The 72089-nt window shown below is 36.2% G+C and overlaps 5 protein-coding genes across 5 annotated transcripts in view; 3 read left to right on the top strand and 2 right to left on the bottom strand.

Moving 5' to 3' along the window:
• The window catches only part of LOC129754089 (cuticle protein 7-like), a 1102-nt gene extending 892 nt beyond the window's left edge, over positions 1-210 (bottom strand). Inside the window, exons 1-2 of the mRNA XM_055749956.1 lie at positions 109-210; positions 1-38 (exon numbers count right to left, since the gene is read on the bottom strand). The exon at positions 1-38 is cut by the window's left edge and continues 892 nt beyond it. Coding sequence (XP_055605931.1) covers positions 1-38; positions 109-117 — 47 coding nt within the window. The 5' untranslated portion in view covers positions 118-210. The remainder of the gene's footprint in view (positions 39-108) is intronic.
• A 14618-nt stretch (positions 211-14828) lies between these two features.
• LOC129754101 (uncharacterized) lies at positions 14829-21291 on the top strand. Its single transcript, XM_055749968.1, has 3 exons — positions 14829-14913; positions 15024-15216; positions 20907-21291. The coding sequence occupies exons 1-3, from the start codon at positions 14852-14854 to the stop codon at positions 20982-20984; spliced, it is 333 nt and encodes a 110-aa protein (XP_055605943.1). The 5' UTR covers positions 14829-14851; the 3' UTR covers positions 20985-21291.
• A 28318-nt stretch (positions 21292-49609) lies between these two features.
• Positions 49610-50511, top strand: LOC129754090 (histidine-rich glycoprotein-like). Its single transcript, XM_055749957.1, has 2 exons — positions 49610-49701; positions 49790-50511. Exons 1-2 carry the CDS (start codon positions 49693-49695, stop codon positions 50321-50323), a joined length of 543 nt encoding a protein of 180 aa, XP_055605932.1. The 5' UTR covers positions 49610-49692; the 3' UTR covers positions 50324-50511.
• Positions 50512-60962: 10451 nt separating this feature from the next.
• LOC129754091 (adult-specific cuticular protein ACP-20-like) lies at positions 60963-61523 on the bottom strand. The gene is made up of 2 exons (XM_055749958.1): positions 61496-61523; positions 60963-61433 (listed from the first exon to the last, which is right to left on the bottom strand). Exons 1-2 carry the CDS (start codon positions 61502-61504, stop codon positions 60963-60965), a joined length of 480 nt encoding a protein of 159 aa, XP_055605933.1. The 5' UTR covers positions 61505-61523.
• A 10516-nt stretch (positions 61524-72039) lies between these two features.
• The window catches only part of LOC129754093 (adult-specific cuticular protein ACP-20-like), a 1583-nt gene continuing 1533 nt past the window's right edge, over positions 72040-72089 (top strand). The window contains exon 1 of the mRNA XM_055749961.1: positions 72040-72089. This exon is cut by the window's right edge and continues 32 nt beyond it. The gene's annotated coding sequence lies outside the window, so the exon portion shown is untranslated.

Raw genomic sequence — 72089 nt, 5'->3', positions numbered from 1 at the left:
GCTGCCATCGAGCCCATGGTCACAACAACTGCGACAACCTGATAACAACAAAAATTCGTTTCACTCATAAGTTTCACTGAATTCCCTAAATTCCCCAAAACACGTTACCTTAAACATTTTGCCAACAATCCAAACCTAACACCCCCGAATATCACAATCAACTTTATCAACTGAATATCACCGTGGCACTGATACCGTTCTGGGGGTTTGTTAACGGTTTTATAGTGTTCTTTGTCATGTCGTCGTCGTGGGATCAGATCTTTCGGTTCAGTTTAATTTGGTTTGGTTTGGTAAGGTCTCGTCTAACGTCGCGTCGTGTCGTTTGTCTAACTTTGACCCTTACGGCGGTGCTGAGACAATAATAATTCTAACCATGTCCACCATTCCATAATGTTCGTTCACGATGTAGATCATCGTTGTCGAGTTCGCTATCGTGTTGAGTGTTTTGTGGGGGTGGCCTCATGGAAGTTCCCAAGTAGTAAGTAGATTGAAAAAAGCAAATAACACTAACTAACTAATGCTAATCTCACGAGAACGAGAACGTCATCATTACAACTGGGGTGGGTTTGCGTTCGGTTCCTGAAAAATTCGGGTTTTAAATTACAATTGCTATCTATATGACAAGAATCAGCTTATTTTAAATTTTCAATTTTTGTTTTTCGCTTTTCAAATAACTTTGCTTTTTATAAGTTCTGAAAACTTGTGTTTACATTTAAAAGCTAACAAATTATGTATCAAATAGTTTTGAGTATTCACTTTTATTAGCAACATTTCGAATAACTTTAAAAGGTTAACGAATAAAAGGTATTGGGTGTTTGGGGGTCCGCCAACAAATCAATACACAAAAAAAGAAACGCTGTGACGGATGGAAGGTGAAGGAAGATTAGCTTTTAATCCTTACATATCTACACATAATTTTGTAATAAATATAAATTTTTATTCGTAGTTACACTTCATGAAGCAAAGATCATCTTAAATCTGTACGCATTAAAACGGGTCTATATCAGAAATAAAAATGTTTTATACTCAAAATGTAGATTTTTTAGTGCACATTAAAGGAAAAATAAAAAAAATATTCCAATGTGGATTTGATGAAATTTCGAACTTTTCGTCGAATACCACTCATCATACTTTGGATACCCTGTTCGCTGACCTCAGCGGCCATTTGGTTCCACCATCTCTTCATCTCTGTTGCATCCCGAGTCGTCCTACCATTCTTCTTTATCTTCTGCTTGACAATTGCCTGAATTTTTTCGATAGGGCAGAATTGAGGGCAGTTGGGTGGCTTGGGACCCCGTTGTCCCAAGACCACTGTAGTACCTCTTTGCTGTAGTGGCGGCTTGCCAAATCTGGCCAAAACTTTACTGGTCCTTTGTGAGATCTAATGTACGGAAGAATACGTTTTCTCAGGCAATCCTTCTTGTACATTTTGGATTTAATGGTCTTATTTGTCACAAAAACCGGGGTTTTTCATCCGCGGCTGAAAATACCTTGCCAGATCAAACACTTTCTTGCAAACTTATCGGAAAAAAATAATTTGGACTTGCCTGGGACATCACCCCGACCAGTGGCTTTATAACATGTTTGGCCAGGAAGCTGGCCATATTCCACCTTCACGCACGTTTCGTCATCCATGAGGATGCATCCATCGTTCTTCGTTGAAACCTTGTTGTATGACTTTCGGGCACAGTCCTTTGGCAACTACATTCGGTTCAATGTCCGGTTTGGTTGCTTACTGGCCCGATAAGATCGTATTCTTTCGCGAATCCTTCTGACGGTCGGCATTGAATTTCTTGGCGTTGTCATAGTCCGACTGCCCTGGGTTTGTCTTGATCGTTCTCAACAACTTCCAATGCAGTTTCCGATCCTTAGTTCCACTATACGCTTGGTATAAACCTGCCGATCGATAGTATGCATCTCACGGAAACGTTTGAGAACGCTGCACCGGTGGTTTGACCATTTTGAACGTTTTCAACGGGTTTTTGACGTGGGTGTCCAAAATTAATTTCCGTCTCGCGGCTTCCATCACGTGTAACTTTTTTGAAACAAAACGAATCGTGATGCAATTTTCAGCACTGATAGAAGAAACATTCCAAAACAAAGTACTGTCAAAACATTCCAGATCCGACCACTAGGAGCGCTATGGTATGAAAAACAGTGCGTGGCGTTTAAGCTGATCCTCGCTTTATTCAGGTAGTTCCATTGAAAGTTACATATATATAGATACTAGCTACTAGCTAATCCGGTGTGCTTTGCTACACCTTCAAAAAATGAATTAAATAAACAAAAAATGAAATTTAGTTTTATTTCCTAGGCAGCGTTTAAAACCAAATTTCAACATAAAAACCCTTTAAAAAGAGATCTGCAACTTTACTGTCGAATTTCAGTTCAAAGATGATTTAATAATACTTTCTTTATATCAATCGCTTAATTTGTTTCTCAAGATCTGAAACTTTTGCTCTATTTTAAAAAAATTTCACAAAGTTTATAATGCTGTCAAACTTGAAGTGATGCCATACAGCTCTTGTCATTGTACAAAATCAGACGCTTTTTTATACTGCAAATTACTTTATTTTTATTTTTTTTACTCTAATAGTGTAAATTAAATTCATATGCATGAGCTGTTACCCAGTGAATCAAGGAGAATAATGTTTTTTGTAGGAGAAAAAAAGAGGAAATTTTTAAAAGATAGATTATTCATAGCTAAAAGGCGCCTTTGAACTTGTTCCACCGTGTGAAATGACAGGAGTTAATATTATTTTCAATACTTTCCGGTCATATTAAAATTTATCAAAAAAAATTCTGCTTCCACTGGAACATTAATCAAAAAAAAACTTTCCAACAAAAAAGCGAATTAAAATTTTCTTCTACATATGTAGCCAAAATATGTGAAACAACAACACACTTTTCATGTTAAGTACCTACCTGAATTGTATGTAAACAACAATTTATGGATGAAGAAATAATTTATACATTTTTTGTAAATGTTGAACGTATGCACTTTAGACCGCTGCAAAAAATGATTTTTTGCTCCCATATGTTTTTTCGATGCCTTTTGGGTCACCAAGTGTAGATAATATTCGAGATGATTTGGTTGATTTCTAAGTTAGCGCAACGCGTTTCAAATTTGTATGGATATTTGTATGGAAGAAGAAATTTTTGCACATCAAATCAACCTGAATATTCAAATAAGCTGGAAATGGAAGTTGGTTTTTGGTTTTTTGGTTTGACTGTTCAAGCTTCATTTTATGCTAACATGACAAAAAGTTAAGCATTTAATGATAAAAGTTATAACTATTTCAAAATAAAAAATCTGACTGCTCGCTAGAGTTGTTACCTAATAATTTCAAGAATTATTTTTGCAAAGGTTATATGAATAAAAAAATTCTTTTAAATGCAAAGCTGTTTTTTGAGATTTTTATTTCCGTCCTACATTTACACAGCTTTCAAATAAGTAGACAAATTCGCAAAAAATTAAGAAAATAATTTTTAAAATGTTTCTTGTATAACAATGAATAATTTTTCTGGGGTACAAGTTAGGTTTGTGCTTTGTTCACAGAATTTTACTGCAAGAATCAAGGAATATTTTTCATCCAAATTTTTTGGAACTTTCAGTACATCTCTGACGATTTTTGAATGAAAAATTTTGTTTTCCCATACAAAATTAAAACTCGTTGCGCTTATTCAGGACCGAATGGATCGTTTCCAAAATTGTTTTTGCTATTTCTGGCAGCAAAATCAATCAAAAAAAGTTATGGAAGGTGTGAAAATTTGAGAATTTGCATTTGATGATTATAAATTTAATAACATGTTCGGCGGAATGAACAACTAGAGAGAATTTTACTTAGCTTAGCTTAGCTTAGCTTGATTGACTACTCACATTCACCCTAAATCATTGAACTCGAAATGCAATCTGAAACATATTCAAGACCAATATTTTTAATGAGCTTTGTAAACTTCGTTGATGTTTTTTTTTTTTAAATGATGGGAATCTTTTTAAAACAAGCACATTTCGAATTCCATGATCGCAGGCGTGGCTCAGTAGAATGAATTCCACATCGCCAATGGTTGCTACTCCGTGATTGACCGAGGCCATCAATTTTGCCCAGAGGTCAAAAGAATGGTGTCTGGGATTGGCAGCACATTCACAATGAACAAAATTGATGCTCTTTCTATAAACATCAATAACGGCGCCGGCCACGTCCTAGTAGTAAATAGATAGATTTTGAAAAAGAGAGAAAGGGATAACAGAACAAATTTATGCTTTTGGACCGAGGTCACCTCTGCATCCTAGCAAATAATTATTTTTTGAAGATGGGTGAAGGGATATGATCAGGAGACACTTTTGACTAGTGTTAAGATCCGGCAATACAATTGATATTAACCTACGTTCCTACTGATATCTAAAAGAATTTAAAAAAAAAATCGTTCTAAGATCCTATAATTGTTTTAAATTGAAGTAATCATTGAAATTCGTTGATATTTTTTTTGTTATGATTAAACCCTTGGGAAATCGATAGAATATTATTAAACGAATGAATCGTTGCATGTAACAAAAACGAATTTTACTTTTTGCTTTCCTCGTAATTTTTCATCAAAACTATAATAAAGCAACAATGTCTTTGTTATGCACTAACAATGTTACAAATTATCATTAATTTTTAACGACTGCCCTCTTACTAACCAAAGTTAGGAAAAATACTTTATAAGTAAATTGCCTTAATAAAACCATTTGTAAATAAAAAAAAATTAATAATTTTTGTCAAGCTGGACTGTGAAAACCTACTTCAAATTCTTATTTAGCTAAAAATTAAACCATCATTCTTTGATAGAGTCTTAATTAAATTGATATTTATCCGTTCTTCTCAAAGGTTTCCAAAGATATAAGTTTAATTTATAAACTAGGTTATTTCTCATGATATGAATTTTGAAACAATCTTTTCATTTGATACTTTAAAATATTGAATTTTAATCGTTATTATTATTGCAATCAACTAAACTTGATTTCCAATAATTATGTTTCAAAAAGCTACATTTTAATTAATAAGCACCTTCCTTTATGAGCATCGCAAGTGGAAAGCTGCACTTCAAAGTATGTACCGTTTCTCCAAAGCAATCTCACCCGTACCTTTCCATTTCTCCGTAGAAATAGCAAATCACAAAAAAAACCACCTCAGATTTAAAACCCACACCAAAATGCAGGAATCCACCCGCAATGAACATGAAAGTTTCAATAGAAATCACTTATTAGGGCAAAGTAGAAACAGATTAATAAATTGATACTTAGCTTCGATCCGTTTTCCGTTCAGACCATTCCGAATCCTGAAAAATCTGGAGCAACTTCCTACTTGCATTTCGGTACATTTGTAAACGCCTTTGTTTTCTGAAAAACTAGAGAGAATTTTACTTTATAGAAATTTGAAACAAAGGTGGATTGACAGGCATTAGTTCGCCAATAGGAGAAAGCTTGATAGGTGTTGAAATTTTAGGCTAGAGGGCATGTTGATGAAAAGCTCCCATGAATTGTCCCGCCTTTGCTCTACACTAGCTAACTAGGGACAATTTATGGGAGCTTTTCATCAACATGGCCTGAAATTTCAACACCTATCAAGCTTTCTCCTATTGGCGCACTAATGCCTGTCTATCCACCTTTCTTTCAAATTTTTATAAAATAAAATTCTCTCTAGTTTTTCATTCCGCCGAATATGCCATTAAAATTATAATCGTAAAAATTACGGCGATTAAAATCATATAACAAACGAATTTGAAATTTTCATACAAAGCTTGCAGCGGTTCAATGCACTAGCTCTAGCGTACCTTCTTAACTGAAAATTGTTTCGGAAAATGCCTATCATCACTTTTTGTTATGAAAAAGTGGTTTATTTAACTGATAACTGCTTACAAAAATCAAAAAGATCTCTGCATTTTGCCTTTCAATACATCAATTCCAAATGATCTATTTTAAAGGACAGGCTCTTGTTCAGTTCATGTGTCTGTTCATTTTCACCGGATTTTGTTGTTGTTCTGAAAATTTAATACATCTTATTCTTTTTTCTGCTATCGATATGAATCTAGGCGCATTGGATTATACAATTTTATGTAAATCTTTCCACTTTCCACAGAATAAAAAAAATTGGAGACTGTCTGATAACTTTTTTTACACCAACAGTGTTGGTTTAGGATAATAAAAGTAATATAAACTTTGTAGGTGATATCATCAAGCCAATCCGTCGTACTGGGTAAAGTCTTATAGCGTGTATCGAAAAATCTAAAAATTTATACATCTTTTACTTGATTTTTAATATTTTCTATGAGAATCAAAAATTTTAAAAAACTGCCACACGATGTGAAACACTATGTCATCATCATTTTGTTATCATCATCTATTTCATATGGGTTTTTCCCTCCAACAAAGTATAAAGAATAAAGAATAAATGACAAACTTTATTACATTATATTAAAATAAAAATGGGATACCCATATATACCGTTTGAGGAATGAACTAAGTGCTATACACAGCATAATGTGGAAGATATCCAGGTTTATTCCCACCAAAAACCTCATAAGTATGTACCATGCATTTGTACAATCGAAATTGCAATATATGGTCTCCATCTGGGGAGCTGCTAGGAAAAGCGTCATAAAACCACTACAGGCCATACAAAACCGATGTCTCAAAGCTGTTTATAAAAAAACCCAACTTTTTCTCAACGCAAACCCTGTTTCAAGAAGCCTCAGAGTCAATCCTACCGGTAGCCGCACTCAGGGAACTTCAGAGTGTCGTTCGGATCCACAGCATGCTGCACAACCCGCTATTTCACCACAACCAACAAGTTCAACATCAAAATCACAGGTTTCCCACACGATTAAGAGAAAATCTACTGCAAAGAAGTGCTAACACCGAAAATATGAAAAGGTCCCCAGAATATTTCGGGAAAACGAAATACAACAGTTTACCAGTAAACTTGAAACTCATAAGTAACAGAATCAGTTTCAAACGCAAAGTTAACGTCCACCTTAAGACCCATGTAGCCAACTTTCTAACGTAAAACGAGGGCAAACTAGATCGATGAACCAGCAGTAGATTAGTCCAACAGAGCCTCCTTAACAGAGATTATTCTCACTGGAGGCTCAGAAAATTCATAGTTCCTCACTTGAAATGTAACTGCCACTAATTGCCGCCATACAATATTTTTTCTCCCTCTCCGCCAGCCACTACCGCCAGCCACCTCCGCCACAAGCCGCCAACCACCACCACCATTCAAACAACAAATCAAATAACAGAATTGTGATGAAAAGAAATAGTGTAAAATTTCAATCAAAATTAGAAAAAATGGAAAAAATATGAATAAAAGTGAGGAGGTTTTATGCCTTCGGGAGAGTGGTCATTATTTCATTTGTTAAAGGGTGATACGGCCAAAATTTGGTCAATATCAACTTGACGTATTTCTTTCAATTTTGCATTTAACCTTCCCATGCCGTTCGGGTCAATATGACCCGAAGCGCACATTTAAAATCTCTTTATCATCATTCCAATATACTGAAGAACTATGAATTTTGACAGACCAAGTATGTTCTATGAAAATAATGATCAAATTAACGTCAAAAAATTGAAATTTGAGTTTTGAAAATCGGTTCATTGGGAAATGAAATACAGCTAAGCAAAGCAAAAATTGGATATCGATTTTTCAAAGTTAGATTTTTTTCTACCGGAAGATCTGAGATAGCGGTCCAAATTTTCATTGGACCCGAACATATCTATACATTGTCGGATAGATGGATTCTTGACGATTTCAAACATCAATGAAACACTTGAATACTGAAAAGCTGTCAAAAGTTATGAGCATTTTAAAAATAAAATTGATTTTTCGGACTTTTTACTTTCTGAACCAGTTTCTGATAACTTGGTAATACATATCGACTTTATTTTAAAATTTTGAGCAATAAGAACAAAATACCTACACAATGAATATAATATCATCAAAATCGGTTAACATTTATAGCCAGGAGAACGAAATCAAACTACAACTCAAATTTCCCCGAAACGGATATTTTGCGAACGGCATAGGAAGGTTAAAAAACCTGAACACCCCTCATTCTGAAGGTGTGTGTAGAATGTTGCTCCTATTTTGATTTTGGAATTCACTCTTCAGTTGTCAAAATGTCCGTCCAAGGAAGAAGAGCAGCGTATCAAAATTTTGCTCGCGCATCACGAAAATCCGAGCTACTCGCACGCAAAGCTGGAAAAATCTCTAAAAGTTGCCAAATAACGGTTACAAATGTAATTAAAGTGTTTGGGGAACGTTTGTGGACAGCCAGGAAGTCTGGATCGGGGAGAAATCGAAAACTGCTGAGACGACAAATTAGCTATTAGCTGGGTGTATCGTCTACAATCGTGCATCGAGCCAAAAAACGAGCCGGACTATCGACTTACAAGAAGGTGGTGACTCCAAATCGCGATGATAAACAAAATACGAACGCCAAAGCGCGAACCCGGAGGCTGTACACGACGATGCTGACGAAGTTTGACTGCGTGGTAATGGACGACGAAACCTACGTCAAAGCCGACTACAAGCAGCTTCCGGGACAGGAGTTTTATACGGCAAAAGGAAGGGGAAAGGTAGCAGATATTTTCAAGCACATGAAACTGTCAAAGTTTGCGAAGAAATATGTGGTTTGGCAAGCCATCTGTACCTGAAAAGCAGCATTTTCATAGCTTCCGGGAATGTCAACCAAGAAATTTACGTAAAAGAGTGTTTGAATAAACGTCTTTCCTGAAGAAACACGGTTGTTCCGTACTGTTTTGGCCGGATTTGGCATCTTGCCATAACGTTAAAAAGGCCATGGAGTGGTACGCCGCCAACAACGTGCAGGTGGTTCCCAAGGACAAGAACCCTCCCAACACGCCAGAGCTCCGCCCAACTGAGAAATACTGGGCTATTGTCAAGCGGAACCTAAAGAAGACCAAAAAACTGCTAAAGACGAGCAGCAGTTCAAGGAAAACTGGCTTTCTGCGGCGAAGAAGGTGGACAAAGTGGCTGTACAAAATCTGATGGCAGGGGTTAAGCGTAAGGCCCAGCAATTCGGATTGAGAAGCGGAAGCCTAACTGAATGTTTTTCCTGAATTTCATACTAATTAAACTTGAAAAAGAAATTTAATTTGATATTTAAAAAAAACGATTTCACTGATTCACACGCGTTTTCTTTTGACCAAGTTTTGACCGTATCAGATAGAGGTTTTATTTCAGGATAAATCGTGTCTAATAGTTGTGTCAATTAGCTCAATTTTGGAAAATGTGTGAGGCTAGTAAAGCAGAAAAAATGCCCTACGGAAGTGTGCGGGCATCACCGTAAATCTATGATTTTGTTAAGATTTTTCCTTTTTATGTTCCAGTCAACATCGCTTTGAGTTATCGAAAGAAAATTGAAGGTAATTTTCAAGAAAACTTTTTTATCGGAAAATTTGTCAAGCAAACATTCATCATACTGTAACCTCCTACTCGGTTACAACCTGCATTTTATGAATTTCGGTGCAAGTTTTGCCAAGATAAATATAAAATGTAGGTACATGTAAATTTTTACGCAATAAAATGTATTGGTTTATATAATTAAAATTAATTATTTTATCACCAGTTGGGCAGTTAAGTTTAGTTTTTTAAAATAGAAGGATAGCAGTTTATTTTCCGTGTAACAGATAAGGGCGACTCTACTGTTATGCCAACCCATTTTGCCGAGACACCATCTGCGACATACGAAATCCGCGCCACATGCGGAAACACCAGGGGGATGACGTGGTCCAATCAGGATCGTCGAAATCACCGATTGGTCTTACCGGGGGAGGCGATAAAAGGCCGACGCACCAATGGGCCGGCCTCTTATCCCTTGGGGAACGCGAAGTCCGTCAGTGTCGTTCGACAAAATAGTGCGCGAATTTTAAGACGCCAAAATTACCCTTCCCGCCATCCAAGTGTCAGTCGTTATTTTGGACCTTGGTTAAGTGAAAAGTGCATAAAGTGCATATCATAATGACACTGTAACCACCATAAGTGTCCCCGTGTCCCCAAGAAGGTCGAACAGCCGTCCGTCACGATACGGCTCAAAACACGGCCGTCCGTCAACATACGGCTAGGACTTCCATCGAGAGAATCACGTTTTTCACACTAGGTCTTGGGTAGGAACCCAGGCGACGCACCAGGGCGTCGGCAACCCCGGCCGCATCCCGGAACCAGTACACGTGGTACCACGGCAGCGAACTTCCCGGCATCGACGTGTCCCCAGCGAGCAGTGTTGCAGCAAAGGTAAACAGTAGTGAGTCGAGCGGTTAAGAATAAATTCATACTTCCCCAAAGTTCCATTTAGTTAATATATTTACTTTGAATATACGACTTTTGTTTGTCCTTTCAATTTTTGTGTTACTTTATTGCGTACACCGAAAGGAACAAAATACGGGTTATAACTGGGTGGGAGGAATCAAGGTCGAACAGGTTGGTAAGTGTTTCCTAGCTACGACGAGCCGACCCTGAGATTGGCTGGAGTCCTGAGCTAGTCGAAGGCCTAGTTTCAATACCCACCAACCAAGTATTTCCTTTTTTAATTGGCGCCCTGAAGTTTCTCGATTGAAGATAGCAAATTTCATAGAGACAGATGAAAGATTACAATAAGATGAAAGATGTTCCGCTCATTTTCACCATCTTTCTTTTCATCTAACCTTCTATCCATCTATAAAATTTGATAATCTTAGATGTCTTTACTAAAAAGGACATCACTTCTCACCGATAAGGCCGATAAATTAAAGTAACAAACATAAATTACCGTGATTAATATCTTCATAAAAATATTTTTTCACATCCATCGCCTATAAGCTACACATTCAAAAAACCACCCTTTATTGGCATACCGATAAATTTCACGGCGCTTTTACACCTTTGCCACTGATGTTAGCAACATGCTGGCTGTCAGATTTGGAGGCAAAAGCGCGCCAAAAGTTACGCTTTGATAGTGGAAACAAAAGAAAATGCCATTCTGGGAAGCTAGCTAGCGGCAGCCGAGAGAATTAAAATGAAAAAAAAATCATGCTACCGGCTCCAGGCCGCGGTTAAGAATCGAACAGGCCCCACAATACGAGCTAGTTAAGAGGGTGGAAATAAGCAGGAAAAAAGAAAGAAAAAAAAATGGCAAGCGCTTCGGATAATGGTGGAAATTGTGGCAGTTCAGCTCCGGAAAAAATAATTATGTTTACATTGAAGTCGTTGCAGGCAGCATTGCTGATGTTTAGTAAGGCTGCCGTTTTGTTATTGTTAGCTGCTGTAGCTTAAACGCAAGCACTAGACTTAGGCATTACATAGGTACAGGGCGAACGATTTGTACCTACCCGAGTACTTTATGGATAATGTAGATCATCTTGCGACATTTCGGTGTTGGTTTTATTAGTGGTTAACATTTGTTTTTTTTCTGCTTATTAGATGCATTAGGCGGTTTTATTGGCATGCAAACTCTGCTTGGCAATAACCTTGAGCCTAAAAAGTCATGCCGATCGATATTTTACGAACATGACATCACAACATGAATATGGGTTGAGTGACAGAATTGGGGACGCTGATTTTAATGAACAGCTTGTTGAAATTTGAAACTAAATACAGTAGAATCCCGCTTATGTGAGATAGTCGGAGGAAGAAGCAGCTCGGATAAGCGAAACCTCGGATTACACGAAACACATTTACAAACCCTGTTCTTTTCATCTTGTAATGCATATCATCTAGGCTCCTAGCTCCTAGGTGAATACATGGATTTCGTTATGCTAAAGGGTGTCCTACATCAAATTGCATCACAGAAAAAACGCTGTAAAAATTACTTATTTGGCCGATTCTTTACAAATTCTCAGGCAATAAATTTTAAATCGTTTGTGATCTTATGTTGTATAAAGTTCATTCAAGTTCAAAATCATATTAGAATAATCGTAGATTTGGTCCAACTCTACTTAAAAGGTTTTGCGAAACTATTTTCTTTTCCTAAGATCCAGGCAATGATTATTTATGAATCTTATCGAATTGTTAAAAAAAACCTTTTTCTAGATCTTTTTATACAAGCTGCTAACATTTATACAATTTTAACCAATCTTAGCTGACTTTGAATGATTCATCTTTGATCTTGAGCGGGACTATTAGCTTCCAAAACAAAACCGCTAGGTGCACTACCTTATGCCTTAAGTCTCACACGCGGTTTTTACCCCTAAATGTATGCAGTACTTTTGTATGTTTCTTATTATATCAGCTTTAGGGAAAGAAAAGATGTATTAAGTTCGAATAGAACCAAAAATTACTTCAATTTGCGTCACAGCGTACCAAACAAGGCACACAAAAAAAAATAATTTTTTGGGGTAGAAAAATAGTTTTTTTTTATCTTTCTTTCAGAGGGAAGACATGAGAGATGAGGAAGGCTTGCATATTTTTTGGCATAATTCGAGAACTAATGAAACCAATAAAGTAGGCTTACCAGATACTTTCCGAAAAAAGCGGGACATCGCAGAAAAAAGGGGGACATTTTGGAAACTCTTAAAAATCTATTTTTTAATGAACATTCCCATACATATGTATATGCTCCTTCAGCTTAAATAGTTAACTGAAAGTTATAAAACATAGATGAATGGAATTTATTTAAAAAAATAAATTCTCAAGAAAACTTCCATCTTTGTAAACTGCGAATACTTCAGTCGAAAATGTTGTAGTTCAGAGTAATTTAAAATCCCAAATTTGAAGAAAGTTTTTATTTATATTTTTAAACAGCTGTTTTTGATTATTTACCAAGTTTATCTAATTTAACTCGTCCATTCATTCGTTGTTCTATAGAAAATAGTTTTTTTTGCGCTCGATAGTCCAGTTAAAATTTATCCGACATTCAACGTTTTCCTCAAGCATCACATTCCAGGAATTCTGCTAAGATTCCGAAGAAAAATCTTGAGCCAGCATTATTTGGAAGCATCTTAACGAATATGTTCTTCAATAGAAAAATATTAATATCGCTAGAACGTGCTTAAAGAACGCTTAACTGAACCCAATTGTTATGGTGATGCTGAGATAAGCTTGCCAGGTCTTACCCGGACATGCCCGGAAATTCGACACAAAAATATGGAAAAGTTTTGTCCGTCCGGGTTTCCTGGATTCAGTAGAAAAAGCCATGATTTTGCACAGATTTATTCATTTTATTTTATAACCAATGGGGTTCAGCCTGCCCAGCATCACCGAGAACCCCCTTCAAAATGCCTCAGGGTCGGCAATATCCGCGAAATAGCTAGCGAAAGGAAACACTGAGTCTTGAAGAGACGAACTTTCCACACTTTATTGGCCGACAAACTACTGTGCCCACTCCCACTTTCGAATCTATCTTTATAATGGGCTTTTTAACTCCTACCTCGCTACTGTTGGTCTCACGAACTCCAAGACTTCCTGCTGAGTGACGGGCTGCTCGGCTCTTGACGGTCAGCTTCTGCTCCGGGGGACTTCAGCACTGCCCTGACTCCCAGTTCCTGATGCCGGCGTCCTGGTAGTTGAACGGATCGTCGTATTCGGATACTTAGGGACAGTCGGTCGCTTCGGTGAGCAGCACTAACGGTGCTTTTTCGGCAATTATCGGCCCCAACTGCACGTGCTTCTCGTCCTCCGAACAGCAAACTTCATACGAGACAAAGAAAAAGGGGTCCTGTTGGCGCAATGGGGTAGAAAGCAAGGGCATTAGGGTATCTTCCAACGGTACGGGTTCCGGGGCGGCGGTCACTTCTCACCTGGTCGTATGATAATCCTTTTAACACGGATTTATCAGACTCTGTGGTTCACTATCACACTTTAGTAATGCAACTGGTATGGTGTGTAGCGTTTCAATGTTTCTTCTGAAGTGATCGCTCTAAGTAAAGGGCATTGCCCCCGGAACCGGGATACGGTCCCATCCTGGGATTACGCCCCATTGCGCCACTTGTGAAGCCCGCCTATGGCGGCCTTTTCGCCTGTTGAGAGCAGCGCCATCTGTTGTTCGCCACCGTGCTCGTTCGTCTACTGGGCCATTTCATGCTTGTCGTGCCGATGATGTATGGTACGGTCCGCCTCCTCTCCACGCCAGCACTACCTTCGCACATTTACAAAACTACCGCGATGATTCCCAATGACCTTGGGCTTCTAAACCACGCACCGGTTACACTCTCGCACGGCTCGGGTAGAAAAAATATTAGCAAGCTAATATTTTTTCAGTTTATAACACTTGAAGCAGCAAATCAGCTGCGTACCTGCTGAACCAGACACTTCTTTCCCGGAGCTTGACAAAGTACCATTTTTTTACGAAGACAAGTCTAGACGCTTATATTCTGTCGAAATCTACGCCATTCAGTCCGAAAAGAGAAACCAATTCCCAATGTCTTGTGAGTCGGGGTCATAGGGTATCATCATCGAATTGAATCGACTCCACGCAGTTTAAAGGTTTATGGCCTTCTACTGACCATCAACGTTTCGCAACTCCGGTCTCCAGCGATCCCACGACAATTGTTTAATAACCCCGTTCAATGAGAATCAAAGCAACATTTACTTATTACGACAACCATTACTAATAATAAATAATTAAAACGTATTAAATTTAATAATTAAAAACTAATTTCATTTAAAATAAATAATAAATAACATATACACAACTAATTTTCATAACGCCACATAATTTCCTGACGTTGCACATTTTTTTTCTACTGGGAGTTGAATTTGGGTTACTTTGTACTAAAACGATAACAAAACGGCCAGTTGCGTGTAGCTCAATTTTGCTCAATAAACTATCGTGCACCTGTCAAACTGATTTTCAATTTCGCAACGTGTTTAAAATGGACGAGATGGTGGAAGCTCGGATCCCCGGAACTCGGACGGATTCTAGCGAAACCTTCAGGTGAGTAGGCGCCTTGCGTTAATTGAGTTTTTTGTGCGTTGATTGTGGGAAATTGTGCACTTTTCCCAGTTAGCTAATGCGTTTGAATTAATGCAATATTATCCTTTCAGGTTTGCCAAGATTCTATCCGACTTCCGGGCTCCGGAAGTTGCCCATTTTTGGGATATGTATGCTAGAATGGATGCCAGTGATTCCGATGGACCGAAACCAGTACTCCCTCCGTCGGAGCAGGTTGAAACACGGTTTGAGCTACGGTACTTAACGCCGGAAATAATATCGAGCAGAGACATTTTGTGGTACAGGGTGAGTTTAATAGGTTTTTTTTTTGTGCGATGTTTTCTTCACATGAGATGGTACTCCCTTTCGGGATGTATTGTTTTTGTGGGTCAAGGTCATGCCCATGTTGGCTTGAATCCATTTACTGCTTGCGATTATTATAATCGCCGAACCTTGCTGCTGGCACAGATGCGATGTTTTTATGGCCTTGCACGCAAGTTTGTTCAACGATTTCTTAACTGCAGCAGTGTGTGTGGGCGTGTTGTTTTTCTTTTTGAATTGTTTTTCTTTTTTTTTTTTAATTCATTCATTTGGATTGCTGATTGTCCAGCGAGAATATACGATTCTTCGTGAATCAAAACAAAATTTAAAATTCTTTCATTTGTAAATTTTTTTTTTGTACTCAATTACTCCTGGGTCTTCGAAATTGTTAATTTAATTTGTTTTAAGCTTGTTCAGATACGTGTTTAATGAACTTGCATACAAGTTAACAATTTCACTCCAGTCTTTTGGTACGATTGCGTGGGTGGTATTTGCTTATTTTTTTATTTTTTTTGGAATAGTAGGGTGGATGGAATGTGCTAGAATTTTAATATTTTTTTTTTTTATTGAAAAAGACAACGTTGGTAGAATAATTTTAAATTTATACATTTTTTTTTATTTTTTTTAAAAAGACCACGTTGATAAAATAAGTTTTTTTTTTTATTTTTTTATTTTTTTTGATAATCAGCTTCCTGTTTTTTTTACGCCTTCAGATCGGCAGCTGAAAAAATTCCTAGGGGTTTTCCTTTGAGATCTGAAACCTCGTAGGAACTGCTACCTTTTTTTGCTGTGATCACGCAAGGTGAATATTGTGGGCCGAGTTTAGCGTTGAATTTTTTTCCTGCCGATGATAAATTGTGAGTTCGTTTGAAAACACGTTGACCAATGTCGAATGTTGGCGAATACCTTTTATGCCTAAGATCATATTGTTTCTTAGTGGATTCGTGGGCTTTTTTAAGGTTTTCTTTTACCAATTCGTGTGTTTTTTTACAAATTTTGATCATTTTATTCATCCTACTTTCTTCGTCGACTTCTTCCTTGTCTTCCAAGCTATGATCAGTGCCACGGATGACCATTTCATGGCCAAAAATTATTCGGTGGGGAGTAAATTTTGTTGAGCCATGAAGAGTGGTGTTCAAGACAAATTCAATTTCGTAGATTTTTGAATCCCACAACCTTTGGTCAATCCGAACATAGGAACGAATCATCGCATTGATAGTTCGATTTAATCGTTCCGTCGGATTAGCTTGACTTCGGTAGCGCGAATTGGCCCAATGTTGGACTTCGTATTTGCTCAACAATTCCCTGAATTCTTTTGAGTGAAACGTCGAAGCGTTGTCAGTTATAACGATTTGGGGAACAGCGAATCTTCGAAACCACCTTTCTTCCAGAATATTGCACAGACTTGTACTGCTAATCTTCTTCACCGGAACAAGCAAGCAGTACTTAGAAAAAAGGTCCATTACCACTAATAAGTGTGCATTGCCTTGTTTGCTCCGGGGAAGAGACTGTATATAATCCATACAGATAATCTGGAAGGGTTTAGAGGCGATTCGCTGTTTTCCCATTTCGGGTGTAACTGACAACGTCGAGTGCTTGTTTTCTTTGCAAGCTTCGCAACCCGCTATGTACTTTTTCAAGTCAGCGTACATTCTGGGCCAATAGTACCTTTGTTTGACTTTCGCGAGGCATTTTTCGAAACCAATATGCATACTTTCGTCGTGTTCTTGCCTCATGAGACGATTTCGGGCAAGTTTAGGGACACACTCTTTCCATTCAAAGCGATAGTCCAGAACATCCGATCTTGTGGACACAAACTTGAACAATCTGTTGCCCTCAATCCGGAAGTCCAAATATTTTTCGGGGTCGGCTTCCACAGCTTTGAACAAGTTTGTGTACCAAGCGTCTTCCGTCGATTCTATCGATTCGATGGATCGAGATAGGGCATCAGCCACGACATTATCTTTGCCTTTCCGGTGCCTTACCTCCATGTCATACTGTTGGAGGGTGATGCTCCACCTACTCAGCCGCGATGAAGATTTCCATTTGGCTCTCATTATGAATGAGAGCGCCGATGAGTCGGTTACTAGAGTGAACCTAGAACCTTCGATATAACACCTAAACTTCTCGATACATCGAAGAGCTGCTAGACCTTCTTTCTCCGCCGCATGGTAGTTCAGTTCTGCCCCTCGTAGCTTTTCTGAGTGGTAGGCAATCACTTTCTCCTCCCCCCCTTGACGTTGGGTAAGAACACCGGCAAGAGCAACATCGCTGGCGTCCGTTTGGACACTGAACGGAAGGTTGAAGTCCGGATTGGCCATTACGGGCGCGGTGATGAGTTTTTCCTTGATGGCTCGGAATGCTGATTCTGCTGCAGGACTCCACTGAACCTTTTTAGGTTTGTTTTTTAACAAATCCGTCAATGGTCCAGTGAGTTCACTAAATCCGTCGATGAACCTCCGGTAGTAGTTGACCATACCGAGGAATCGGCGTAGTGATCGCACTGAGTTTGGGGCCTCAAACCCCAGGATCGCTTTGACGCGATCCGGGTTAGGCCGGAGTCCTTCTCTTGAAAGGATATAGCCCAAATAGGGCAGTTCTCTGCAGCAGAATCGAGACTTCTCAAGGTTAATGGACAAGTTAGCTGCCCTTAACCGTTGTGCCAAGTCGGCCAACCTTTCGATGTGCTCTTCAAATGTCTGGCTGATGACCACTATGTCGTCTAAATAAACGAATACATATGGTTCGAGCACTCCATGGCCCAGAACGCGGTCGAGAAGCTTGCAAAGGCACGCAGCGGAATTGATGAGTCCAAACGGCAGTCTCCGAAATCTGAAGAGGCCTTTTCCGGGAATTGAGAAGGCTGTTAAGTCTCTCGACTGCTCTGCTAATGGGACCTGTAGGAATGCTTGGGTGAGATCTATGGTGGACAAAAATTTGAAAGGACCGAGATGGCTTAAAATTCTATTTTGATGAGGCAAAGGGTAGGCATCCCTTTTTGTCCTTTCGTTCAGCTTACGAGCATCAAGACATAACCGGACGTCCTCGCTGTTCTTTTTAGCAACAGGAACCACTGGAAGAGCCCAATCTGATTCTGAAGGTTCTATTATACCCTCCAGAATCATATTGTCCACAGCCTTATGGATTTTCTTCTGTATCTCGGGGCTCCAAGGATACGGATTCTTACGAACCGGATCTGCATCCTTGAACTCACCCTTGATTTCAATTGTGTGTTCCATAAGGTGTGTTGCCCCTAACTCCCCTGGCACTGCTACCAAGAACCTTCCATTTGACCTCATCTAATAGAGATTTTTGCTCATCGTTGATCTCGTCCTCTTCCTGCGACTCCGTTCCTGGTTCTGGTTGTTCGACGGTCTCAACGAATTCGTCAATGGTCGGTCGTATTCCAAACAGCTGCCAAAAGTCGTATCCCAAGATACAACGACGATTGAGATCTGGTGCAATGACAACTGAGAGGATTTTCGTCCGGCCATTGAACGACATCGGAATGTCACAAGTCCCTATTACTGATAAATTTTGTCCCGAGGCAGTTTTTAGCGACAGTTTTGATGGTTTTATCTTCAGATTGAGCTTTTCAATTAGTTTCTTTCCTCCAATTCCGAGGATTGTTTTAGCTGCCCCACTATCCAACAAACCGGTGACCGAAATTCCAAATATTTCTACGTTTGCAAAAGGTCTGGGGTCGTTGCTTAGGGTGACGAGCATGGAGGCTATCTCATCGCCCTGCGCAACGTCCTCCTTCACTTGTGCAAAGCCTAGTTTATTTAAAAGGTCTGATGTTCGGGAAGTTTTGTGAGGTCTTATTGTATCTTGAAGACTATCTCGCCTCATTGAGAAGTCTTCTTGGCGTTTTTTAATTCGCAATACGGACAGTCTCTGGTTAGAAATCCAGGAAAACCACAATTTTGGCAGAACACGTTTAATTTTTCCCTGCACTGTTCAAACTTGTGTCCCTCCTCGTGACAGTTCATGCATACATTCCGCTTCAACGGAATGTAAGCATTCACTATCCGTTGAAGAGCACTAGTTTGACTAGTGCCAGGTTGGGGATTTTCAAATTTACTATCTCTCGTTTTATTATTATTGGTGTAAGAATTATTTTTTTCCTGTTTTTTGATTTCATTACCACGGTTTTCAAAATTTGATTTTCCGTAGTATTGCGAGTTTTCTCTGCCCGTATTGCGATTCCGTTCTTGGTTGGTATTGTTCGCGTAACGGTTTCTTGTTTGAAAGTTGTTACTTTTGTTTTGTATTTCAGGTCTCCCTCTACTGATTTCTTCAATTTGCTCCGAACGAAACCCTGGTCGGCTGTCCTTCCGTTTATACGCTTGCCAATTAATCGCATCAAACTTCTTGCCGAACTCCTTCATTTTCGCGATGGAATCGATATTGGCGGCGAGCATTGCGATTCTACAATCTTCACGCGTGTTGCGGAACAGAACTTCAAATCTACGTTTTTCCGGCCATGGTTGAGACATAGCGCGAAAAATTCTTGCCATCTCCAGATAGAAATCTTGAAACTTTTCGCGTTGGCCTTGTTTGCGATTGTTGGCCTGTCTTTCGAAAACGAAGTCGATGTCATAGGGCAAAAACTCTTGTTTTAACTCCTTGACTAATTCGTCCCAGCTTCCTAACTGACCATCACCGTTTATCTCCATCAGCCACGATCTTGCTTTCTGGATAAACAAGTGATGCGCGTTCTGGAGTAAATCAACTTCCGAATATCCGTTTGCTTTGGCATTGAACTCTATCTCCTTTAGAAATTCGTTCAAATATCTACCGTTGTCTAGCCCATCGTATGTAATTTTCCATTTATATATTGGCAATTTATTATTATTATCGCGAGAAATATTCTGCCTTAAGTTATCCGAATTGTTCAATTGAATGTTTCTTTCAACAGGCTCTTTTTGATTTGAGCTCTTTACGCTACTTAGGGATTCGTTTCTTTCTTTAATCCAGTCTAAAAGGTTTATGGGTTCTTTTTCTGATTTTTCACTACTTTCCAATTTTTGCTCTTCTAAACGTGTCTCAAATGCCGTTCTAAATTGAGTTTCATGTTTTTTACTAGACAAGTTAGTTTCTAAAATTTGAATGCGTTTAACAAGTTGGTCAACAACCGAAGTTAGTTGCCGGTTTTCTAACACAACTTTATCAAATTCTGTTTTCGGCACGTTTAGATGAATTAACTCCAAATCATTTTTGTCTTGACCCTGTGTGTTACTTTCAATTGGATTAGCTTCCGCTGTTTTCGGTGGATTAACTTCCACTTCCTGTTCAGTTACACCCACACCTTCTTCCTCTTCCGCACGAAGTTGATGTATGGTGCTGTTGATGAGCTCTAATTCAGCTCTTCGTACTTCTGGAATAGGGGAAGTTAATGAAAAAAACACGCTGAGCAATCGTACGCACTCACTAGCAGCAGAAGCAATTTCGTCCAAATAGGAACCCGTTGCAATTTTTTGTAATCTACTGAACCGGAACAGCAGATGTATGAGCCTTGTTTTGTAACCTTGCTCAGGGGCTTTTTTAGAGTTTCTTTTGTCCAAATGACCTTTAATACTTTGCAATTTATCAACGCATACCTCCAATTCTTGAATTGTCGATAGCCCAATAAACGCATGACTAACATCGCTTTTCTGTTTTTCTTCTTTTAGCAAAGACCTCAACAACCGCTCTTGTTGCTTCCGTGTACCAGTGACCGTTGCGCCACGGAGAACCAATTCATGCTCTAGCTCGTCGACTGTAAGATGGGCACCGTTCATCGACTGGTATTGGAGAAGCAGATGTGCCATTTCCATTTCGAGGAATTGCCCAGTGGAAGACATGAATATGGACGATAAAAGAACACAGCTGATATACAACTGAACCCAATTAAACTCAACTACACCTGTACACCAAGCTCAATAGTTTTAACTCAAATCGCCCGGTTTAACGTAGATTTAGGTCAGCAAATGTTAATCGTAAGTAAACTTTTTTTTTTTTAATCACGTTGCGACGATTGAATATCAATAAAACAAGTTTCAGCACTGTGTTTTATTGCCTCAACTTTCTCCCGCTTTTAAAATATGAAACAATGACAATTTTACTAAGTTTAAAATGAAAATTATTATAAAATTATTGATTAACAACTCCACAAACAAAAACTTCAAACTTCGATTCTCATTGAAATTGGCTGGTTTTCTAATCTTCCTGAATGAACCAAGACCCCTTCAAAACAGTCCACGTTGTCGACCCAAAATCGTAGCCTTTTTTTGTACAAATTGTTCAAGGCGGTCCAGAAGGTCTCGGATGTTTTCCCAGAGACTTCTGCAAAAACCAATAACTACTAAACTTCAAGCGTTTCCCTGCACAAACTAATATAGCGGATCTATTTTAGTTGAGCGCCAAGTATAACCAATGGGGTTCAGCCTGCCCAGCATCACCGAGAACCCCCTTCAAAATGCCTCAGGGTCGGCAATATCCGCGAAATAGCTAGCGAAAGGAAACACTGAGTCTTGAAGAGACGAACTTTCCACACTTTATTGGCCGACAAACTACTGTGCCCACTCCCACTTTCGAATCTATCTTTATAATGGGCTTTTTAACTCCTACCTCGCTACTGTTGGTCTCACGAACTCCAAGACTTCCTGCTGAGTGACGGGCTGCTCGGCTCTTGACGGTCAGCTTCTGCTCCGGGGGACTTCAGCACTGCCCTGACTCCCAGTTCCTGATGCCGGCGTCCTGGTAGTTGAACGGATCGTCGTATTCGGATACTTAGGGACAGTCGGTCGCTTCGGTGAGCAGCACTAACGGTGCTTTTTCGGCAATTATCGGCCCCAACTGCACGTGCTTCTCGTCCTCCGAACAGCAAACTTCATACGAGACAAAGAAAAAGGGGTCCTGTTGGCGCAATGGGGTAGAAAGCAAGGGCATTAGGGTATCTTCCAACGGTACGGGTTCCGGGGCGGCGGTCACTTCTCACCTGGTCGTATGATAATCCTTTTAACACGGATTTATCAGACTCTGTGGTTCACTATCACACTTTAGTAATGCAACTGGTATGGTGTGTAGCGTTTCAATGTTTCTTCTGAAGTGATCGCTCTAAGTAAAGGGCATTGCCCCCGGAACCGGGATACGGTCCCATCCTGGGATTACGCCCCATTGCGCCACTTGTGAAGCCCGCCTATGGCGGCCTTTTCGCCTGTTGAGAGCAGCGCCATCTGTTGTTCGCCACCGTGCTCGTTCGTCTACTGGGCCATTTCATGCTTGTCGTGCCGATGATGTATGGTACGGTCCGCCTCCTCTCCACGCCAGCACTACCTTCGCACATTTACAAAACTACCGCGATGATTCCCAATGACCTTGGGCTTCTAAACCACGCACCGGTTACAATTTCCAATATTAAAAAAAACAACTTAAATTGAGTTTTATTTTCGCATCGAAAAACGATTTTAAAGCTAATTAAAACTAAATAATCACTTTATCGGAAGCCTAAAATACGATTTAAAATCTGCTGTGTTTTTAAGTAAAAATATATTTTCAAGTGTATTTTTTTATTTTTATTGAATAATTCCGTGATTTTGACCGAATTCGATTGGATATTGCCCAAGTCTTTCGCTGAAAATTTTGAAATCAGATATTCGGATTTTGCCTGATTGTAAGATTAAATTGCCCAGATTCGCCCAGTCCGGGTATGTCTGGAAAATATATGGCAACCTTCAATGTTGAGAACTAAACGAGTTGTCTTGTCTAATATAAACTTTAAAATAATGCGGCTAATTTTGAGAAAAAAAAAATATTTAAATGATTTCCTGTGTTGAACCAATTGAGCTTAAATTGAGGTTTTTCCAATGTAAGTCAGTGAAACTTCAAAAAAGTGTTACCTATTTAATTTTTACAGCCTTATTGGTGAATGTCATGTTCTTTAAGTAAGAACATTTCTAGTTTCAAAAATCATAAATGGTTAAAAGATGATTAAAAAAGATGCCAGGAGTTGAAAATGATCGATGAGAGGCTTTGTATTTTGCGTTTTCTCAAGCACGGACCAATTATTTTGAAATGGTAGAAGGTTGAGTCTACCATAAAAGTTTTCTCAAGAAAATGCGGGACATTTTGATCAAAAAGCGGGACAGCGAGACATTTCCTAAAAATGCGGGACATGTCCCGCTTTTGCGGGACGGATGGCAACCCTATATTAACCCTCATCCGCATTAGTGTCATTTTGACTTTATTGCAAGTTTGAAGGCTTGTAACTTTTTTCAGAAGCTTCAAAAAACGAAAATTTCTTCGGGGACCCTAAATGAATTCAAAAGTTCTTTAATATTGCATCTTATCTTTTTTTTTTATGGACGAACCCTGGAAGCCTGGACAAAAAAACTCCCTTTTCCGACTTAGAGTGTCAATTTGACGCTCCAAAAGTAAAATCGATCTAAGTCGTTTGAATTATAATTAATTCCATATAAATCTTATATCAATAGAAACCTTGTAATGTCAGTAAAATATGTTTAGACATTATATAACTATATCTCAAGCACCGAGTTTTCTCGTTATTCAGCATGAAAGAATAAAAATTCGAAAAAACATGCCTCAGGAAAACTGCTGTAGTTCATAATTTACACATCCAAAAAATATTTGCCTAATGCATATGAAAGTTGAAGTTAATGTGTACGTCATAAAGCCAAGAAATATTTTTTTAAATTTTTTTTTAATGAAAGGGTCACAAAAAGTTAAAAAAGTGCTCTGAAAAACCTACTTTTCATTCGATTGCTAGTTAAAACTGTTTGAGCGATGGTAGAGTTTTTGAAAAAATATGACTACAAAATTAATTCTAATTCTAACATTTTGTTGTCTTTAGATTTTTGGTGCAACAAAAATTGGATTTACTGGAATTTTTCAAAGTTCACTACTTTGCACGATTATTTTACAAGTTGAAAATTCATCTGTTTTTGTGGTCCACCGTCAAGTTGCACCCGGACTTTCAGTGCTTTTGCTTTGTTTGGACCAATCAATACTATATTCATTGGAAAGCAAATTTAATCTACATTCTAGTGAGGTGCAACAATTTACGCTATGAGGTTTCACAAAAATATGAAAATTATACACGTAAAATCATTCCTGAATTTCTAGAACCACAAGCAGCGCGTCCAGCAAAACGTGTTTGTTTGCCGAGTAGGTACGGTGGGTGGAAAATTGGGCAGAGAGCCAAGCCGTGAGAAGAAATAATGATGCGTGTCGTGACTAGCAAACGCAAACTACTATCAATAAAAAAATCCAACCAAGAAACGCACGACAAGCATAATTATTTCGTCTCTCGGCTTGGCTCTCTGCCCAAACAAACACGTTCTGCTGGACGCGCTGCTTGTGGTTCTCGAAATTTAGGAATGATTTTACGTTTATAATTTTCATATTTTTGTGAAATCTCACAGCATGAATTGCTGCACCTCACTAGAATGAAGATTAAATTTGCTTTCCAATGAATATACTTTTTATTGGTCCAAACAAAGTTAAAGCACTGATAATCCGGGTACAACCTGACGGTGGACCACAAAAACAGATGAAATTTCAATTTGTAAAAAATCGCGCAAAGTAGTAAATTTTGAAAAATTTCAGTTAATTCAATTTTTGTTGCATGAAAAATTCAAAAACAGCAAAATGTTAGAGTTAAAATAAATTTTGTAGTTATATTTAAAAAAAAAACTCTACCATCGCTCAAACAGTATTTACTATCAATCGAATGAAAAGTAGGTTATTTAAACCACTTTTTTGAACTTGTTGTGACCCTTTCATTAAAAAAAAATTTAAAATTTTTTTTTTCTTGTCTTCATGATGTAGGCATTAACTTCAGCTTTCATATGCATAAGGCAAATATTTTTTTGGACGTGTAGTATATGAACTACAGAAGTTTTCCTGAAGCATGTTTTTTCGGATTTTTTTTTCTTTCATGCTGAATAGTGAGAAAACTAGTAGCTTAAGGTATATGTATATAATGTTCTGAACATATTTTACTGACATAACAAGGTTTCTATTGATATAAGTTTTGTTTAGATCGGTTGAACACGCCAAAAGATATAACGATTTGAGCTTGTATTGTCAACTTGACACTCCTAGTGCTGATTAGGGTAAGGAAATCTGATGCGGGTGAGGGTTAAACGTAATCTTTCCATAAACCAAATTATGCTATCATCTTGGTATCAAATGCTGCCGAATGATGACTAGTTTTGCTCTCAAAAAAGTTGCTACATCCCATTTAGCTTCCAGTTTGCTGTTGATACATCATTTTGGTTTTAGCTAGCTATCAGTCGAGATTTTTTGAAAGTTTAATTATGCCTTATTTTGCTATCGTGAAAATTCAACAGCAAATCATGCTCATACCTTATTTTGGTATCAATTTGCTATCGATTTTGTCATCAAAGTTTGCTCGGGATGCAATTTGATTTAGGACACCCTTAATTGAATCGACATTGCTCAGCAAATTTGGACTTCAACCCTTTTGACCTTCATCCGTCCCAGAAATTTTTACCCGTTACAGTCTCTGGAGTGTCAATTTCACACTCCTGACTAGAATTTACATACACTTGCGTTCAGAAAAGAATTGAAACATTTCCTCTTCCGAAACAAAGCACAAATGAAGTTTTTATCAATGTACAACATTCTTTGTGATAAATTTTGATTTTGTTTAAGAAAATAAAAGAAAACATGGATTACGATGTTTTCCATACAAACATCCGTCCAAAAAAGAATGAAATCGTCTGCTGGGCGATAATAAACCTCATTTTCTATCCGGTACCATTTTTGATCACGTTCATCAATTTTGACGAAACTTGGCCTTTTTTCATCTTTGGACCAAATTTAAAGGTTTTTCAATGAAAATTGTGAAAGATACAGCGAATTTAGTGAGACAATTCCAAATTTCCCTTTTTTACAGGTATTGCAAAAATTTCAAATTTTGTAGAGTGTTACTTGGATAGTTGAACTAGATTGTGTGAAATTTTCATGAAAAAATATCGACCGAGAGAGAAATGGCAGCTCGTCAATTTTGATTTGATTTCTTTTTTTTTAACGCAACTGTATCTCTCTTTTTTCCCAACCAATTTCATTCACTTGAATTTTTCAAATTTTTCAAGCGTGAAACTTGTTATTTTTCAAAAGTAACATATAAGGATTTAGGATATAGGTACCAGTCTTCGCTATCTAATGAAACTACACCTTTCCATTTTTCACACGTAAGCACTTTCGGAAGATGATGAATATTTTGTTTGTAATTTACTCACTTCGCACAAATTCTACAGGGTCCGGCAATTGAAATGCTACAAAACTTTAGGAGTGATTATTACGAGGTATACAAAACCGAGTTAGATGACACCTTGTCACCTTGTTAACATTATGTCGAAGATGTCAGAGGATATTTTTGTTAATTTTGTAATCAAGTGTTTTTTCAAGTGTAATCAAGTGTAAAAATAGTCCTCGAACCTTAACGTAGTGCTTTGATTGACTAGTTCCAGGCTGTGAAACGGTAGAAAGACATATTTCGTGAGCTGTCCAATGAGTGTATGTATTTTTTCTTATTTTGGCTCGCACTTGGAAGATACCTGAAGATCAGAAGTACCCAAGTATAGTATGGTGGGGTTCGTCAAGCAACAGTGGCGACACTTACCATGGTGAAGAACATCAAGATGCACCCTGAGAGAATTTCTTGGCGAGTAACACTAAATTGGCGATAGATTTTAATACACCGGATCAAAATCGCCGTCAGATCTTGGAAGATGATCTTCAAGCCCAGCCTTACAAGATCCTTAGATTTCAAGACCTCTCGTTTGAACAGAAGCAAGAGCGGGTAGAAAGGGCGAAGGGCGCGATCCGCGCATGAAATATTTGGAGAAAATCGTGTTTTCTGCCGATGAATTCATCGCCGTTCAGCGGTTCATGAAAAAAACAGAATTACAGATTTTGGTTGCCAGAAAGATCACGAACCTATGCAAACGTATTAAAGGCCACAAGACGACAGAAATCTGTCTTATTAAAGGTCTGGGTCAGAATCGCCCGTACTTTCCTGGTGAAGATCAATCGAACTCCCTGAAGAGGAGTAGATCAATCAATTTACGTATCGAAAATAGTTCTACGACATATCCTCGAACTGTGGACACGTCCCAATTTTGGTTTTGGTTGGTGGTTTTTCAGCAAAACTTCACATTGGCTTACCAAGGAAAGAGGTCCCAATTTTTGTGTGGGATTTTTTTAGGGTTAATTTCGAGTACGGAGTGGTCGAAGAGTTTCACCGGACCTGAACCCTATGGACTTGGCTGTCTAGCGTATACAGAAGCCCGAAGTCTACTTCACAAAACATGACGGGTTGGAAGTTCTGAAGCGCCACCTAGTTGAGTCCTGGGATAAAATACCACAAAAACCACCTGCGGTCTTTATTTGAATATGTGCTTCGAGTGGTTAAGCTCATGGACAAAAAATCGAAAGGCGTCAATGGATTTTGAAAATATGATCTGTTTTGATGTAAATCGTATTAAATTTGAAAGACCAGGGACAGCCGCAAGAAAATTTGAATTGAAATATAATCGTTGGCTGCGGGAACGTAGAAACTACGACTCTTGGATGAGGTGGCTAGAATGTGCCAAACCACGTATTCGAAATTTTATTAAATGGAAAACCAATCAAACGTTCCGGGATTACAATCAGGAAAACGAAATACTATATGCTAATTTACGTAGAGCTCATGACAATTTGTTAGTTGATTAAAATGCTCTACACACAAAAAAAAAGCATAGTAAAATTACTAGATCCGTGGTTTAAACGAACAACAGGCAACCATATTTTTGAGTCAAATATGTTTTGTTGTTCAAAATACGTTACGCATAGTTCTTTTACCATGTGCTCAATTTGGCTGCGCATAGTAAATTCGACTACGTTTTAGTAAAATTGTCAATGAAATGATGCATTGTTTTACTTCGTGCCTAGTAAAATTGATATGTTTCATGATGAAACTAGTATGTGTTATGATAAAGATTAGGAGGAGCGAGGAGCTTGATTTCAATAGTAAAATTACTATGTATGTTTGTTTGTTTATTTCCATGCATACATCATTACATAATCAAAAACATTGAAATTCACACTTCCAACACACGTCGTCGGTCAATGATAGTGTGTTCTCCCGATGCTCTGAAAAGATTAAGAAAGTTATGAAACTTGAAAGTAGCTCAAAATTTGTTTATTTACTCACGGGTTTGATGATTAATGATCCTTCATTAGTACAAACAACAAGAATGTTTTCCATGGTAAAATTATCATAAGCACTGATGTTTTTGAGTCAATAATGTTTTGTTCTCAAAAGTACCATGTGCGTAGTATTCTGTTGATATGTATTGGTGCCACAATGTCTAAATTACTATGCGGACGCTAGTCGTAATAGAAATTATGATGAAATTATCATGAACATAGTATTTTCTACAACAAACATTGAGAGTTATCGAAAATTACCAGGTACATAGTAATTTCAATATTGTTTCATGCGCACTTTTACAAAATCGATGTTATACTTTTCGTGGTTGAAAATACTATAGCGCTGAAATCGTAAAATTATCATGACAGCGTCTTTGGGATAACCACTCAATTTTTTTCCGTGTACCGGAAGTCAATAAAACCAAAGCAAAAATGCTTAAACTCCAAAAAAATATTTCTGAAAGTTATGTGAGACAAAATGCTTATAGGAGGTGAAAATATCTCTGTGTTTCAGCTTTGCGATAGGCGTAAGAAAAATACTACTATCAACAGCATTCGACATAAAATCAAGTCCTGACAAGCCAGAATGAAATAAGTAATCATATATGACCCATTCCAAGCACCCCTCAACTGGAAAACCGATTTTTATTTTTCATTATCCAAAAATAAATTACATAGCGTTAGAAAGGTTATTTCTTGAGTGTCATTTTCCATTAAAAAATTTTCAGCTACCTTTTTTAAGAATTGAGTATGTTAACGTTGAAATTTAGAAATTTTAGTTTGAAATTAAATTGATTTTTGCAAATATTCTTTATTTATAACATAACTTTGTCAAAAATCTAGCTATGTCAAAAAAAAATATTGCAAAATGATGGTAGAAAAGCCATTTTTTAAGCATGATATAAGATAAATAACAGTCACTGCAGGTTTACGCTCTAGAATCGTAAATAAAGGTATCTATTTTTAAGCGTTGTGACGTCACGAAAATTCTACTGTTTTTAAATTTATGGTTTACTGAAATTTCACATATTGTCGAAAATTGGAGATCTCTTCAAACTTTTTGAGTGCAATTTAATGCAATTTTTAGATTGAAAATCGGTTTAGCAGATTGTGATTTGCACCCGGGTAAAGAATGCGTTGTGACGTCACGAAAATTTATTAATTTTTTTTCGAAAACGTTCAAGACTTTTTACTTCAACACTATGATAGTATTTCTTCAAAACAAGTTGAACACAACAATGTGCTTCAATTAACGACTAATTTTTTTTTTACTTAAACTTAGTTGTTTTTAAACATTTCTATTAAAACATATAAAACAGCGCTTAAAAACGCTTGATTCAAGAATAAACAAACTATCAAACAAATGAAATCCTCATCGATTTTGTAGAATATTTGTGAATCATAAAGCAGGTAGTTATCTGTGATTTGAATAAAAATCTTGCAATAGATAAAGTTCTTCATATATCTATGTTAGAATGAAAAACACCGCTAGTAGCTTCTATTTCTTTCTGGCATTATGTTCAAACAAAATAAGTTCCATGAAATAAATGTAATGAGATTCAAAAATCTTTGAACATGGTAAACTTAACAGACTTACTGTTTTTAATAAAAAATTAATAAGATTTTCATAGAAAATTAATTAATAAAATTAATCAAATTATTTTAATAGAAAACTGCCCTTATTGAAATTCCCACCTCAAAGAATGTCACTAGAAAATCCAAATCGAACCCCGTGTTCACATAAAATCTCACAAAAGAGACTTTGAACTGAATGACAAAATTAAATAAATTCAAATATGTAATAGCACAAGGTCTCATGCTAAATTTGGGTATGATTATTCTAAGGAAAGGGGTTGCGCAATGCACCTGAAGTTTGTATGGAATTATGTAGATTTTGTTCGGCATGATAAAAAAACCGTTTTTCGTCAATAATTAAGGTCTTTATCAACCATTTTTTCTTTTAATTTAAGTATTTTAAAGCTTTGATTATGACAATATTTCATCTGAGGAACGCGTTTCGATCATAGAACAGCTATAACGTTCAAAATTAGCGTCGATTAACGATCATTCAGGTATTTTTTGTATTTGACCCATTAGAAGCTGTTTTTGAAACTCAAAAACCTTTGTAACCAAATCATTGTCGAAATGGGATCTTGAGATAAACTATTTGTCATAATGAAAGTTTTGTGAATGACTATAATTAAAAGAAATTAGCCGATAGGGACTTTAGAAATTGGTGCATTACTTGATTTTAATGTTCTTCCATACCCAATTTCTCATAATTCCATACAAATTTAAGGCTAATTGTGCCCTATATTTCCGTGGGCCAATCCCCAAATTTGGCACTGGACTTTGTGTTAGGCCTAGGATCTATTTAAGCTTGCAATTTATAAGATTTTCATTAGATGGCTGATTAAGGCACTCTAGTGTCGATTAACTATCTTTGAAAAGATCGAAGGCTTTGAAATTATCAGTTATTTTTCCTTTCCTTCGCAATTAAAGATTAAAAAGATTCAGAAACACATTTCAACGCTTTTACGTATAAATATTTCCTAGTTTTAGTTTTGTCCTAAATAATATTCTTATGATCGCACAAAAAAACTTCGAATAAATTGATGTGAGCAGTGTTGTAAATTATATCTGCTTATATGGGCCTTTGAGATTTAATTCCTTTTAATTTTTGGGAATAAATGGATCGATTTCATCACCAAATCACATTATTTATTAAGTTTTTAAGCATTTTAAGTAAATCAAGCATTCATTTTAAGATTATACTTTGATTTATTTCTTGTAGCCTACCATAAAATTTCGTGACGTCACAACGCTTTGCAAAATCGTGCGTTGTGACGTCACGAAACTGAATCGCTCTAAAACAAATTGAAATCAAAATCTGAAAAAATCAAAAACAGCGATTTGTTGGTTGTAATGAATCGATACTTTCCTGAAATTTTCATAAAACTTGATCAAATAGAAGAGCAGAAAATTGCGGCGTTGTAAAAAAAACTGAAAAGTGGGAAAAGAGGCGCGTTGTGACGTCACGATTCCTTTTGCTTATATTTTGTTAACTTTTTATTCTATACAAATACTTTTGGTTTCAAATTGCAGAGAATTGAATTTTGACCTTATAATGTACAATTTTTAACAATGTGCGATATGACCTGTAAAACTTACATACAATATACCAAAAAATTATTTTGCAAACGTTGTGACGTCACGCTGGAATGGGTCATATGTATTTCTGTATTCCTCTGATTTGTATGCAGCTCAAAATGAAATACCTAATAATTCTTTCCCAAGTAATCGTAATATTCCCGCAAGCTCTGTCTCCAATCATCATGCTATGAACGATGTTACTACAGAAGAAATTTTTCTTGCCATCAAAGGTAGTGCATCTCGAAAATCTCCAGGTAACGACGGCTTAGCCAAGGAATTTTATCAGAAAGCCTTTGATATTATTCACAGACAGCTTAATTTAGTTGTCAACGAAGCTTTGCACGGTAACATCGAAAAAAAGTTCACAGAAGGCATTATAGTACTATGTAAGAAGAAATCATCGGACGACACGATTAATGGCCCATATCACTGCTAAACTTCGATTACAAATTGCTGGCCCGAATTATAAAACAACGTTTGGGAAAATCATGGAGGAAAACAATCTGTTGAATGCCAATCAAAAATGCTCCAATATGAAGAGGAATATTTTTGAAGCGCTTGCCGCAATTAAGGGTCGGATAGCTGAATTAGTCTGCCGCCGAAGGTCAGCGAAGCTTGTCTCTTTTGATTTTGATCATGCTTTTGACAGGGTCAATAAATGTTATTTGTTGAATGTTATGCGTGAAATGTCTCTCCATCCGGGTTTGGTTTCCCTTCTTGATAAAATTATGTCTATGTCGTACTCCAGGCTCCTCATCAATGGAAATCTCTCACCAGAATTCCCTATCCAACGTTCCGTGCGACAAAGTGATCCTTTATGCATGCACATTTTTGTTCTTTACCCTCATCCACTCTTAGAAAAACTTCTCACTATATGCAATCACCTATTGGACCTTGGAGTAGCTTATGCAGACGACGTTTTCATCATAATCACGGACACCAACAAGATTTCCCTTATCAAGAATACGTTCCAAAGCTTTGACCAATGCTCCGGAGCAATATTGAATATCCCAAAAACCGTAGCAGTGGATCTTAGTCCCGAACAAAACAGAGCCTCGAATCCTAATTGGTTTAATCTACACGTCTCAATAAAAATCCTTGGGATTCATTTTTTCAACTCTCACAAAAAAAACCATCGACTTCAAGTGGGACCAACTGATAAGGAAAACTTCACGACTCATGTGGATGTATAAATCAAGATTACTTAGTCTCCATCAACGAGTGTTCCTTATCAATACTTTTATCTCAAAGCTCTGGTTCTTGGCAACCATATTGAGTATCCCGAGTAGTGCTGTAGCCTGTATCACATCTCAAATTGGGATTTTCTTATGGGATCGCTATCCAACAAGGGTCCCAATCCATCGACTTGCGCTACCAAAAAATCAAGGCGGGCTTAACCTTTGTCTTCCGATTTTTAAATGCAAATCTTTGCTTATCAGTGGATTTCTGCGCTGCCTGGAGTTTACTACTATTTCTGCTAATTTCTTAGATCAAATGACTAATCCCAAAATCGCCCAAGAATTTCCATATCTGCCATCAAATATTATCGAACATCCTCATTCAGCTTCTGTACATGAATACTTTCGAATGTCTCTTCAAACGCCAAAAATAGTAAACGAAAACCAGACAATGGATTGGAGAAGAGTTTGGAAAAACATCCAATGCCGAAAACTGTCTACCAAAGAAAGATCGCTGTACTACTGTTTAATCAACGGAAAAATACCTCATGCGGCTTTGATGTTCCGAACCAGAAGAGCAACCAGCCCAAACTGTCTTCAATGTCCAAATGCTGTAGAAGATATGGAGCATAAATTTACTACGTGTAGCAGAAGATCCGGAGTTTGGAGTCATCTTCAACATAAATTGGAAACATTTATGCAGCAAAGAATAAATGTCTCCATGTTCATGATCCCTGAGTTAAAGAAGGTCCCAAAACGGAAAAAAAGAAGAAGCTCTAAAATTATTTATTCTATACATAAATTTTGTGTTAGAGACCAATAATGTGTTAGATATTACTGCTCAAAATTCTTTCATAGAATGTAGTTTTGAATATCTTTAAGAAGTGTGCTAAATAAACATGTTTACAAAAAAAAATGTAGCACTTCTATTGCCGGACCCTGTAACTAAAATCAATCATATCAAAATTGGGGCAGAATGCCCACAAGACCACTTGTTTTACGTTCAAATTTTGAATGCTAATAACTTTTGAGAAAACCCGAATATAAAAAAAACGCCGTTCTTTTTATTTGCGGACTCCCAAATTACGATAACAATGCATAATTCTAACAAATTTCGTCTTTGTATTCGACTCGAAAAAGACATCCGCCGCCATGTTTGCCGCGATATCAGTCAAGAAATTAAATTTCGTTGCCTACCTGAAGACCTACCTAAAAGAATGTAGAAAAGTGTGTTTAGAAAAGCGAAATTTTCGATAAGTTTAGCAATAATAAATGATTTTTTGCCATCGTATGGTAAGTTCTCAAAAATACGATGAATATATAATTAAACATTTGATGTTTTAATTATTACATTTCGTATAATCATTGTTCTTTTCTCACCACCCTTTCCATATGATGCGTTCTGTCCACTTGTGTTGGCGTTCTGCACCGCGGTTTGTTTTCAGGCTGTTTAAGTTTTTTACAAAAATAAAATCAAAGTCGAGTTTTTATTATATTTTTTTTATGATAATTTGTAAATCTGATCCTTGAATCATCGTAAACATTAAATTTGGTTCTTAGATGATTGGTATTGCTGTAAATAGCGATTATTTTTTCGTTTATTTCGTTTACTAAAATCAACGAAAATTTCCTGCAATGATAACAATTTAATTACTTCAAATTCGTCGCAGTTCATGCGTAACTATGATCTGGGTTTGCATAACTGGAAATCATAAAACAATACAAATCATAAAATACCCACGCTTGTACTGCCGCGACGTCAACGACGACGCTTGGCGTCAAAAATATGAACTGGTAGCACATTCCTCCGTTTATCACTTCGACTTCACAATAAAAGGTGAGAAAAACATGGGGGTGTTTTGTTACTAACAGTAATTAGACTTAGACTAGCTTTGATCACTTGCTTCCACACATGTATGTAGGTACTCGACATCGAGCTACTGTACCGAGAAGTTATAATTTGCGTAACAACGTGTGATTTCTTAAGGTTATGAAAAATTTCACTGGATGTTCGAGTTTTTTCATATATTTTTTATAGCTGTTGTGGATATCTTTGTTAAGATCTATCGAATAAAACCAAACACCTGAGGAAAAGTCATCTTTCCAAAAGTATTTCCAAACCTTGGTGTACGAAAACTTGAACACGGTGCCTTTCTTTGAAGAAATCCAACACAAAATTTCGGCATCTTTGAAAATTTGCCTCATTGCTCACGTCTCACTTCCCATGCCTCACGGCGCACTTCTCATATTTTATTTCCCACTCCTCGCGTCTCGCTTCTCGTCTTATTTAAAACATCTTTCATTTTAATTTCATTTTTCTCGTTTCACATCTGACATACTACGCCAGATACTTTTATAGCTATTGCTAGTAATATTTTTCAACTTGATACTTTTGAATTAATTTTGATACATTTATGCTTAAAAGTGTGAAAGTTTTTATTTTATCTAGAATTATTGTAAGAATGATTTCGAACAAAAAAAACATAAAAAAGATTTCGCAAGCCTCGGATGGATTTTTTCCTTCAAGATAGAGGAAAGTTTCTTTTAAAATGTAGCTATTTTTTTGAGATTTTTTTTTCAAAGATCTGAAAAAAACCGTGTTACAACGTTAAATCCAAATTTTACTTTTTCGGTTAATTTCCGGTGAAACTGCTCAGTTCAACCCCCATGAATTTATAGCGGGAGTATATGAAGACGATATGAGTGACGTACCACGGTTTTTTTCGCCATGCATGACAAAATTTTAATTGCAGATTTTTGTTAAAGTTCAATTGTGGTTTTTCAGTTCCATCATGATCCATTTCTCAACCTTAACCTCAGCTAATGTTTCGATCAAAATTGAACCTTATGACAAATTGCGTCATTTTTCATGATCCAAGCTTAGGGGTCGCAGCTGAATCGCTTTCCGTCCCAGTTAATTTCGATCGTAGCTGAGCATACTTGGCTTATTAATTTCAATTTTCCATCCGATCATCCAAAAGTTCAAGCGAACGCCAGCCAGGGATCGCGATTTGAAACTCGTGACGCGTCGTCGCCGCTATTTAGAAGTAGAAGTACTTTTTGACATGCATTAAGTTGACATTGAATTGCTGTGGCTAAGTCGTGCCAGTGTTTATTGGTTGAACTAATCTAAGCCACTGAACTGAAGATGGTGGACTGTTAGTTGGGCAAATTTTCCAACTAGGCTCTTAGCTGCTGCTCACTTGTTTTTTTTATACTTAAGATAAATGATATTCAGCTTCTTTTTTCTATTTCTCTTAGCGTAAAAAAAACCGTGCGAATTTGATTATTAATTGTTTGGCTGTTTTTTGTTTCCATTAACCTTTCTTAGAAGAGTAAACATGTCCGTCGCGATTCGATGCTAACAATAACGAACAGAAATTATCATACAATGTTTTTAGTGTTTTAGTCTAAAATAGTCGAAATAATCCGGCACATGATTGATTGGCAAGGTTAAATTTGGTATAGTACGCAGTTTGCTTCAACCTGCCTCCCTAAAATCTTTTTTTTTCAACTGAAGCGTTATTTTAACGTTCGATGGCCTGAAGAAAATATTAAATTTACCAAATATTAAATTTATCAAACCGATATCCGATAAAAATCCAACCTAAAAATTGAGCAAATTCTTAAGGAAAAAGTATCAAATCAATCATCCTGAGCCCACATTACATCTTAATTTAAAAATTCATTCTCTGTCAGCAATACTCAGTGAAATGCGCAAACTGTAGATAATTATTTGCCATATAATCTAAAGTGTATAAGCTTATGTCTTACTCAATCTCCACCTCCAGATAGCCGTGCTAGCTTTAGCCAAAGTTCTTGACAGATATGTTACTGCAAACTGAGATTGTTGGCTGGAAGATAAATGTGTTAAAACATGACCATTTTACGGCGGGAAATTATTTCTACGACTTGCACTACAGCACGGTGTGTGCAGTTAAGGCTGCCAGCTAATCGTTATTTGAGCGTTGTTGTTCGCTCACGTTCGTTCTTTACTATTGCAGAATAGAATTCGAAAGTTCAACGTTGGTTGTCTGGGCGGTGGCGCGGTGGGCGATCTTTTAATCCATTTATGAATGGGCCCAGTGGCGCTAAGTCGATTTGTTGGTGAGCGAATTTTATGCTGCTAGGAAACTGTGGTTATCCAAAGATTATGTTGTGGAGTTGTGTTTACCATACGTTTTTGGACCACATCAAATAAATTTGACAGCAAACTCCGTTGGAAAACTTGAACTTTTCCTTTTCATAAGCTTCCAATTCTAATAAGTAATGAGAGTGTTACATAATTTAATCGGCCTTATCGGTGAAAAGTGATGTCCTTTTTATTTAATATGAACATCTTATGATAATGAAATTTTATATACGGATATAGAAAGTTAGAAGAAATGAATGATGGTTAAAATGAGCCGGTAGAATTTATTTAAAGCATTGTCATTACAAACACTCATAATATTTTCTCCTGACGTCGGGACGATTTCGTTCTGTATATTCAACAGCTGTAATTACAGGACGATTAAACAAAAAACAAATAATAAATCATACTCACGATAACACAATCACAACATAAAAAAATATAAATTTCACATTTCCTCAAACTTCTTTTGCATTGGCCGCACCAAGGCCGTGCGAACGGGGGGGGGGGGTGTTTAGAGGTTTAACCCCCCCCCCCCCATGACGATTTTTTCCAAGTAAAATTTTAACTGAAGTGTCGGAAAATTACTTGATTTTGAAAGGTGTTAAAAAAAGTGTTTACGAGCAAGTCAGAAATTTGGCTCGCCTCCGGCGGAATTTAATCTTAAATTACCCTAGGCTTCAGACATTTCAAATTACCACACTATATGACGTGCACGAATTGAAACTAATTTTTAATTGTAAATTTAGATTTGTAATTCAATCAAACTTTTATATAGAAACTCTAAACTTTACATACAAAACCCCTACCTCGTCAAAAGAATGGGTTTTTATTAAGAAGTGTGACTAAACAAGAACAGAGTTTTAAACTTCAAAAACAATTCATCGAATTTTAATATCGACAAGTTGGCAACCATAAAACATGCGTTTACTTCTCACGATAATCAACAGAATTAGCAAAAAAAAATTTAAATCTTATATCCTCTACCTTATTAGTAAAAATTTTGATTTAAAAAATATCGTTTATGTCATTAACAATGATATGCTGATATGAAATATTCTTCAAGAAACAAATTTCAGTCTTACCTTTAATAAGTGTTTTTTGTCCTACTAAATGCTCAATATCACATAAGTTTTTAATAAATTACACTTGGCCACAAAATTTCCATTTTTTTTATCAGCTGTTGTTATTGTAACAACTTTTCAAAATAGGCTAAAATATTTCAAGGAAGTTCTGCAATTTTTTGAACAAAACTTGAAAACAAAAACATAACATTTCAAAACAAAAGTAAAATTAATTATCAAATATCATCAAGACTTCAAGTAATTTCGAGTTCTGCGAAAAAAGTTCTAAAAGTTTTCTGTTTTTTAATTTTCCTCATTTAACGAGTTTTGGAAGAAGTTTTAAACCAAATTTAATGTTAGATACTTTTTATAGCAGGCCTGTAAAACTGGGGGTTTGCGGGCCGCATGCGGCCCGCGTTGAGCCTTCTTAAATTCTCACAAAAACACCACTGATTTTTATGTAAAATATTACTGCAAAAAAACTTAAGCTGAATGTACCGATATAACTGATTTCGGCTGCGGCCCTCTACGTCATAGAAAATTTTTAATGCGGCCCGCACACCTGAACGAGTTTGACATGCTTGTTTTATAGCATAAATCTGGTCCTTTTGCAGGTTCCAACATATTTTTGAGAATGAAATTAAGTTTTTTTTTTAAAATTTCTGCAGTAATATCAAAAATACTTGTAATGGTGTATTCCCTAATTTAAAAAAACGGTTGATTTTTACTGTTTTAGATCATGCATAGTCATCATCATCATAATTATTCCTTTATTGAATAAAGTATAAATGTAAGTTTAATAGTTAATCTGTTACCAATGAATGAGATCACATAATAATAACACATTTTAAAACTCCATATAATAAAAACAAAATGTGATAGCCCATATTTAACAAAAGATTTGAGTTCAGTACGTTTGAATCTACCAAATGAATCATTAAAACATAAGCACAAAATGCTGTTCTTTTGAATTAGTTATTAAATTCTTTAAACAAGTTTTTATAATTGTAAGAAATGTTTATTTGAAAAAAGATCCTTCTTTAATATTCAAAAACTTATCTATTTCATCTTCATATTTTGTTTAAATTTTCAGATAAATATACCCAATGTTATAGTACAGATTTTTCAGTTTTAAAAAAATGATCGAATTTTAAAGTCAAGCTATTTAAATTTTTAGAAATATTTTCGATAAGTTTATGTATGTTTTTCAACTCTGAATTTCTGTGTTTTAGAAATATGAACCTTTAACTTTTTACCAATAAAAAATCGCGATTATTAAATTTTTTTCAAATTCTAACACTACAGCGGAACTTTTTAATCAACCCTTCATGAAAATGAAAATGAACAAAAGAAATGTAAATGAGCATGAATAATAATCACTATTGTTATTATTTTCCTAACAACCATGGTTAATTTTTTAACCTGATCTGACATTTATTTTAGTATTCAGATTTTTTTTTAAATCTGTGTTATGGATAAATGTATTTCAAATTTGAAAACTAGGTTGCTTGGAAATCATTTTGACGAAAATTTGTAGTTCAGAATTAGGTTTATCATTTTGCAAAATTTATCAATGGTTTACCAAATATATCATTGATTTGATACTTTCATTTAGGTTTATTTTGGAATTTTTTATTTATTTTATCAGTGAAATTTATAATATTTGGAGATAGTGTGATAATCATGAGTGAGAAAATTATGTTAGAAATCCATTTCCTTTTTCATTGTGTATTTTTGTGTCCGCAACAAACGAAGCGCAGACATTACATTTGACCATCACCTCGTCCTTGATGAGATACTACTGTGAGTCGCGCGTGTCCAATGGCGCGAGGAGAAAATCGGGTGTCGATACAACGTTCGCTGGTTGGAGAATCCAGAAGTAAAAAGGGCGTTGAACAGCTAGAATCCCAAGCCTCGGAACTGCCGACAGACGGAACAGTCGAAGAACAGTGGTGTGGAATCAAGAATGCCTTTAAATATCACGACGAGCCATGGTACTCTCGGTAAAGTTTGTGGAAGAAGAAGTGAATGGATGTCGAATGAAACTTGGAGGATGGTCAATGATCGGAGAATGGCAAAGTCGGAATTGCGTAGGCATGTACCAGGTCAGCCAAAGCAGCTTCCCACTTATGATATGCGGAGCTGGTAAAGGCAGTTAAACGAGCTTGTAGACGAGACAAGAGAGCCCGGACAAACTCCCTAGCCAAAAAGGGAGAGAGAGCCGCCGTCAATGGAGGTCAGTTATTGACCGATCGAACAGATCAGCTCAAACGATGGACTGAGAACTTCGAACAATTCTTCCGAGTCAAGAATAGCGATGGCCAACAGAACCCGCAGCTCGTAACGCCAACAGTAAGACGCATTAATGGCGTAAACTCGGAAGCGCTCTCGCTGGCTGAAATAAAAGCGGCACTCAAAAACATGACATCTGGGATTGCATTCCTGCTGAAATTTTGAAAACCGACCCTGCATTGTCTGCACAGATGTTGCACCGACTTTTCGCTGACATCTGGGATACTGCAACATTCCCGGCCGACTGGATGCAGGGTATCCTTGTAAAGGTCCCGAAGAAAGGAGACCTAACCGAGTGTGGTAACTGGCGTGGCATAACTTTGATCTGTACAACCCTCAAAGTACTCTGCAAAGTGATCCTGAACAGGATCCAGGAGAAAATCGACGCTACCCTCCGAAGGCAACAAGCTGGATTCCGATCCGCACGATCATGTGTGGACCACATCACAACGCTACGAATCATACTAGAACAAATCAACGAATTTCAGGACTCTCTTCTGCTGGTGTTCGTCGATTTCGAAAAAGCATTCGCCCGACTTAACTATGAAAACATCTGGGCGGCTCTAAGGCGACGAGGGGTTCCAGAGAAACTAGTCCATCTCATCGAAGCACAATACGAGGCATTTTCGTGCAAGGTCTTGCACGACGGTGTCTTGTCTGAACCAATCCCGGTAACTGCTGGAGTGAGACAAGGATGTATTTGATCACCGCTACTTTTTCTAATCGTAATGGATGAGATTCTGACTGGATTGATCGACTGTGCACCGAACCGAGGATTGCCGTGGAATCCTTCAGCAATGGAGCAACTGAACGACCTTGACTGTGCTGACGATATTGGTTTGCTCGCCCAAACACAACCGGATATGCAGAGTAAACTCGACGACCTCACCGAAAGCTCTCAGGCAGCTGGTCTCAAAATCAGTGTCGGAAAGACCAAGTCGATGGAAATCTACACAGAAAGTCGTTCCAATTTTGTGGTAGCTGGACAACAGATTGAGAAAGTGTAGTGCTTCCAGTATCTCGGTAGCCAGATTACGACTGATGGTGGTACCAAGAAGAACATCGAACCCGAACCAGAAAAGCCCGATTTGCGTTTGCGAGTCTTCGAAACATCTGGCGCTCACGCCAGATCTCTCTACGAACTAAGATCCGAATCTTCAACTCAAACGTCAAATCTGTATTGTTGTACGGGTGTGAAACTTGATGCACATACGCGTTAACGACGCGTAAACTGCAAGTATTTGTAAACCTCTGCCTGAGTAATATCATCCGCGCTTGGTGGCCTGGAAACTGGATCTCGAATGAGGAACGGTGTCATCAAAGGGCGCTAGAAATCGAGATTCGGGAACGAAAGTGGAGATGGATTAGGCACACGCTGCGGAAAGATGAAAACGAGATTTGCAGAGAGGCGCTAGATTGAAATCCAGAAGGACATCGAAGAAGATGCAGACCCAGGAACTCGTGGCGGCGAAGCCTAGCCGCTGAAATCCGAACTGTCAACGAGAATCTTGACTGGGACCAGGTGAAGACGTTGGCTTCGGATCGTCAACAGTGAAGGTCTTTTACTACGGCCCTCTGCACCGGAGGATCGGCGCGGGATCATTAAGTAAGTAAGTAAGTAAGTAGCTTTTGATCCCATCAATAGAACTTTTCAAAAACTTCAGACATGTTAACTTTATATTTCAACAATCACTCTGCAAAATTTCAATAAAACACGTTGCATTGTTTCTGAGATATTGCTGTTTGAATGGTAAAAAAGTCCAATTTTTGTAGAATTATTCTATCTCTGGCCACACAATCTTCAGAAAGCTCAAATTTCGTGATATAATAGTGTGATAGTTATTCTATCTTACGCAGAATATTTGATCAAAAAATATTTTAAGAGAACAAAGTTATGGAAGTTCAAAGTCAAAATGACAAAGGGCGAGCTTCTAATTTCTATACAATTATGAACGGTACTGTACAGTCCCCCAACAATCATTAGTCACTTAACGTATCTTTTCACCACAAAATGCTCGTTTATTCGGGTGTTAGTTGACCAAATATCAAGCTTTGCATGTATTTCAGTCATTAAATGCTTCCTTTTCGAGTTCAAATGTGTTTTTATTTTCAGTTTTGTTAAAAAATAACATGATTTACCGAAACAATCAGCGTTTTTCAAAACCACAATTATGGGTCAAAACTGTAGCCCGTAACAATTATAAGTCAAGTTGCTCACAATTATTAGTCACATAGAAGTCCATGACAACAACCGAATATCATCATGAAAATCATTACGTTTCTGGCAAACATTCAGGGGCATTCTTTAATAGCATAAATTGAAGGGGCATTTGGGTTGAGCTATAGCAACCAAGAAATGTTTTGCTTTGCTAGCATAAAAGTGACCCATGATTGTGTGAAATTTGGTAGATATTGTAACAATCATGGGTCAATTTTATTTTGCAAATTATTTTGAAATTTCGCGTTTTATTCGCTCAGTTTCATTTGGAAAACGTAAATTCAACCGTTTTGCTTATATGAGATCTAATTATTTTGATGGAAGTTTTCAAATACCCGCATAAGTGGCTTAACGGTTTATGATATCAACCTTATAACATTGGAAATTTTCGCGATAGTTCAACAGATAATTATTATTTTATGACAAAAACAATTCAAGCAGCAGTTTTACTGTTATCAAACGCACATATAATATTTTAAATGCATTTTGATGATATTATCGATAAACTAAAAATAAAAGTATGAAAAAAATATCTTTTAGTTCAGTAGATATCAGCAGTACAAATGGCCGGTGACTAATAATTGTGTGTGACCCATGATTGTGGGGGGACTGTATATGTTTTTTTCGAATTAACTGATACCGGGAATTTCGGGAAATAATCAATAAACACTCGAATAACTACTGGATAAGAAATATATTCAAACGAACAAAATGAAACTTAACTCGAAAGTTCGAACGGGAAGAAATTTATTTTTATTTAACGATGATACGGAACAGAACAATTATGACAAAAACGAGTGTGTTCTGCTGGACGGCTTTTACTATCTATTGGTACGATCCGCAATGTTGGATGCTGCCATATGCTCTAAATTTTGATGAGATACAGTTGCGTTCAAAAAAGAATAAAATCACGTGAAGCTGCGCACCCACTTCCAACTTTGACAAGCTGTTATTTCTCTCCCGGTTGATATTTTTTCATGAAATTATCACACAATCTAGTTCATATATCCAACTAACGCTCTACAAAATCTGAAGTCTTTACAATGACTGGAAACAAATATACAACTATTCCCGTAAAAAAGGGAAATTTGGAACTGTTCACTAAATTTGCATTATCTTTGAAAAGTTTCATTGAAAATTCTTGAAATTTGGTCCCAAGATATGAAAATGTTTGATCTAGTACCAGACCAAGTTTCGTCAAAATCGATGAATGCGATCAAAAATGGTGGAAGAAAATAAGGTTCATTATCACCCAACAGACGATTTCATTCTTTTTTGGACGGATGTTCGTATGTAAAACATCGAAATCCATGTATTCCTGGGTTTTTCTTCCACAAAAAAAAAAAAATTATCACATAAAATGTTGTGAATTGATATGAACTTCATTCCTTCTTTTATTTAGAAATAGAAATTGTTTGAAATAGTTTTACTTTGAAATTCAGTAAATTTATTTGAAAATTTAAACAAAATATGAGGCAAAAATAATAAGTTTTTTAACATTTTTAAATTTATTTTTTTTCAATAAACTTGATTAACAATTTAAAATACTTATAAATACAATTTAATTGATAACTCAAAGGAAAAGCATTTTGGTGTCTATGATTGAATGATTGATTTGATAGATTCAAGAGCGCTGAACTTGTTTTGTTTGTAAAATTTTGTCGATGACCTTGTAGTTTGGTGATATGGAGTTTATAAGCTTTAAAAGGTAACAGTTTTAGGTGAAAACTATCTGATGAAATAACAAATCTACGTTAAAGAAAAATCTGATTATGAATTTTTTATTATTTATTAAATTCAATTAATAAATAATATTTTAAAGATGAGGATGCATGATCTAAAAATGTTTAATTCTTCAGTTTTTCAAAATTTGGAAAGATAACATTACAAGTATTTCTGACATTACTTAATTTAGAAGTTTAGAAAAAAATTGAAATCATTTAACAAAATTCGTTCAAACCTGCAAAACGATTAGTTGTTTGGTTTAAAAATATCTTAAATTCAATTTGATTTAAAATATCATTCATCGCTTTTGAATGTGATGTTGAGCATTTACAAAAACAAGAAACACAAAATAAAATTGATACTGAAATTGGTTTTTAGGAATATTTCATATCAGCACGATGTTTTGTAAATAAAAATTTTTAGTTATAAAGTAGAGGATACTAGAATTTACATTTTGTTTTGTTATTTCTGATGACCATCATGAGGAATGATGGCTTCCAACTTGTTAATGTATAAAATAAATATTCGATGAATTAATTTCTATGTTGAAATGGTTCGTTTCCTACTCTGAATTTATTTCGTTACATTTCTTAATAAAAACCCATTCTTAAGACGAGGTAATGTTTTTAAATGTCTAGTTTAGTGTTTCAATGCAAAATGTTGATTGAATTGCAAATCGAAATTTACAATTAAAAATAAGTTCGAATTCGTGAACGGCATATGGGTATTTTCGTAAAAATAAATGTCTCAAAGTCTAGGGTGAATTAAGACTAATTTCCGCACGGCCTTGACTTCAACTATAGTTATTTCTCTCAATACTTATTATTATACTCGAGTTACAGTGATTTACAGCATTTCAAAGTTAATAGGAAGCTGCTAGTAGTTTTAACAGAGCATTCATAACTCTTTTAAAAACAATTTAGTAAAAGCTTCATTAGCATTTTTAAAACTACCTGAAAATAAAAGATCGAAACAAGATAAGCATTTTTCATGACTTTAATAAAACCGTCACAAAACGAGCTGCACAAAAAATGCGATAATATAACCATAATAAAACTTCTAAATGCTAGTTGGCTAAATATGTGTAACTTTGGACTGGCTTTGAGTTCAATTCTCACTAGGGTAAATGATCTTGAGCGGAACTAATTGGCTCAATTCGACGCAACTCGGAACAGTTGATCAAGCGGTATGAGTTTGGGTTATACCCGAACAAATTTTTTTTCAGTTCAGCGGATAGATCTTGGTTTCTACTTTCTAATGATGATTTTTAGAATATTTAAGAGTAAATCCTAATAACTCTAGAGCTGTTTTACTGAAGTAAGAATTCTGATCTTGAGCGGAACCACGTCGATCTTGAGCGGAACTAAAATATGATCTTGAGCGGAACCAGTTTCTTGTGTCTATATCTTTAATAGCTTTTATTCCTAATACATGTGTAACTGTGAAAACTTCAATTAAATTTCATCTTTGGAGATTTTAAAGTTCAAAAATTAATGTTTTTACGTAAAAAAAAGAAACTTAGAGTTTCCAAAGTTGTTCTCAAAATATCTGTTCATATATATTTCTTGCTTAAAAAAAGTCAAATTTTCACTTTGATTCACTGTATCCTATTTTGAAAGAATCGATTCTCTAAACTCAAATTTTAGTTTTTTTATCTCACAAATTAAATTCGTTAGTATATTTCATTGATTTTTGGAATGTGCGTGTTTAGGGTCATATTGCCCCGAAAAAACTTTTGAAGGTAACGACAAAGTGAGTAATACAAAAGAAAATTCCTTTAATTACAGATTATGCAAAACAAAATGTACATGGCTCTAAATCAATGATTTTTAGAAAAAAAAATCTGATTTTTATTATTCCTTCCTTTAATTTTATTGGAAACTCATGATAAATTGGGTCAGTTTTATATTTTAGTTGGGAAAAATTAATTTACGTTGAAAATCTTTTCATAATTTTTCTTTTATATTTTAGTTGGGGAAAATCAGTTAACGTTGACAATCTTTTCATACTTTTCTAATTCAAAGTAAGAAACTTAAAATTTTATATTGACCAAAAAAAATACAATTATGGAACTCCATTCGGAATTCTAAAATTCTGTGAACTCTGTAAATATTTCAAAATCTAGGTTTCTGTGACACAGATGCTGTGATAAAAGTTTCCTAATTTTCGAAGGTGATGGAAAGTATTAGAGAAACATGAGGTATCAAATAATGAAAGAACACAAGCCGTAAATATCATGAAATTTTCGAAAAAGATACAAAGGCTCACCGGCAGGACTTGAACCCGCAATCTCCGGTACAAAGTTGTACCATAAGAGTGGTCATAAGAGTGGCGTTGAAAAGTTTCCTCAATATTCTGTGAAATAACATACTTTTCAGTGATTTCGGCAACTTTGCTCTAAGCAACTCATTCATAGAATAAAGTATATAATAAATTTCAGTTTCTTATGAATCACGTTAATATTTATTTATATTAAAAATTTATGGAAACATTAATTATTTAGCTCAACTGATAAAACAAGTATTTCTCAAACCGATTTCTAGTTCAAGCTCAAGTGTAAAGTCAAACACAAGGGAATCGGATAGGTTTTTAATACCATGCCACCAATTGAATCGTGGAGTTTTATAAAATAGCTAACCCGGTGTGCTTTGCTACACTTTGTAAAACTGAAGGAATGTGTGTAAAACAATTTGAATTTTTTGTTTATAAGATATCGTTTTCAATTGGAATGTGAACATCTAAAACAACCTCTTTAAAAGAAAGCTACTTCTTAAAGTACGAAAAGTAATGGCAATGAAGATTGATTCTTATTCTGAAATAATGACTTAACTTTATTGGCTTCATTAGTTCTCCAATTATGCCAAAAATATGTATGAAAGCCTTCCTCCTTCTTCCCGTCGTCACTCTAAAAGAAAGAATCAAAAACACATTTCTTGTACCCCAAGAAATTAAACTTTTTGTGTGCCTATTTTGGTACGCTGTATAGATACCAATTAATTAGTTTTTGTTCTATTTGAGCTTAATCTTTTCTGTCCCTAAAGCTGATGTTATAAGAGAAATACAAAGGTGTTGCATACATTCAGGGGTAAAAAACCGCGTGTGAGACATAAGGCATAAGGCAGCGCACCTAGCGGTATATTTCGGAAGCTAGTAGTTCCGCTCAAGATCAAAGATGGTTCCACTCAAGATCATATTTTACTTTTAAAAACTACGCCATTATTCGATATTTTGATAGAAAACTTGTAACAAAAACCCGAATTATGCTTTTTTATGAGTTTTTCTACCAATTTATTCGTTGAGAATCAGTTTTCAACGGTCAAGGATGACATAAATTGACGTTCAAAGTCAGCGTAGATTGATGCAAACTGCAGCAGAAATGGGTATGTTTTTAAATCTTCTAATATCATTATTTCAGTTAATAAATTTAAGCAAAAATGTCAATGCTTGTATGAAAAGATCTTGAAAAAGTGTTTTTTCAACAATTTGATAAGATTCATAAACAATCATTGCCTAGATCTTAGGAAAAGTAAATGGTTCCGCTCAAGATCAGATTTTGACTAGTTCCGTTCAAGATCATTTACCCTATATTTTTTTTGGGATCAACCCTTCAAAGGGATAAAAATCCCATTTAATTTTTTTTTGTTTCGATTATAGTCGTTTTACCATCTTTATGGCATTCGCGACTTTATCAACGTTGCAGTTGGCGGATCGTTATTGAAAAATTCGATGTTTACTCTTAGGCTCGAACTCGCAGACATCGGCTCAGGAGACAACAGACTTGCCAACTGAGCTATATCACAAGCCCAATCCCATTTAATGTTTTTTTGTTTCGCTTAAATGTAGTGGCCATGCAACATTTTGTTTGGGAGCTCTAGTCTTTATGCTTTTCCAATCATATCATCTTTGACACAGTGCACTTTTCAGCGCATTTTCAGCACAGGGATTTGCTTCTTTGGTTGTAGTTGGCAATTGGCACACAGAACAGCTACCGGAGGGGTGGAAGGAGGGGGTTATTTTGCCCATCTACAAGAAGGGCGACAAATTGAACTGTGAGAACTTAATAGCTAAATGTCCTAAATGCCGCCTACAAAGTGCTGTCCCGGATCCAACTACGCCGCCTAACGCCACAAGCAAACAGATTCGTAGGGAGTCGACGGACCAGATCTTAAGATTACGGAAAATCCTCCAAAAATGCCGTGAATACCAAGTCTCTACGCACCATCTTTTCATCGACTTCAAAGCCGCATACGACACGATCGACCTTGACGAGCTAAGGAAAATTATGGACGACGATTTAAAAAAAAAATTAAAGAATCAAAAAAAATGAAATTTTCAAGTCGTCTCCCTTGAAGATACTTTCAGAGTGACGCTTATGAACTTCAATAGTATTATTCATTATAGATTCATTTAGCAAAAGGGCAACATGCATAGGATGATTAATTCCACAGCAAATGTATTTTTTTGTTTTTTTTTCTTCAGAAAGTCGTTTGACTGTCAAAAGAATGCTTGGAAAATCGATCAATAAGTGTTGGTTACATTTTTGTGAATTCACAAAAGTATATGAAAGGTGTTCAACGATATTTGTCAACAATTGCCAGTCACATTATTCTACTGTTTTGCATACCATCTACTACATGCATTGAGAGGCCCATTTTTGCATTAAAAAGCCGTTATTACTTCTGGCTTAACGAGTCTCTCAAAAATTCGATCGAAACGTTGCTTATAAGTAGATACCTACTTACCTACTCACTTTTCCGCATCGTTGCAAGAGCCTTAAGCCATTGATTTCTGGTGGCAAACTGCCGCTTATTAAATTAGTAAGAGTCAATTAAATCCCATTCCGATCGGGGGTGGTAAAGATTGAGTTAAGCTCAGCTACTTAGTTGAATTTTGTCTGGCAGGGCTGCCAGGGAAAAGATGCTGACAAGGTAAAATTTTCAACTTGTAAAAACTTTGTGAAAAGAAACATTCCAATGATTTTGAAACTTTATCTGTTGATTTGCCAAACTTTGAACTTTGAAAACGTGCAGAAAGTGTGCAGATTTGAGTATGTAATTTATATGATAATTTTATTTTCAAATTTTGCAACCCTGCCAACCTAATCTGATCCGTAAACCGTTTTCAGGTTCGATCATATTTATTTTGAATTTTTCTACGCTTTATGTAATCTCCCGCGCGGGTCTTTCTTTTCAACTGAACTGAAACTAACCACCCACAAGCGGAGGCGGGCTCAGAGTAACAGCTGCTGTCTGGTACCGAAAATTGGCCCCCCAAAAGAGCCGGCAACCAAATTGTCGATCCATTTCTCCCAACGCAGACGAGCCATCATAGTCTATTGTCTAATTTCTTACCTATAAAAACTTGTACTAGTGCCGTTAATTATATCATTCCATCGAGAGTCATCAAACGTCAAACATCAGCTCGTTTTTTCGGTTGTGGTGCAGCAGCAGCATAAAATAGTTTATTTCAACCATGCTGAGAGTGAGTGGAATAACAATTTTACGCCTAAATGGATTCGGTGTGCGGGGTTGTAAAAGTTCTATTCCTATTTTTCTTCTTGTTATTGCAGTTCTTCAGTTTCGTCGCTCTGGCAGTCGTTGCAGTCTCCAGCTATCGGGTGCACACCGGACATCATCACGAGGAGCATCACCACGTGGAACCGCAGGCACATCACAAGATGGAAGCTCATCACGAACCGGAACATCACCATCACGAGGATCATCACATTGAAGTGCCCCACGATTACTTCGCCCATGCCAAGTACAAGTACGATTACGGCGTTGAGGATCCTCATACCGGAAATCATCACTCGCACTGGGAAGAACGAGATGGCGATGTTGTGAAGGGAGCTTACACCCTGTTCGATTCCGACGGAAGCACCCGGATTGTGGAGTACACTGCCGATCCGCTTCATGGATTCAAGGCAGTGGTCAAGAAGATCCAACACAAGCAGCTGGAGACTCACGAGCATGAGCACGAACATCACGGACATCACGGTCATCACCATGAGCCGGAACTGAAGATGCACCACGGCCATCACGAGCATATGGTTCACCACCATCACGTGCACGAGCACGATCACGAGCATAAACACCACGAATAGATACCTAGACGGAGGAAGAAAGGGGGAGAGGAGGTAATCTGATGCGTGGGAGTGATGCTGCGTGACTGACTGAGGCACCCACATAATTGTAGCCAAAAGACTTGTTAGCTAGTAAGTGCATTGTTAAGTTTGATACTCAACCGAATAGTAACGAAGCAAATATAATTAACTTTCCGAAGTTTTTTTTTTTCGAAAATGTTTTTGATTTCAAAGTAGATTGACAAAAAACGAAACGATGAATTCTGTATTCTACACTCCGTCAATCAGTTTCGATCAGTTTAAAACTGCAACTTGCAACTATACCCTGACAGTTGACTGTAAACATGACGCTTAGCAATTCACAATGAGTCATTCGCCTGACTGAAGTTTGAATATCTGCAAAGAGAATTCTAATAAATTTCATGAAAAGCTTGTCGATGTGTGAAAATCAAGTTATTGAACATAACTGATTTTTTTTTTAATTCAATTCTTTTGTCAAATTACCTCCAATCACCTTCATTTTTCACCTTTAGAAATTTTGTTTGAAAAATCGAAAATCAATCGTTTGGAGAAAAATCCGTCACTGACAACTGATAAGGTTGGGTCATGTTTTCAGGAATCATAGAAAGACGTTTCTGAGCCTTTGATATTAATGATTTGAATACATTTAACATTTCCAAACATTTCAGCATGCACGTTGAAAAATATCAATTTGTGTTTTGGCTTAAATTCCTTCCAATGAAGAGTTAATCACCGATAGTTTATTTTGCAAATTTAATGTAGGCCCGGGAAAAAATATCAACACAACTCTGTCGAAAATATGACAAATGTGATAATAATATGACAAAATTTTGACCAGAATGACTAAATTTTGCAAAAATATAATAACTCTGGTAAACAATTGACAAAAATATGACAAATATAACAGAAATATGACAAAATATTGGCAGAAAATTCAAAAATATGACAAGGGTGTTAAAAATAAGATAATATATAACAATTGACAATATCATGATAAAAAATTGTGATAAAAATGAAACATATTTATGATATAATTGAACAAATATGACAAATTATGATTAAAATAAGACAAAACATTTGATAAAAATATGACAAATGTCATTTTTAGGATTGTTGTTATTTTTAAACAAATTTTTCATAAGTTTGTCAGACTTTTTTTCATTTTATTGTTTACTAGCTGACCCGGTAAACTTCGTTTTACCCGTTACTTAATAAATCGTTGGAAAGTGTTTGCAGTTCTTTAAATTCTTCGTGTACGTGAATCAGTTTTCATGAAAATCGTCTTCAAGTTGTTCAAGTTTTGTCCCGTTTCTACTTGATTTTGTATAGGAGCCCCCCTTCCATAAAAAGAAATAATCTCGAAACTATTATATAAACCATCTCTGACCCGAAAAACCTTCGGATTCCAAATTTCACTTCATTCCGACCGACCATTCATACGTGATGGTGTAACAAAGAAAACGCCTCCATTTTTATATATAAGATGTGGAAAAGGGATCATTTTGTATGGGGACCTCACTTCCATAAAAAGTGAGATTCTCGAAACTATTATACAAACCATCTCTGACCCGAAAAACTCTCGGATACCAAATTTACCACCTAATAATGAACTCCGACTGACCATTCATACGTGATGGTGTTACAAAGAAAACGCCTCCTTTTTTATTTATTAGATTTGTAGTGATAAATTTGTCATATTTATCAGATCTATGTCATAATTCTGTCTTATTTTTAACACATTTGTCATATTTTATGACTAAGGTTAATCGATTTTTTGTCGTTTTATTGTTTAATCAATGTCATCAATTTGATTTCAGCCTTAATTTTGACATATTTTTGTCATATTTGTCAGATTTTTGTCAAAGTTTTGTAATTTTTTTGTCATCTTTTATTATTGTATTGTCAAAATGTGGAAATATTTTCGTTAAACTTTTCATATTTTTATAACATTTGTTAGATTTTTGTCTCATCTGTCAGATTTTTGTTATTTTTTGTCATTTTATAGTCAATCTTTTTGTCATATTTAGGCCATAATTTTGTCATAATTTTTAGATTGCTGTCATTTTAGTGTCAATTTTTTTTCATATCTGGCAGATTTTGGTCATACTTAATATTATCATTATTTTGTCATGTTTTCACCGTATTTATTACATTCTGTCATATTTTTGTCATTCTTTTATCACAATTGTCAATTTTTTGTCATATTTGCCATATAATCGCCATGTCGTCATCAAGAAATTAATATTCATCCCTCTTCCCGTCCCCTCTCAATAATCGTATTGTATTAGCGAATTTCAAATCGTGTTTTTTTTCGAATCCCAATTCACCATTTTCGAAAATGGCAAAAACAATTACCACTGAAATTATCAGCAGCTTTTGCTAACACTGATTGAATGCTAAAGCTGCATTCACTGATCGAATGCAGTGAGTGACAGAAACTCCTAAGTGGAAGACGCTTTCATAGCAGTCGAGTGAAACAAGTTAGTTCGGGTTTACTAAAAATAAATCTATATATATATATATATATATATATATATAAAAAGCAATTTCTGTTTGTTTGTTTGTTTGTTTGTTTGTTTGTTTGTTTGTTTGTTTGTTTGTTTGTTTGTTTGTTTGTTTGTTTATTTGTTTGTTTGTTTGTTTGTTTGTTCGTTTGTCCTCTATAGACTCAGCCGTCTTAAGAACTAGAGGTCTGAAATTTGGTATGGATGCTCATTAGGACCAGGAAGGATGAAAAATGTTTTCGGATTTTTGGATGACCCCTTCTGAAGGGGGTCGTCCATACGCGACATATATTATTTTCGCGATATTGACGTTACTTTTCGTCGGATTGTGTTGAAAATTTGCACATGCATGTTTTGAAAGACGAGCAATTGATTCCAGGTGTCAAATTTTGTGTAAGGGGTCAGCCAAAGGGGTCGTCCATATTGGCTGTTCGCTGTTTTTGCGATATTGACGTTATTATACAACGTATTCAGATGAAAATTTGTACATGATAGTTTTGAGAGACGTGCAATCGATTTGGGGTATCATATTTAGTGTAAGGGGCCGGAAAAAGTGGTCGTCCGTATCAACTATTCAATATCTTGGTGATTTTGACGTTTTTATAAATCGGATTGGGATGAAAATTTGCGTATAGGAGATATAAGAGATAAACAATCGATTTCACTTATTAAAATTAAAAACGGGGGTCGGCCAAAGGGGTCGTCCATATTAACTATTCACTGTTAATGCGATATTGTCGTTATTATACATCGGATTCTGATGAAAATTGGTAAACGAGAGTTTTGAGGGACGAGCAATGGATTTCAGGTATTTAATTTAGTGTATGGGGTCGGCAAAGGGGGTCTTCCATATTAACCTTTCAATATTTTTGCAATTTCGTCGTTATTTGACATCGGATGGGGATGAAAATTTGCACACGGTAGTTTTCGGGGACGGGCAATCGATTTCAGATGTCAAATGTTTTGCCAGGGGTCGACGAAAGGGGTCGTTCATATTAATTAATTTTTACTGTTTTTAGCAATATAGATGTTACTATGCCATGGATTGCTTTAAAAATTTGCACACGGGAGTTTTGAGGGAAGGGCAATCAATTTCAGATATCAAAGATTGTATAAGAGGCCACCGAAAGAGGTTTAACTTTTTGGCAATAATGGCAATAACGATCGAGTCGAAATTTATATACGGGGGTTTTTTGGCACGGTCAATTGATTCCTGATTTCGATTTTTGTAGCAGATGACAAAAAAAAGTGATCGTCCAATATTTTTGCAATTATTACTTAACAATGAATTCAAGAGTGCATCAGGGAAATACTTGGCAATTGACTATCATACAAACTGTTCATGACATATTCCAAGTTGTAAGCGGAACGGTGTTCGTATGGGATCAGCTAGTAATATTATAAAAATTAAAAATAATACAAAAAAAATAATAAATTGGCATGAATTAAACGAAAACTTGTAAGCAACAAAATTGCATACTATACCATTGCACAAAACCTTTAAATCAAGTAATTTTTTTTTATCGAAGAATTCAATAACACCAAGAATATTAAAGGTGATAAAACTCAAATCTTCCACAATTTATTGTTTTTTTTTTCAAAATTTCCATAAGATACTTCAAACGTTATTTATTCCTCATTCCAAGTTTTTTTTTGAAAATTTCGGAGGGGTGGGGAGGGGGCGGTAGCAAAAAAGAAATTGATATTTGTTCCAGCCTAATATTTCAGTTGTTTTTATCAACATTCAGACATAATTTTCTGTTTTTAAAAAAACTTGCAATATCTTTTGTTTCTTGTATAACGAGTTCTAAGCAAGGTTGCCGAAAAAAATTCTGTGATTTTGAGAAAAATAATCTGACTTTCTGTGATTTTCCCCTTAAATTCTGTGATGGTTTTCTGTGATGCTATGTCCTTTAATTTAATTGAAAATTCAATGAAAATTGGGTCTTTTTTACATTTAAGTTGGGTAAATCAATTAAAATAACCAATATTATCATACTTTTTTAATTCAAAGTTAAAACCTAAATTTTATATTAGCCAAAAAAAATATAATTTTGGAAATCCATAAAATTTCGAAATTTCTGTGAATCCCGTGAATTTTTCAAAATTCTGTGTTATGTGACACAGATTCTGTGATGAAAATTTGCTCAAAATTCTGTGAATTATAGATTTTTCTATGATTTTGGCAACCTTGATTCTAAGGCATTTCGACTCTAATAAGAAACTGAATCATCTGCAAATAGCTTTAGACGGCCATGCTGTAAGCACTTTTTCATGGCATTGATGTACAGTATAATTAACAAAGGACCCAATACACTTCCTTGGGGAACTCCAAGGTTATTTTCTCTGTATCGCGAGTAAGATGAACCATATTTTGTTCATTGCATTCTTCTTCGAATAACTTTTGAATCAGCTAAGAACCGTACCATTGATGAAAATTTTTACCAACACTTCTAAAAGCAGTAACCGATCAATAGTTTCAAATGCTTTCTTGAAGTCTACAAACACAGCCACTATATAGTTTCCGTTTTCTATATTAATCTCCCAATTTCGAAGAAACAAGTTAACTGCTGAATCAGTAGAATGCTGCTTCCTGAATCCGATCAGCAAACTCCATTGCTGGAAATTAGCAATTTGCAATAAATACCATTCTAGAAACCCACGAATGTTCTTTTGAATTTAAAGGGGTTTTTCATTCGTTTTTCGATCTGTATTTTTTGTGTGCTCATAAAAACTCAGCTTCTCAAACTTGATAAACTCGTTTTATCAACCAAATACAATACTTTTGTGCATTTGCGCGGTCGGAATTAATTGGCTCTGACTAATTTTTTGACCCGCCAGTGAAGCAACAGACCAGCAGCCATTAAATAAAAAAGTTTAAAAAAATACTTTATGATTCATGTTGAATAGCCCACTGTGCCAACGTCTGCTGAGAAGTGAGTCTCGGCGACATCTGTAATCTGTAATCTGTCTTATCGCTCACGGAGAAGTGCAGAATGATGGCAAGTGATGAACGTCAACTTGAGATAATTCAAAAACGTGCTAGCCTTCCATCGATAGAAGTTATCTGATCAATTTTTTGCCAAATTATACTTAGATAGCCTGTTACGCAGTTCCACAGTGGAAGTTATCATCTCAGTAGGAAATCTTAATATTATATCCTCATCTTCTCGGTAAGAACACATACTTTTCATTTAATACCCGACAACAGTAGTTTCACTCATATTTACATTGTAAACAGGAACTGGCAAATCGGTCAAGCCTTTGAAGCCAGTGTTTGTACAACCGTATAAAGACCTATATACACTTGAATTGTAAGTTCCCCTATTAATATTCATTTAATCCTACCTATGAAACCTAAACACAAATAAATTGCAGTTTGATGCATCTGCTATCAGAAAACAGTATTTTCCTCCAACGGTATCGACAACAATTCACTCAATATTTCAATGCGAATGCTTTTCCAGCAATCTCCAAAGATGAATTCTACAAGGCAACAGAATTATAAAACGAGGAAAAAAGTAAGCTTCGCTTAACTACTAATATAAAGAAATCAACTCACAAAATTATTCATTTAAACTCGAGCCACTTTAAACAGATTCATCTCCATTGCCCCCCCCCCCTCCCTTATTTTCCAGCAATACGGATCCCTTGCTGGAAAAATCAGCAAAACAAATAATACTCGCTGAACTCCAGCAATTCTATTTGCTGAAAATTGAATTAAAATCTTAGTGTGTACGTCCTTCACGGTTAAGAATAAGCATACCAGATTGTCCGCTTTTTTTCGAGCCTGCTCAGTGTTTCAAAAAAAAAAGAAAGAAAAAGGAAGAACCAAGATCAGACTGGATTTTGCTCGGATTTATCATTAGTCTTAGGACAATCGACCCAATTAGCCCCATTAGAAGGTGCGTCACCATTTGATGCAATTTGAACTTATTGTTCTTTCTTAATTGTTAAATCATGTTGAAAGTATTCCTAGTCGTATTCGTATACCATATTTCCTAACACGACACATCACCTTTTGAATTGTTACCAAACCATAAGCTAATACCGCCTAAGAATAACAGCACCACGTATAACAGTTTCTCAAATGGGGGGGGACTTTAAATCTGGATTAGAGATATACCGAATCTTCGGTCGGCCTAATATTCGGCGCCAAATACCACCCAAAAACCGTTAAGCCGAATATTTGGCTCACCGAATAGTTGATCTAAGTAACTTAATTCGCTTTTTGCGAAGATTGCGGGTTCAAGTTCCGTCGTTGAGCCGTTGTATCTTTTTCGAATAATATTTACGGTTTATTTTCTGGTCGCAGCAAGCCGTGCTCGAGAACGTACGTGTTTTTTCCGTCGTCACGTTTTTTCCATCTATTTTTTCGCGAATAAAAATTTGGTGATTTTGATGAAAAATCTAACATTTTTTATCTGTTTAACAACTGAGATGCAGAAGAAGAATGTTCGCAAGTTGGTCGAGAATTTCGGAGGAAAATAAGTGCAGTTTTTTCAAATAGAGGTTCTAACCGCTAGCTGGGGATTCGCTTTCGGGAGGCCGAGAAGTACGGTTCGGGGTTTGTGTGTGCTACGTCCGCGGTTACTAATAGCATTATTTTATTGTTTCGAGTGCCATTCGAAGGTTTATTCTATTAGTATTACAGTGTCGTTCGGTTTTGTCTGCAAGTTACTGTTGGGTTTTATTTGATCAGACTCCCAAGAAATTTTGATCAAAAAGTGATAATTTTATGAAGAGGCTCTGCCGCCATTCAGAGTTAATTTTTTTACTCCTCCGTTATGTCAGACAGTTCGTCGGCGTCGTGAGTGTGTGGTTACTTTGATTTTCGGATAATCTGAAAATTTCCGAAATTGTGAATCGAGAAGGTTTGATCTGGCAACACAGTCAAGTGAAAGTCGTTCTCCTTTAAACTGTGTTTCGAAACTGTCGATTAGTGGTGTAATATGCCGAATAAATTCCCTTCGTCTGGGTGGTTCGAGGCGCGGTGGTTATTTGTTGTCGGAAATAGTGAAATTTCATATAAAATAGTGTTATCTGATGTTTTTTGTGTGAAATGTTGGTGTTGGTGCGTTACGAATATTGAACGCAATATTGCATGTGGAAGGAGGTCAGCCTGATGACAGTGGGCTCCAGATGGATTTTGAGCTCCGAGTTCGAATACGATGTCAAGGATTCTAAGCTAAGTATTCACTTTTTTTTCCTTGCCAAATATGTTAACTGAAGTTAAGACATACTTGTGCAGATTGTAGTTGAAAGTAATCGTAATAATTCTCACTAATAGTATATTATATTCAAAGTTGTTTGTGAGCTTTTGTATTTTATCCAGAACTGCTCGTTTCAATTTCGCTAGAAAGGTATTGCATGTTTAGAGGAGTTTTATGTAGATAAAAACGATAAAATCCCATCAGCTTTCAATTGGTACAATATTTTTTTTTTTTATTTGTATGACTCATACTTCAAGTTTGGATTATTGATGAATTTAGGTTCGCGCATTTAATATTTATCTAAAAATGATCAGGCAGTTCAATCCCATTTTTTTTATAATTTCAAAAAATGATAAATTGTTTCGCATTGATCTTACTAACCGTTCCTTCTTATTTTATCTTATTTTATACTAGTTCTGCATTCCTAGTGACGTTTATGTCTAAAAAATGAGGCCCAGTTTGATTTACAAAAGGAAAACCAATTCAATAAATTTATGATAAAAACTACATTATGATTGACTAAATTTTCAGGATAAGCTATCCCTTTATTTTAAACATATAAGATCTACAGAGTAATTGAAATTATTTGCCAGATTATCAGAAAATCATTTTAGTTTGTTTAGCTTTTTGAATTTAATTACATTATATTGGAGTTGGTATTAAATTAAAACTATTTATTTGTATGCTTTATAAACCAACAGTAGAAAAGTATTTTAAATATTTGGATCACTTTAAAGTTTTTACCTGAATATAAATGTTTCTAAAATTATAAATACATATACCAGTAACAACAAATAGGAAAAAGATCTGATTTTAATTGATATAATAAAATGAATAAATAGTTAAATGAATTTAATTTTCAGTTTAATTGGTTCATAACTACCTCTTCCCTCGAATTAAGTTTATTGTTCAAAGAATGTTATAAATTATTCTTTCTAAATTATATTTAAAATGTATATATAATGTATGCCTCAGTCAGTGATAGGAGTCTCAGTAGGAGACATTAGGAGCATAGGAGGTGTAGGACAAATTCATAACCCGCAATGCTGGCCTAGCATCTCCCAGGGTCCACCCTTCCCAAATAAACTAACAATGCTCCAAAACCTCCTCACGTTTATGGATGGGTCGTAGAGATCTCTGCATCTATCTGTAAAGTAAACGTTGACTAACATTCCTTCCCCCTTCCTTACACAGTCCGCAGGGTTCGGCCAGGGCACCATCAACATTCTGTGGGGGCTGGTTTTCCATTTTAAGAGATTTTATAATCTGAGGCAACGAAATGGGGGACCTAGCTTCTATTGGAATTATAAGTCAGGAAATGTACCACAATCTCGGAAGAGAAGATGTTGCAAGTCCGATCGGCTATAATTTCATAAAACGGAGAGTTGTTGCGTAGCGCCAACCGAAGTTTTAGGCGACTGCTCCTGCGAATGCGAATATTTACGGTTTATTTTCTTTTTTTCTTTGATACCTCATGTTTCGTATATACCTTCGCATCACCTTCGAAAATTTGATTATTTTCTGGTATCAAAGATGTACCAAGACGAATTCATAACATTAGTATTGATTTTGTTTCAACTTATTCAAAAAGTTAATATTGCTCATTAAATTGAGTCCATTTGGGTTCATTTTTGATTTTTTCAAACCCTGGGGTCTTAAAAACTTCGTTTTGGTTCAAAACTCATCCTTGATTTTTCGCAAAATTTTGAAGTAAAGTTTACATGAGTAAGTTTGAACTTTTAGGTTTGTATGGGAAAATTGATAATTTTAGACTGAAAAATCAACATTATTTTTATTTCTTCTGTGGAACCAAGCCTGCTCATGGTTTTTGTTCCAATATATAAATTCTTCAAAGAAAATTTTCCGCTAAACGACTTTGTCGAGGACCGTAACTTCGTTTCTTATTAGACAAAAAAGTTATTAGATGTTTGACAGGGGTATGTCTTTTGGCATTGATAAACAATCAATTCAATTGACACCACTGCTGAGTGCCTAGCGAGGTATTGCATGCATGCTTTTCATACAATACATCGCGGGCACAGGCAGGGGTGTCAATTAATTTTATTGTTAATCAATACCAAAAGACATACCCCTGTTAAGCAGCTAATAACTTTTTTGTCTAATAAAATACGAAGTTACGGTCCTCGACAAAGTCGTTGAGCGGAAAATTTCCTTTAAAGAATTTTTAAATTGGCCCAAAAACGATTAGCAGGCTAGGTTGCACAAAAGAAACAAAAATGATGATGATCTTTCAGTACCAAATATTCACTTTTCCCATACAAGTCCAAAAAGTTCCAATTTACTTATGTAAACGTTAATTGAAAATTTTGCAAAAAATTATGGATGAGTTTTGAACCAAAACAAAGTTTTTTAGACCCAAGGGTTTGAGAAATTCAAAAAGACCCCAAATCGACTCTGTCTATTGTTCATATTTTTAGAATTTTTTTATCAACTCCACCTCTAGACGGGTATTATTTTGACATGTTTGAGAAATTCAATCCAGAATGGTTGTTATTATTAAACCTAACTGCTAATCACTTTTTAGATTGAAAAACACATGGATCAAGAATTTCTTAGGCTAGCAAAATGATAATATTTCGAAGAAAAGCTTTATTTTCAGTTTACTCACGTTTAAGCTTTAGCTGTAGCTTTAGATAACAGCTTATCAAATAATTTTCATCAGTATGGAATGTAAGACCAACATGATTTGAAACATACTGCACATATTAATAATGATTGGCTATGGTTTTATGCCAATTTATGTAATCCCCGTCTAAAGGCTGGGTTGGGGTTAAGAAGGCTAAAGGAATTTCAAAGCCAACAAATAAAACTCTTCAAATTGGAAGTGTCGTAACTTATACCTCACGATAACGATTTATTTGTCAACATAGCTAGGAACGATCTAAACAATTTATCTATGATTTAAAAGTGCTGATCCAGGTTATTGTAGCTATATCCGGTACCATGTCCGTGCCCACCGTATCCGTATCCGGCACCAGCAGCGTTACCATAAAATCCTCCATGGTGATTGTGATGTCCATAGACCTGCGGATGAACGGCGTGACCAACACGCTTCACATGAGCCTGCAATCCATGGTGACCATCGGAGTAGTATTCTACAATTCGCTTCGTGCCATCGGCTTCATCCAAAGTGTATCCGCCCTTAACGACGTCACCATCTCGCTGCTCCCACTGGCTCTTGTGATCTCCGGTATGATGATCCTTGACACCGTATTCGAAGTTGTACTTTGGATATGCGTGGTGATCATGTTGATCATGATGATATCCGCCAGCTCCATAACCGCTTCCGTATCCACCCCAATCTCCTCCGTTCCCTCCCCAATGTTGAGAAGAAACGACCGCCAGCAGGCCAAAGATGGCTACAACTGTGAGCTATAAAATAAAAAGGAAACTTAATCACTTTATCCACTTAACTAGATAATCCCAAAACTTACTTTGAACATTTTGCTTTGACAAATCCTATTGCTCGACTGATGATTTTGCAACAGTTCTAACAAGCTTATATACCCTACTACCTACTTTACATCCGAATCGTTGTCTTTTTAGGTCCTCCTCTTAGGGCACCCTAAATGATCTAGTTAATAGGCGAAGAATCGTAAACGCGACTACCACCAAACTAATTGATTAGCGTTCGATTTCCCTCCCGAACAGAGAACTTGGCGTGAAAACATGCGACCAAAAGGTTTTGGTTGCCTTCGCTGCTGGGTTGATGGATTTCTTTACCGTTTACCAGTCAGAACTACAAATCTCACAGACCACCAAATCAACCAAAAGCCACCAAATTCCATCTGAAGGGGCTCCGCACTAAAATCAATTATTTGGTTACCGACCAAAAAACCGCACTGAGTACCTTGCCAAATGTGAGCTGACCTTGCCGTTACCAAGGTCGAGTTCAATCTTTGGCTCGGCTAAGGCACAGTTTTAACAAGCGACTAAAAATTATTTGCAAGGAAAATAATTTCGTTAGTTAGTTCAATAGAACTGCAAGAAAAAATCCTAAAAAATTTTGTTTTCGTTTTTCGTCAAATTTACGTGACATAAAAAACTAAGAAGGTCTCTAAATGTATATGAACACATAACAGTGTAAGTAAAATAAATTGGCATTTTCAGAAATGTTGAAAAATGTTTGATTAGTGAAAGTATACATTCTAACAGGAAGAATTTCAAATAAAAGTAACCATGTACGGACGCAGGATTCCGTTGATAGTGTCCCACGAAATTGGGTCCCAAACGGCGTCGAAGGATTCGAAACAGCAGGAACAACTTTGGTCATCAACTTGACCAGCGATGGCGGAGCAGAACAAAGGCCGAGAAGCGAAGCGAAATTTTCGGTTGGAGACACGTCCGTTCGCGCGAATAGGTTTTGAAAATAAAAGTAAATTATAGACAGATAGATTAGATTAGGAAGCATGAAAGGTGTTGAAAATGAGCCAATCGATCCATCCAAGTATCATTGTATAGATCAATGCAAAGTCAGCCTATCGACTTTGCTTCTTCTAGACCAGTGGTTTTCAATGTGGTCCCTACCGCCCCCTTGGAGGCGTTGTGAGTTTCCAGGGGGGTGGTGAGTTCAATTTTGAAATTTGGTGGGCGTTGAAAGGGCTCAGGGGGGCGGTGAGGTTGTAATTCATATTTTCACGAATCACGAAACAACGTAGATTTAAAAACGATTAAATACCATGCAAAACAATGAAATTAAGTTACAGAACTAAACATCAGATGAAATACTAAAATATCAATAATTTCACAGAGCTCCATGCAAGTTTTTTTTCCAGTATCTCATTTTTTTTTTCTAAAAATGTATCTTAAAGATTTTTTTATATTGTTACAGATTTTGTATACCCGCTACATGTTGATCTGGCAGTGTTCGGCATTAAAGCGCTAATCGCTAGTTTATCTATTCCGTTTTTGTTAAATAATTATTGTTTTAATTCAGTTTTTGACCAAACGTTTAAACTAACAGATAGACAAACTACACCACAAGAAATCAGTCAAGGAAGAATGCTGATATATGGTTTTTTCATGTGTCGCGTTAAATCGCTAATCGCTAATTAGTCCGCTACTTTTTTGCTGGCTAGTTTATTTTATTACGGGATTTGTGTTGAAATAACGGATAAACAAACTCCCCTAGGTGCAACTTTTCAAGCCGGAACGCTGATAAATGGTATTTTCTGCAAGGCGATGGAGTTTTTTCAGCCGTAATTTTTCTAAAAATAAAGTTATAAAATAAATATATAAACAAAAATGTAGCGGACTAACTAGCGAATAGCGTTTTAATGCCGACCTCTGTGATCTGGTTTTGTAAGATTATTTTGGGTTTTACTAAAAAAGATTAATTTTGGATGGTAAGGCTTGATAACTTTTTCAAATGTATTGTGTTAAAAAACAGATAAACTGATAAAACCTTTGAAAAAATCAGTGTAAAAGGTGTGATCTGTGATTTGGTGATAGCTTTTTGGAAAGGAAATTTGAAAGAATTTTTTCAGACAAGAGAATTTTAATTTTAAGTTCTCACTTGTTCATCTTTATTTTAATTGTGCGATTCAAGTGTTTGCTGGAGGTTTGAAGCAAAATGAGGCCTTTGGAGCCAAAAGGATATATGTAAGTGAATAAAAACTAGTTTCGAGAAAACGCGCTTTTAAGCTTTTATGTCTGGTCATTTTTCATATATTTTTCGAAAAGTAGCATTTTTCTCTCAGACGAAATAGTATGTAAATAAAATTCTAAAATTCTGAAAAATCACGAAATATAGTTTGAAATATGAAGAATCGTTTGACATTATAAAATTAAAATGGACCATTTTACACTTATAATACCCTACCTAGCCCTTTGACTCTGAGGGCCTTATATAGATTTGACTTAATTTTGTGTTAAGTTATCAACATAAAGCCAAAAGCTAATGGTTTCTCAACAATCCAGATTATCATTATTTTAAGATTTTCTAGAATATTTGTTATGGGGGCGTTGAGCTCGAAAATTTTGCCAAAGGGGGCGTTGAGTGAAAAAAGTTTGAAAACCACTGTTCTAGACAATGATACGGTGCGGGACAAATGGTCTTGTGCGGCAAGAAGTTTTCTCAAATCACGCTCATGGCTCATTTTCAACACCTTTCATGCTTCCTAATCTAATCTATCCGTCTATAATTATCATTACTTTCATTTGAAATTCTTCCTGTTAGAATGTATACTTTCACTAATCAAACATTTTTCAACATTTCTGAAAATGCCAATTTGTTCTTCTTACACTGTTATGCGTTTATTTACATTTGTGGACCTTCTACGTTTTTTATGTCACGTAAATTTGCCATTAAAAAAAATGCCATTATTCATTAAATTAAAATCATAAACCAGCGGTGATAAAACTGTTAACACATACGTACAAGAATGCCATTCGCCAGCTGAATAGCAACAAGTCGGCAGGGAAGGATGGCAAAAAAAACTAATAAAGCATCTAAACTCTAGCCTAGGGTTACCATATCCCGCAATGCTAAAAAGAGTACAATGAAAAAAAAAATCCAAAAGATTAAAGTTAATTTTGTTAAATTCAAAAACAGAGCTATTTAGAGTCATTCAAATACCGCCAGTTGGTTGGGAGTGAAATCCAAACCAAAACTACATTTTTAACACAGTTTATTGATTTTTTTGCTTGTTCCATCGAAATACACGTGCAAACATTTTTTTTTTTGGGAAATGATAAATTTGAATTAGACACCGCTGATGTGACCCAATAAAGAATTATTTATCATGTGTTCATTTTTCAATTTTCTACTAGAATTTTCATGGGAAAATCCTAAATTTTTTTCTGAATTGCCCGGATATTTCCCGGTTTTTTAACTGAAAATTTTAAAATCCAGTCCCTGGATTTAGCAAGATTTTTGGGTAAAAATGCCCTCATTTTCCCAGCCTGAATACGCTCAAATTTGTGTGCTACGAAGCATTTGAGTACATTGCTTTTGTGCTCTTTGATTACTGTTCGGAGGTGTATTAGATGGTACTCAACGGCGCTTATTGCGCTCACTGTGAATTACGATTCAAAGATGCCTTCATAAATACGGGATACTTACATAAGTAAGGTACCGTCAACTGGGGCAACATGCAACACTTTTCAACTTCAATGGCTTCTAAAATCTTAATGCTTACAGATAATCATACCACTTGTACATCAAAAGTTTTAAGGTTGATGGGGCATCAAATTGACGTTGTCAGAAAAATTATTGGTTTTACCATTTATTTTTAAATTTACAAAAACATGCAATTTTCACTCTACTAAGAAAAAGGGGTAAGTTGCAACAAACTCTATAATTAATAAAAAATCAGATGAAAAAGTTTGAAAATTTAAAGTTTTCGATACATTTGTGATGTTATAACGCATATAGCACCAATTGCAGTAATTTTTGGTTTTGTTCGAATTAAATTTTACATTTTTTCTGTTAAAATAGTTTTTAAGAAAAAAGTGTTCATCTGCTGCATACATTAAGGGGTAAAATATATTACAAAATATTCAATTATATTAAATCATGTAAATAAATCTTAGGATTGATGAAATTTTAATGTTAACAAACGCATAATGCAAAACAATCATATCCCAGCATATGGAAACGCGATTTATGAGATTTAGTTCTGATTTGCATTTTGTTGCATTTTGCCCCAGTCAGCTAACTGAATTATAAAAATATTTATTTAAAAAAATTTGATGATTGTCTGATAAATATTTGTACACCAACAGTGTTGGTATAGGATAATGAAAGCAATATAAAGTTTGTAGGTGATATCATTAAGCCAATCTGTCATACGAGGTAAAGTTTTTTACGGCGTCGAAAAATGTAAAAATTTGTATATCTATTGCTCGATTTTTTTAATTTTTTATGATAATCAAAAACTTTGAAAAACTCTTTCACGATGTTAAAAACTATGTCATCATCAATTTGTTATCATTCAATGATAACTTTATTACAGTATATTGAAATAAAAATTGAATGAGTGTTGTGGAATACAAATGTTGCATCTAACCCTGCTTTTGCATGATGCCCCGTTTGACGGTATTGAAAATTGTTTTTCTTTCGGATTTCTCGTATAAGATGTAGTAAACACACTTCATATACTGAAACAAACAGGTTCATTTTTCTAATTAGATGCCTTTCATAAGAAAGAGTACACGGAGAAAAAAGACGACTGTTGATCCAATTATTTCAGCTATTTATACCAATCATCAAAGTGTAGTTAATTTCTTCGCGTCCAACAATATATATTATAGACTCGACTACAAACTGCTTATTGACCTTACGTAATCAACTATGAATATATTTAATGACTTGATTTTTTCTCAATCAGGTATAATTTTACATAAATTCGGGTATCTTTAACCAAGAGTGTAGATGCTAGTTGGCGGATATGAGGCACAGCTCCTCAAGCCATAATCACACAAACTACAACAACAACAACAACAAGAGTGTAGATTATCTCCAGAAGCGAAAAAAATAAAAAAAAATAAACGAAGGCTACCGCTACGGGTAAGATTGCGAAAATTGTTTGTTTCTCCAATGTTTCTCCAATTGATTTCCCTTTTTACAGTTCTAGTACGACATCTCTACCGGACATATCCGTTCCCCCGTCCGTAGAACTTCCAGAACAGTGACAACGAAGATATTTAGCCGGGCAGGAAAAAATCGAATCCGTCAACAGCAGCAAGCAGCACTGCGTAAAAGTGAAACCTGACGCAACACCCGTTTACATGACCCCCGGTCAGAATAAGGAAAATAACTCGACGAGCTTGTCCGTCTTACCGGATGGCGGTGGTAGCCGATTCTAAAGTGGAGGATGGAGAAGAAAAAAGTCATCATCTGTCGGAAACTGAAATCACTGTGAGTCCATGCCTCGCATTTTCGCTTATTTAGAAAAGTAATCTACTGTTTTTTTTGCAGGAAACCATTCGCAGGATCAGTAAGGCCCATTATATTGTGATTCCACGGTGTTTCCCGGTAGGATCAGGCAATTACGGTGGTGGTCTCTACTCTCTACTACTCTCTATATCAGGCATGTCAAACTGAGGGTTTGCGGGCCGCATGCGGCCTGCGGCCTTGGTTAATGCGGCCCGCGTAGCCCCGTCTTAAATTATCACAAAATTCCCTACTACACAGAAGTACGTTGGCTGTCCTGCCACAAAATTTTAAAAAGATTTTTTTTTTGCTACGAGAGAAAATAATATTATTTTTGGAAATGAAAGATTTTTAATGCGGCCCGCACACACATGCCTGCTCTTTATAGTTGAATGCAAAAAAATCAATCATACGATAAAATGGAATCTATTGTATATGTAGTTGAATGCACGATACCAATCCGAATTATCTATTAAAAATATAATTAAAAGTTTAATATTTATAGTAAGCCGAGAATTAATCAGAAATATAGTTCAATATAAATGGAATATTGTTGAAAAAACTATACTTTATTCTCCGTGTACATTTTGTAAAATTACACAAAAAGAAGAGTACGCTCATTTCTCGATTGAAAAAGAGTACATGTACTCTTAAAAGAGTACGTATGGTAACCCTACTCTAGCCTAAGTTCTTTGATAAAAAATGATTGGGAATCTGTGAATTTTTGTTATTCCCACACTCAACGCAATTGACACATTGTGGCTATGTGTGAGCCTACATATATAGATTATTGCAATTTGTGTCTTATATGTAGAATATGTGCCCCGCACATAGTCGAAAACATCGAAAACGTTATGTGTGGGTGACACATAAACTGTATTTGGTAAGATAAATAAAAGGTATAAAATTTATTGTATGGCTGTCAATTGTAAAAAATATTAAATTTAAAATCATCCTTCCTTGGAATTGTAATGTTCTTGTTACTTTTCTATTGAAAATTGTAAGACGGAGTGATATTAAATTTTAATTTATTACCTTTTAAAAGCCAATTTTATTTTTGCTGATTTCTGCCGACTCATTACCAATCATTTTCCACTTTTACCCTTGGAGAAATTTAAAGAAACCAACACGGTTTTGCATTCAGCTCGCCCACTGCTGCGCTTTGGTCCTTCCATCGAATGCGGCATGATTCTTCTGCTTACTTTTCAGGTTTTTCGTTCTCTTTTCGTTGCAGATTCTGGGAAAACGTAAAACAAACTGTTCATAAAAGTTAGTTTAGAAGGGCGTACAATCTAACAGCTTACCTGTGCGTAACTTTGGAAGCCACAACTTCCGCAAACAATACTGCCTGAACAAGCCAGCGGGTATTTGGCCCTTTTCTCCGCTCATCATGAAATCTTAATTGCCACCCGTGTCTATTCCGGAATGAAGAGCGGGGTTGCCATTGCATGGATCGGTGCATGGGCTAAATAGTTCGTTGAGGTCCGTAAGTGTACTTTTTCGGCACAGTGTCGTTGACCATTTTTACGGGTTCCTCCGGCCGAGGGCATTTTGAACAGGATTCCAGGTTTTCTTTGTCGGTTCTACGTGATCAAAACAAACGAATTTTGCGAACGCCATTTTGAAAACATCAGAAAAATATCATCGACGACTAATTCCATGATTTTCGGCCGGTCGCACACGCTCATTTCATTCCACTCGGTGCGAAATATTCCTTCCACATAAAACATATGTTTGAAAACGCAGTGTAGGATTTCAGCAAATTTGATCGACATGTTATATTAAAAATAATTTCCCACCAATAGCAGGAAAAAAACAGGGCTTCAAGTGCAAATTTTTATTGTTGAAAGATTTCAGAACACTCATCGTGCCCTGATTGGAAGTGGTCTGTTCGCCCCGAGAAAACAAATTTAAGTAAAAATAGTTCGTGAGCTGTCCGATATAAGTGTGTGTAGAAGTTTTGTATACTGTACAGTTAAATGATACCTGGAGACCAGAAGTGCCAAAATACGGTATGGTGGGGGACGTCGAACTACTGTGGTGACACCTGCCATGACGAAGATCGTCAAGAAGCACCTTAAGAGAAATCTTCGTCGTAGTGCCACTAAATTGGCAGAAGATCTCAACATATCGGAACGAAGTCTCTGTTGGATCCTGAAAGATAAACTTCAGACTAAGCTCTACAAGATCCAAAAGGTTCAAGACCTTACGGTGAAGCTGAAAGAAGAACGGGTAAAAAGAGCGAAGGCGCTGCTGAAGAGGGCCACGGAAGGAAGCTTGAAGAATATCGTGTTAACCGACGAGAAACTCTTCACCGTACAGCAGTTCGTGAATAAGCAGAACGACAGAGTTTAGTTGCCAGACAGATCACGAAGCCACGCCTTGCTGACGGCCACCCGGCTACAAAAACCAGCATCGGTGATGGTTTGGGCCGGAATCACCCGTGATGGCCAGACTCCGCTGGTTTTCTTCCCCGAAGGAGTGAAGATCAACCAAAATACATATCGGGAACTAGTTCTACAGAAAGTCGTCGAACCGTGGGCACGTCGACATTTTGGTTCCAGGGATTGGGTTTTCCAACAGGACTCGACGCCGGCCCACAAAGCGAAGAAAACGCAACTTTGGGTTGTGCAACATTTTCATTTCGAGCTCCGAGTGACCGGCGAGTTCGCCAGACCTGAACCCTATGGACTTCGCTGTTCGGAGTATGTTGGAGGTCGAAGTCTGCTCTAAGAAACATGAAGATGTGGAGGTCCTAGAGCGACATTTCGTGGTAGCCTGGGATAAAATACCACAAGAACACCTGTGGGCCTCATACGATGCGTTCCTTGACCGTCTGCGGCGAGTGGTTAAATTCAAGAGCGAACAAGTCGAAGTTCACCAGTGAACTTTGAAAAGGTAATTTGTTTTCAAGAGAAATTGAATGAATTTTAAATAAAAAGTTATTATTGTTTTGATCAATTTATATGTTTATTTCAATGTAGCACTTCAATTGTCGGACCTGTATAGGAAGTACGAAACAAATTTTATCAAGAAAATACGAACTTTTGTGGAAAAGAGAAGTGCTTATTATTCCCCGGGTGCTCGTTATGCCCTTATCTCCCCTACGTACAGAAAACTGAAATTTTGATAAGTGAATTTGAACCACAAAAATAAAAATATACCTCTCGTTTTTTTAGTTATTGCTGTGATAAACAAAGCTCCAGAAGACTTTTGAATGTTTAGAAGAACGAATGTTTACGAAGAAGTATTAGTTAATTGAAAAAAATCAATGTTTCCCAATAAACCCTGACTTTGATTTAGTGACATATCCGAACATTTTTGACGGATTTGTAAAAAAGTTATAAATTGATTGTAAAAAGGTTTGAGATAAATAACATTGATTTTTTTTTAAAAAAAAAAAGTCGCTACAAATATGTAATTATTAACCTAGTTTATGAGTTATTCGATAGAGATCGAACCCAAAACTCAAGAATCTTCTCGGGATTCATAAGAAGTATATTTTCTACAATTGAATGTTTATTTTAGAATATGTGATAATGCATGGCTATTTGGTTGAGGCCAGCAATTGAAACACATTCAAATATATTGTGAAATCCAATTCCCACATATCTGCGGAGAAAATTCCACATTTCCATGCCGCGACGGTTAAAACGCTCAATAAATTGACCACAGACGGAAAACATCGTTCGTTTGAACAGTACGTTTATGCACGCACAACCTTGAAAGATACGCACAATTTAAGCACGACTCTACTAATTTGACCTTGAAAATTTTGGTTTTCGCGGTTAAACCGAATGTGATGGAAGAATCTGCAGCGTTAATTTTTTCCCTCTACTAAATAAAGAGTGCCGATTTTAAGAGCCTTAAATCAACTAAAGGCAATCAAATGTGGTTGTACTGTTGGGAGTATGGTAGGGGCTGAGCCAAGCTACCATTAAACTTTTGGCGACGAATGGTAGAAATAAACGCAAAAAAAAAACGAAGGGCTGCTGGTGGCTTACCTCTCAAATGTTGGCAAGTGGTTAGAGTCTAGCAGACGCAAGAAACCGAGCCACCGAATTGGTTGAAATTCAATGAATGGTAATTGTTTGGCCACGGATTATCGGCCCGAAATTCACACCTCTAATTGAGTGTGAAATTGGAGCATTTGTCATACGGTTGACAATTGCTTAGCAGCAGCAATACACAATTGCATTCCGCACACTGTATTAGGACCTATAAGCAAACAAAGGAATGTGATCCGGAGGAAATTGTTCATGCTTCGGAATATTGCACAATTGGCTGAAATGGACGTCAAATGAGAATAATTTGCAAATAGGTAGATCTTTGTTTGTTGTATTGAGTGGCCGCAGTTAAACTTAATACGAGATTGCTCCAAAAGTGTATGATCGGGGGAATTTTTTTCCATATCTACAACTGCAAGGTAGTGAGGAAGAAAGAAATGAAATGTGATGAAAAGTTTTTCAAATTAAATTACTTTTCCGGCCATTTTAAACATCTTTCATTTAATTTCTATCCTTTATCAGTCTTTGTTCTTTCTATTCCTAAATATTGTTTCTAAAAGAATATAACATTTCACCGATATAGCCGATCAAATAATTTCATAAAAAAGATCCTTAATAATTTCTGTGGAATTGGAACACTTTCATATGTTTTGTTCAGTTTAACCCTATTTTTCAGTAATAATTCCATATGCGAAAAATATTAAATATGCTCGAAATTGATGATCTATTCCGATTTATTGAATTAATTTTTACAGGTCAATGTGTTCTGTTGTTCCAATTTCTAACGATATAGAAAGAAATCATTAGATGGAAAGATGGTTTGGTTTAATATTAATGACATATGTGCATGCTTAGAAACAAACGAGATTATGCTTCTCACCACTTATGAGCGAAAAGGGGTGGACTTAATTATGCTCTCTAATTAAATTACCACGGACTCCTTCGCGCTCTGGAGCCGGCTTTTATGGATCAATTCGAACACTCGAGACCTTCATACACCGTTAGTTCGGTGAGATCCAAAAATCGGGGTGACTATCGACCTGGCCTGTCAAGATTTAAATGCGAGAAACCGTGTGTTTTTGTATAAATTAGTACAAATCAGAACTGCCAGGCATCAGTCGACAACTGAGAGCGTTCCAGTCAAGT

This window comes from Uranotaenia lowii, chromosome 3, assembly GCF_029784155.1.
Source record: "Uranotaenia lowii strain MFRU-FL chromosome 3, ASM2978415v1, whole genome shotgun sequence".
NCBI classification, from domain to species: Eukaryota; Metazoa; Arthropoda; class Insecta; order Diptera; family Culicidae; genus Uranotaenia; species Uranotaenia lowii.
The sequence above is the reverse complement of the archived record's forward strand: the minus strand, read 5'-3'. Positions and strand labels throughout refer to the sequence as shown.

What these genes read in the sequence shown, in the direction of transcription:
- LOC129754101 (XM_055749968.1), top strand. Translation starts at nt 14,852, where the DNA reads ATGGACGAGATGGTGGAAGCTCGGATCCCCGGAACTCGGACGGATTCT. An exon ending in GATTCTAGCGAAACCTTCAG is followed by an intron (nt 14,914 to 15,023) that starts GTGAGTAGGCGC and finishes TTATCCTTTCAG; the next exon opens with GTTTGCCAAGATTCTATCCG. An exon ending in GAGACATTTTGTGGTACAGG is followed by an intron (nt 15,217 to 20,906) that starts GTGAGTTTAATA and finishes TTCTTCTTTTAG; the next exon opens with CAAAGACCTCAACAACCGCT.